General features: G+C 38.8%; 1 protein-coding gene and 1 long non-coding RNA gene across 2 annotated transcripts; both read left to right on the top strand.

Moving 5' to 3' along the window:
- Positions 1–17,788: 17,788 nt before the first annotated feature.
- Positions 17,789–50,421, top strand: Rnf2 (ring finger protein 2). Its single transcript, XM_048356756.1, has 7 exons — positions 17,789–18,065; positions 38,329–38,417; positions 40,838–40,998; positions 42,306–42,521; positions 44,511–44,783; positions 45,652–45,823; positions 49,170–50,421. The coding sequence occupies exons 2-7, from the start codon at positions 38,331–38,333 to the stop codon at positions 49,269–49,271; spliced, it is 1,011 nt and encodes a 336-aa protein (XP_048212713.1). The 5' UTR covers positions 17,789–18,065; positions 38,329–38,330; the 3' UTR covers positions 49,272–50,421.
- Positions 50,422–53,113: 2,692 nt separating this feature from the next.
- LOC125359175 lies at positions 53,114–55,111 on the top strand. The gene is made up of 2 exons (XR_007212507.1): positions 53,114–53,149; positions 53,192–55,111. It is a non-coding gene; the product is annotated as an uncharacterized LOC125359175 (long non-coding RNA).
- The last annotated feature ends 491 nt before the right edge of the window (positions 55,112–55,602 follow it).

Here is a 55,602-nt window from a genome sequence, read left to right as displayed (position 1 = left end):
TTCTTCAGAATGGTACTTCAGCTAATAATGAAAGCAATGAGATTAGGCAGTACATATTACTAAGTAATTTACTTTTCACTTAAAATGTATTTTTGTGGGCACAGTTGTTCATGCTGTAATTCCAGCATTCAGGAGATCATGAATTTGAGGCCAGACTTGTGACACATAGTTAGAATCAATCTCATATATATGCATATATATGTGTATCAAGGTACATATAAATATTGTTATGTGTTATATATTTATGTATATATTTATGTGTATGTATTTGTAGCTCTATCTCATTCTGCTATGCAACATAGACTAAAAGAATAGGTTATTTTGGGGGCTGGGGATATGGCCTAGTGGCAAGAGTGCCTGCCTCATATACATGAGGCCCTGGGTTTGATTCCCCAGCACCACATATACAGAAAATGGCCAGAAGTGGTGCTGTGGCTCAAGTGGCAGAGTGCTAGCCTTGAGCAAAAAGAAGCCAGGGACAGTGCTCAGGCCAAGTCCAAGCCCCAGGACTGACCAAAAAAAAAAAAAAAAGAATAGGTTATTTTGGTTTTTTTTTTTTTTTTTTTTTTTTTTTTGCCAGTCCTGGACCTTGGACTCAGGGCCTGAGCACTGGCTTCTCTTTGCTCAAGGCTAGCACTCTGCCACTTAAGCCACAGCACCACTTCTGGCTGTTTTCTATACATGTGGTGCTTGGGAAACGAACCCAGGTCTTCATGTATACAAGTCAAGCACTCTTGCCACTAGGCCATGTTCCCAGCCTCGAGAAGAAGAATAGGTTATTTTCAATTTCATACAAACATAATTCAAAGCTAACATTTATGCATATATATGCACATATATAAATGTACTTATTATTTATTATGAAGGATATTACAAAGGGTACAGATAAAGAGCTGGACTAAGTATAGGGCTAGGCAATTAGTCTTTAGTTCTTCTTGCCTCTCAGGGGATTGAGTTGAAATCCCTACTGCCTACTCCTGCATTGATCTCTTTTTATGGTGGTTACTGGGACTTGAACTCAGGGCTTCTTACTTGCTAGGCAGATGTTCCATTGCTTGAGCCGTGCTTCCAGCCCTTTTTTCTTTGGTTATTTCTGAGATACAATTTAGTTTTTTGCCCAGACTGGTCTTCACCATTTTTCCTTCCACTTACACTTTCTATTTCTGTAGTTGGGATGACAAACATATGCTACAGTGCTCACCATTTTTTGTTGAGATGAGGTTCTCTCAAACTTTGTTGATCAGGCTGAACAGCAATCCTCCGCAATTTATCCTCCCGTTGAGCTGGAAAAACAGGTACATGGCATCACACCCGTCTTTCCAGGTAGAGAGAGTCTTGCCAACTTTTTGCCATAGTGAGCCTCAAACCACAATACTTCCTATCTTGCCTCCCAAGTCGCTAGGATTATAGGCATTAATTACCAGCATCCAACTCTTTTATTATTATTTTATTCTGGTATTGAGGATGGAACCCACGGTCTCCCAAATGCCAGTGAAGTATTCTGGATCACACCTCTGAATGGACCCTCATTTTTATTGAGATAAAATCTTTCTATATTGTCCACAGTGGCTTCAAACTCCTAGGTTCCTGTGATCCCCATCTCAGCCTCACAAGTAGCTAGTTCTGTAGCACATGCCATTGCACCCAGCTCTGCTTTGGTCTTTCAGGTGACCAACTTCTATCCTGAGGTAGCCATTTGTCTACTTATTGGCATAAAAAGACATTTTTGAAGGTCTCAAGAATTTAGAAAGTGTATGTCAATAAGGAAAATGAGCACAAACACATATTGTGCAATATCACAGTTTACCCACCTACCTCCAGCTCCATCCCATCAAGTTTTTGGACACTGATCTTTAACATCAGAAGGATATATCATTCAAAAGACAAGATGAATTACTAGGATTCTATGCAATCATTAGTGATTTGCATTGGGGCAAGCCCTCTACTATTTGAGCCAGACCTCCAGTTCTGATTTTTTGTTTTTGTTTCTGTTGTTGTTGTTTTGCTTATCGACTGGAAATAAGAGTCTCAAAGATTTGTCTTCCCACCCTGGCTCTGAGACAAGATACTCAGATCTCAGCTTCCCAGGTAGCTATGATTATAGGTGTGAGCCACCAGCACCTATCCCTTCTTTCAGTCTTGTCAGGTTCCAAGTGCAAGAGTGGTCCATCAAACATAGTTCACACTTTTATACATCTACAATCTTATCTCTTATTCTTAGTCTCTTTCAAGATATAAATGAGCTACTTGAGTTCTCTAATTTATAACCCATTTATTCATTCCTTTGACCTCAGCTATTATTTTTCTTTCTCTTTATTTATACCCCAAATTTCCCGCCTTTGGAAGGGACATCAGCCACAGTGTTTAACAAGGTGTGGTAGTGCCTTCCCTCAGGCCCATTCCATTCAGAGAGGCTAAAGTTTTAAAGTTGCAGAACTAGCAGGCTATTTTTTAAACCACCAGGCAATTAATGTAGTTGCACTCACTGTTAACTCCAAGTTTTCTGATGCAGTGAAGCACAACAATGCCCCCATCAGCTCTTAAGTATTCTGGCCTAAATTTCTTAGCAATCATTCTACTTTCAGCACTTGATAAAAGTTGCAATTTTGATCAGGAACCACTGCATTAGGTAGGGAAAAGTAAGAAAAGAGTTGATGAAGAGAAGAAAAATATGTATAATCCTTCCTTGGCAAAGTAAACAGTCTTGCTATCATCCTTCCCCACGGTGTGTATCATATGTTTTTTGGTTTGAGGCAATGATGACTTGCCATCCAAAACTGTGAAATGTCTTGAATCCTGATTTTTCTATAACATCTATAACATAAGCATTTGCATCTTTTACTGAGTACACAAAACTAGTTTAGCAGCATGACCTATTCCCATCAAGAGCCACTGTGGTCACCAAGCTCACTGGCATCAGTCTGACTTGACAGCTATATTTAGGGCCTTGACCTTGGGGGATCTGCCAAATAGTGCTGACTCTGTCAGCACTGGTAGATGCTGGTAGATGGAATAATTCTTCAGGGTATTACATGCCTGAGAGTATGTGGGAGAAAGAGGTAGAACTTCAGACCATCTCTGCATGACTGAAGGAACCCGATATCCACTCTTTTTTTCTTTTTCTTTTTTTTGTTCCCTGACCAGGAAACGAATCCACTCATTTACCAAGATGATTACCTAAAATGAGCACATAGGGATAGCTACTTGGCAATGCCCATCAACTTCCAAACCTAGAAAGGATTCTTCTAAGGGGCATCAACACAGCATACATTATAGCATCATAGGAATGTGACCCATATGGGCATCACATCAACTAGGCAGCTTCTATTGTCCTCCTATTTGAGCCTATGGCAGGGGTCAAGAACAACTGGCCCTCAGGTCATATTAGGCCTGGAAAATCATTTGGTCTGGCCCTGCCAAGACAGTCACAGGCAGGGCTTGAAATTCAATAAACCTAGGAGCTTTTTGTATTTTTTATGGAATAGTAAATTTTCACTCAATGAATCACAGTAACAGCATAACTTTTGAGAGACAAGCAAGGAACATGCATTATAGGATAAGCAGGATGCATACATGATGAGACAGACATACGTGCTTTCTTTTGGCTGCCTGTACTGTGGTGACTCAGAGGACAGTCAGTGCCCGGCTTGCTAGGAGTATACATGTTTTTGAAAGTGCTAACACACTGTGGCAAAACTACAGCCATCAGTGATGATGAGATGTGATGAATGGATTCCTTATCAGGTTGGTGACCTTGCCTTTGATTACTAATAATGATGTGGACTTCTTTATACATAGATCTAAGCTTTATCCATACATCTGTCATCAATAGTCTTCACAAAAACTAAATCTCAGATGAAGATTAAAGGAAGGGCAATAGCCAGAGAAGACCTAAAGAACAGATGACATGAATGTTGTATAAGTCCCAAAATCCAAGATGCAGGATTAGAACAGTGAGCAAACAAAAATAATTCCATTACTGATGACATACATACACCACTTGGTTGACAAGAAAGAAATGTTGATGTAGTTTTCATCAAATGGTTTTTTTTGTTGAAGCCAAAAGCAAACCTATGCTTAGTTTGTGGTGATGTATTAGCAGTAATGAAACATGTCAAGTGGGAGCATCATTATAGCTCAAATCATACTAAATTAAATGAGTTGAGAGAATAAATGTGACTGGATAAAAATCAAGGCTCACTGGGTACCACTGTCTCATGCCTGTAATCCTAGCTAGTTAGGAGGCTGAGATCTGCGGATCAGGATTTGAAGCTGGCCTAGGCAGCAAAGTCCCCATAAGACTCTTATCTCTGATTAACCACTCAAAAACCAGAAGTAGTGCTGTGGCTCAAGTGGTAGAGCTTTAGCCTTGAGCACAAAAAAGCTCAGACAGTGCCCAGGCCCTGAGTCCAAGCCCCACAATTGACCAGAGAAAGAGAGAGAGAGAGAGAGAGAGAGAGAGAGAGAGAGAGAGAGAGAGAGAGAGAGAGAGAGAGAGAGAGATTCTCCACCAATTCAGAATCACAACAGACTGTGCTCACAAAGTCTCCTGTGACAGAGACAACATCCTTCAGAAGAGTTATGTAGTGAGCATGCCAATCACACAGAAGCTGGGTCCTCAAGGAGAAGAAGTGTTTATGAAAAAGTTCAAGGTAACTGTTGTGGAGTTGTTAGCACCAAAGTGAAATTGTTTCAGAGTACTAGTTCATCAGATTATAGACTTAGCACGATCTACTGAAAAAACATTAGAGGACCCTGCAGGAGATTTTTCTCTCTGACTTGTGAAGAGACAATGGACAACAAATTCATATTGCTTTCCCATTCATGGGATAGCTGCAGAGTTTGGCATATGAGAAGAACTACAATTATTGGAAATCAAACATGGCATAACAAAAAGTAAAGACTTGAGAAGTTTCTTTTATTAATGAAAATAATTGAGCTAACATAAAGGGAACACAATGGGAACGTATGTCAGGGAACACATGTCAGGGTACACAATGATATCAAGATGCTCTGTGACCTAACATTGATGATGAACATTATCAGTATCTCTCACAGCTGGATGTCAAGTTGGCAGGTTCAGCTTCTCAGCTTCCTGCTTTCAAATTGTGAAATCATTTGAAGCAAAATTAACGCTATGGAAAGCTCAACTAAAAAGAAATAATATGGTGCATTTTCCCAGTCTGGAAAGATAAAAGCTGTCTCTGACACTTGACTATGCTGGCGGATGTACAAGATTATGGAAGCATTTAACCAAAGATTCAAGGACATGAAAAGTAAATACATGGAACTGGATATCTTTGCCATGACATTCGATATGGAGCCAGCTGATGTGCCTGATAATCTACAACATGAAAACAATTAGCTGCAATGTGATAGTGACTGGCTAGAGTTTTATAAACGTGGCATGAAACCAGGCATTGATGTCTCACACCTGCAATTCTAACTACTCAGGAGGACTGAGATCTGAAAATCGCAGCTAGAAGCCAGCCGGGGCAGGAAAGTCTGTGAGACTCTTATCTCCAATTAACCACCTGAAACCAGAAGCAGTGCTGTGGCTCAAAGTAGTAGAGCACTAGCCTTGAGCGAAAAAGCTCAGGGACAGAGTCCAGGCCCTGAGTTCAAGCCCCACAACTGCAAAAAATCAATCAATAAATAAATAAACGTGACATGATCAATGAGGAATTTCTCACTTTGAAGAGCTATACATTGCCTTATGCATCTATGTTCAGAACAACTTGCTGCTGTGAGCAGTTCTTTTCAAAACTTACCATCATGAAGAGTTGACAGTACTCCAGACTGACTGAAATAAACTGGAAAAGCAGTAATGAATAGCAACACCATTACTATCAGCTAACATCACACATCTTACCAAAGAGAAACAGTTCTAGCTATCAGATTAGGGGTGACTTAATTAAATGTTTGATCAAATATAACAGCCTAATTAAGTTGATAGTTGTATGGCCTGTCAATGATATTATAAGAATGCAATGGCCCTTGGTAGGAAAAACAGTTCCCCTTTCCTGATGTGTGGCCTGGCCATTAGTCACTGCCCACAGTCAGTAAAATACAAGTGTAAGTTTTACCACTGTTCAATTCTTCCGTCACTGCTAAGAAAAGAACATACAATTCAGACTAACAAGTAGATTTGCATTTACCATTGATCAGGGTGTCATCCTTCTAAATAAGTTGTTCTGTGTTCACCTTGGAACTGCCATTCAAACCCATTTGTTCTTTATCATCAGTTAAGAGCTATTTATGTAGAGTACCATAGAATCCAGACAATTACACAATTCCAGAGTCCGTCTTAAGGGGAAAAAGACTCTTCTGCATTCCCCAAGTACCACATTCTTGCATAAACCACTTCCAGTTTATTATAAATTCTAGGCACCGGGACAGCCTCATTACAGTTTGTCTTTGACATAACCCATGACAGCATGGGATTTCAGGTTTCAATATTATTTTATGCCCTTTTTCATAGAAATAGCTTCAATTAATGTCTAATAGCAAAGTAATAAATGTTTGATAGCGAGGTAATAAATGTTTGATAGCAAGGTAATTTCCCCTTGCCCCATGAGTTGTCCAAAGTTCCAGTAGTTGTTGCTGGGAGGTGCTCCCAGGGCTTTTGTCAGATCTTTTACTCTAGACTACACCAAAAATTTGTTCTCTGGTCAATCTCATAGCTCCTTTTAGTATATCCAATTAATACTGCTTACAAGGTGAATTTGCATTATCTCTCCATTGTTGTTGAAACAGGATCTTACTATATAGCCTAGTCTGGTCTCTAATGTACTACTATTCATTGTCCTGCCTCAGCTTCCCAAATGTCGGGACTTGCCTTCTCTTCTTTTTTTTTTTTGACTCACAGTAAATTTAATTTTGACACTGGCATTACAAAGCTAACCCAAATACAAAGAAAGCTAGGATTATTCCCAAATAATGTTTAGAAGAAATGGGAAAAAAACACAATTTCTAGCCTTGCACATTTATCTAAATGTTTGCGTGCACATAAAGTAAATGATAGCGATATTTTCCTAAATTTAGCAAGTCAGGAAGTATACACATGTATGTTAGGTATCAATTCCAAAACTCTTACAATGGCAAGTCCAATCAACCTCAATTTGTAAAAAGGTTTAAAAAAAAAGTAAATAACACACTTTTTAACTTGGACATTCGAACTCTGTAAAGATGGAATGGACAAGCAAACAAGCACATGCACATATGCATGAGAAATCTACCTATGTCTCCCTCAAAACAGAAAATTAATTAACATAAAAATTGAAGATAACAGAGCCTATTTCAGGAAGATGGCAATCTACACATGTTGTAGTCTTCTTGTTGTGCTGGAGTTTGAACACAGGATGCTCAGCTTGCTTGTTCAGCTAAAGCTCTATCATCTGAGTTATACCTCCAGCCCTGTTTTTTGTTTTTTGTCAGTTATTTTGGAGATGGAGTTTTGCAGACTTTTCTGCTCCCCGGACTCACTTCAAACCACAATCTTCCGGATTTCAGCCTCCTAATAACTAGCATTATAGGCATTAGCAACCAACACTCAAATTCTACAGTTGTCTGATTGGTGATCTTCTCCCTAATAATAATAATAGCGTTCCATTTGAATTACTACTTGAGTTTTTCTTCCTTAGAGATAACTATTTGAATAAAAAAACAAAGACAAAATCTTTCAGTGTTGGAATTTCTAAAATTTTATTGCCTTCTCTTCTACAGTGCTGGGTAGAGGATTTCTTTTCAGGCGTAAATTTCCATTCCCATAAAACATTTAAATAAAGGAAACATAATTTCATTATATAAAGCCTGTTTAAACAATCAAACTTTCATAATCTTACCAACTCTCGCAATTTTTATGTTCTTTCAAACTGTATGTAGACTGAGTTAGAGTGATGACCATGGATCTTGGTTTTGTGAGTAGTGTTCCCATATCAAGGAGCCTTAGATATTCCTCTTCAATACCCTTGACTATTTTATCTATTTGTTCAAAAGGCTTTGGGTCCTCATGAGCCACGACAGATAGGGCTCTTTTGCCTATTCTTATAGTTAATCTGCCTGACTATTGCCATGAGCTATTTCAGATTTCTCAATGTAACCTTTGCCTTCTGATTTTCTTTTCTTTTCTTTTCTTTTTTTCAAGTCCTGGGGCTTGGGACTTGGGGCCTGAACACTGTCCCTGGCTTCTTTTTGCTCAAGGCTGACACTATAGCTCTTAAGCCACAGTGCCACTTCTGGCTTTTTCTATATCTGTGGTGCTGGGGAATCGAACCCAGGGCTTCATGTAGGCAAGGCAAGCACTCTACCACTAGGCCAAATTCCCGCCTTCTGATTTTTAAAATGTCTCCTGATTGATAAATATAGCCAACTTATTTGGAAGTCCTTAATCTTGGGAAATCAGCTGAGGGTCTCTTTGATCCACTCAGTCTCCTATATAATGTATTTATTCATTTGTTTTCACTTCTTCAATTTACACTTTGCTCATTCCATTCCCCCCACCTCTCACTTTCTCCCTTCCCTCCCTTCCTCCCTTCCTCCCTTCTTCCCTTCCTCCCTTCCTCCCTTCCTCCCTTCCTCCCTTCCTCCCTTCCTCCCTTTCTCCTTCCTCCCTTCCTCCCTTCCTTCCTTCCTCCCTTCCTTCCTTCCTTCCCTTTTTTCCATTCTAGAAGTAGTGGTTGTGCCCAAGGCTCCTATCCCATTTCTTAATACCTAAAGATTTTCACGCTGCTGGAACCAGGACACACACACACACACACACACACACACACACACACACATACACACTCCTTCTTTCTCCCTTTTCTTTTTAGTTTTATCTTTGTAAATGTTTACTTTATTCACTTTATTTCTTAATAACCTTTTAAATGTTTCCACCTTCAGTTCTTTGTCTTTCCCCTTCAGTCTTTCCCCATTGTCTTGTTAACTGGCCTACTGATTTTAGCATCTGTAAAATCTAAGTGAAAGCAGAGAAAGTGAATTTAACAAAGCTCTTTAACTGTCTTTCAATTTTACCACAGCAAATCTCTCTGGGGAGCCCACATTAAAGGGGTGCCCTCATTTACCCTGGTCTGTGCAACACATATCTTCAGTGGATGAATATTCTGGTCACGTTAAAGTCATTTCCAATGCCACATGACGAAAGACAACACATGAGCTGCTTTAACTTGGGGCTATTCCTTCTTGCATTTTAAAAAAAGTCAATGGTTAAAAGACAAATTTCAACAAACATTATTTTGCAAATTTAAATTGGCTTTATTTGCCAATTCTCAAATCAGGTAGCAGTTTAGATTTTTAAAAAAAAATGGTTCAGACCTTTCTGCCCTACCTCTTGGGCATATTATATTTATAGCCCTAGGAAAGGAGGTGACATACAGAAAATGGAAATGAGGTACAGAGACATCCACTTACAGTTTTCATCTCTTTTACTTGAATATGATTTGAACAGATTGAATTTCAGCTACTTGTTATAATTAACCGCCCATTTATACATCAATATAGGTTACAGTTCACTATCTATAGAGAAACCTTTAAATGAACCTTAAAATATATTGAACTAGGCCTTTGGCTAAACTTCACAAGGTGAGAGTGGGCAATCTTTTTCCTATAGGAAACAGACTTTACAGTGTGTTTGATTCAGTCTATAGGATACTGCCTCAAGAATATTTACCTTCTGGACTGGGAATATGGCCTAGTGGCAAGAGTGCTTGCCTTGTATACATAAAGCCTCAGCACCACATATATAGAAAACGGCCAGAAGTGGCGCTGTGGCTCAAGTGGCAGAGTGCTAGCCTTGAGCAAAAAGAAGCCAGGGACAGTGCTCAGGCCCTGAGTTCAAGCTCCAGGACTGGCAAAAAAAAAAAAAAAAGAGAGAGAGAGAGAGAATATTTATCTTCTGTGTGTCAGGATTGTGATCCTTCTATAATGTTGATCTAAAAGGTAAGTGGAGGCACAGCTAGGGTGAACACAAAGGTTTTTTGTTTGTTTTTGTGCCAGTACTGGAAAATGAATTCATGGCTCCAGGGCACTGTCTTTCACCTTTTCCCCTCAAGATTGGTGTTCTACCACTTGAATCCACATTCCACTTTTGGCTTTTTGGTGGCTAATTGGAGATGGCTTCCATTTTCTACATTTGTTGATAAAGAAAGTTCTTGGGTAAATATTTGTGTTTGTTTTTTCCTCCATGAATGGCCTGAGTTAGGTTTGTTATAGACTCACTTGCAATGCAATTGGTTTCATTATGTGTCAAGCCCCAAGCTAAGGGCTGAAACATATGGACAAACCTATTTTTTTTTTTTTTTTTGCCAGTCCTGGGCCTTGGACTCAGGGCCTGAGCACTGTCCCTGGCTTCTTCCCACTCAAGGCTAGCACTCTGCCACTTGAGCCACAGCGCCGCTCCGTTTTCTGTATATGTGGTGGCTGGGGAATCGAACCTAGGGCCTCGTGTATCCGAGGCAGGCACTCTTGCCACTAGGCTATATCCCCAGCCCAGGACAAACCTATTTTAAGGCCAAATCAAGAATGAATAAGCAGGAGCTGGGAATATGGCCTAGTTGTAAAGTGCTTTCCTTGTCATATACATGAAGCCCTGGGTTCGATTCCTCAGCACCACATATATAGAAAAAGCCAGAAGTAGCATTGTGGCTCAAGTGGTAGAGGGCTCGCCTTGAGCAAAATGAAGCCAGGGACAATGCTCAGGCCCTGAGTTCAGGCTTCACAACTGGCAAAAAACCAAAAACAAAACAAAAGAAAAAAGAATGAATAAGCAAATAGCTGAGAACTGGGTCATGTGGAAGAAGAGACAACTGCATTGTAAGCAGACACACAGTAGTCTTTCCAGTTTTAGGAAAGGGTCAAACTAGGGCAGCTAGTGTGGTGAAGTCCAAGAATTTGAAGACTGGAATATGTATATATAAGAAGGGATGGAAGTGGAAATCCATGAACTATGGACATCAACACTGACTGTTCTAGAACAAGGACTAATGATAATTAGATTAATGGAAGAGTAAATGAGTGTTGGAGAGGGACTAGGGAAAGTAAGTATGGCCTAGTGGCAAGAGTGCTTGCCTCGTATACAGAGGCCCTGGGTTCAATTCCCCAGCACCATATATACAGAAAATGGCCAGAAGGGGCTCTGTGGCTCAAGTGGCAGAGTGTTAGCCTTGAGCAAAAAGAAGCCAGGGACAGTGCTCAGGCCCTGAGTCCTGGTCCCAGGACTGGCCAAAAAAAAAAAAAAAATTTTTTTTTAGAGTTACCTAAGTTACAACCTATATATGTTATTCAATATATGTTTAAATAGTTTGTTTTTGGTGAAGTATAAAATGTTGCCTACTCAAATAATGTATATGATGGGATTTTTCAAACTTTATACAGTCTGAAAACTTTTTCTTACATGAGAGGAATTTGGCAATTATTTATTATTTTTAATTTTGATTTTAATTTGTCACTACTAGGTCTTAAACTCAGACTCAGGGCTTTGGCTTTCTTACTCACTGCTAGTGCTCTACCACTTGAGCCATGGCTCTAGTCTTGGCAGTTCTTTTAAATTCCTTACTAAAAACGTTTCTATGAACCACGTTAGATAAGAGATATTTTCCCTTCACTGTTATACGTAGTCCCACAAAAATTTTTCTAGTACCAAACTTCTCCTAAATGGGAAAATTTTGAGTGAACTGTAATTTTTTTTTTTTTTGGCCAGTCCTGGGCCTTGGACTCAGGGCCTGAGCACTGTCCCTGGCTTCTTCCCGCTCAAGGCTAGCACTCTGCCACTTGAGCCACAGCGCCGCTTCTGGCCGTTTTCTGTATATGTGGTGCTGGGGAATCGAACCTAGGGCCTCGTGTATCCGAGGCAGGCACTCTTGCCACTAGGCTATATCCCCAGCCCGAGTGAACTGTAATTTGATTTAAGTATTTTGGATTCTTTTTTTCTTTATTTTCCCACTGGGATGTTCCAATATTCTTTTCCAGAGAAATATCCACTTTAGTTTTGAGTTTTGATTTAATATTTTTTGTTCCTTGTCAGTTTCCAGGGTAATTCTTGATGTTTCTAGATCACTGACAAGAAAGTATATTTTGTCCATTAGAATCCTCCCCCCCCAAAAAAAAACAGTAAAGATTTGTTTGAATGGAATGAATTTTCTTCATATTAGAAAACTAAAAGCCAGTAATTATTAAATCATCCTTTAGGTTTTATTTGAAAATAAATATCATAATTTAATATCCCTCACTAATATACACCATTATTAGTTCTAAAAGAACAGCTCTACCTTCATTACTAGAATAAAAGCTTAAATTTATTCTTTTGGCTTCTTAAACACATGCTAGTTCATTATTTTAATAAAATGCACTAGCAGATATTAGTAAGAATAGAGCCACATCTGGGACATATAAAATACCATTCCAAGTCACCATATGAGAGAAACAGCAACATGGATTTGTTCTCTCCAAGTCTTTCTAACTGGCCCATCTCATTTAACCTGTTTAATTCCTCAAAGTTGAATAGTCAGTAAAAGTATTATCAATTATTTGCGTTGCCTTGGGAATATAAAAAAGATCTGCAGCACCAAAGAACACATCAACAAACAGAAATTCACTATGTTGAAGTACAAATAGAACTTCACTAAAGCTTGTGACTGGAGTTATATTTTTTTCAGCTGAAGAGGTCATAAATCTTGAGTTGCCTGCTTCCTGAAGCCACCTTGCATTATAAGTCTCTAGGCTTTTCTAAACAATTTTCTATTTAACTTAGCTCTTTCAGAGAAAGCACAACCCATTTAAAATAAGGCAAATAAAAATTTTACTAGAGGATAAATGACAGCAAGATGTATATAGCGATGGTAGTTAATCCTCAATCTATTCCAGTCTTCTCACCTACCTTTTGCTTTTCTTTTTGTTATGTTTTCTTAAAACATGTTTCCTAAGCAAACAAAAACCATACCTGCCATTTTCCTGTCAATAGATCTGGTTTATACACAGTTATATTTTGCATCAGCTCTAGCATCTTAAAAATATCCCATGGCTTGGTGATGGTGGCTCATGCCTGTGATCCTAGCTACTCAGGAGGCTGAGATCTGAGGCTTGCAATTCAAAGCTGCAGGAAAGTCCATGAGACTCCAATCCGCAAACTGGAAGTGGAGCTGTGGCTCTAAGTGATAGAGCATTAGCTTTGAGCAAAGAAGTTCAGGGATAGCACCCAGGCTGTGAGTTCAAGCCCACAACTGAAAAGAAAAAAATAACCCACACTGATGATTTGATAAATAGTACTTCAGAGAAGTAACTCTGGAGAGGTTTGTGTCAAATATAACTTACCAGAAAGAGTAAAGATACCTCAGTTGTCTTAAATACATAGCACGGAGAGGTGGGGCAGGTTCATACTAATGACTAACACTGGGCACATGGAGTCAGATGATCAAGCTTTGCTACTTTCAAATTCATTGTTTGGGAGAGTTACTGAACCACAGAAGTCACATCAGCTCATCTATAAAAAAGGAATCACCTTGGAGGATCGTTCTGAAGAATCAGTGAAATAATAGCTCTACCAGCACTCTTTATAGACATAGATAGAGATAGATAGACAGACAGACAGACAGACAGACAGACAGATAGATAGATAGATAGATAGATAGATAGATAGATAGACAGATTAGTGTTAACAGACTATTGATGACTTACAGTGTTTGTCTTGTAACAACCCATAGCAATTAGATATTTGGAACATGGCTGAAAAGAAATCTGTGTGACATACATTCTGGCTTTGTAGAGAAAGCTCTGGAGAAACTAAAAGAAATTTTGAGAGAAATTTCTACTGTTAACTTATAGTGAGGCAAACCAAAATCACACATACACACACACATATGAATATTTGTGTGTGTATTTATATATAATCCCAGGATTTCATTCTCTTTAACACACTTAATCAAGCATTTTTCTGAGTATCAAGTCTAATGCTAGTCTCTAGTTAGCTGTTGTGAACAAAACTACTTCCCTCCTTCCCTTCCTTTCTACCAGTGCTGGAGTTTGAACTCAGGGCTTCAAGTTTGCTTGGCTTGCTTACTTGGCTGGTGTTCTACCACTTGAGCTACAGCATCTCCAGTAGAACCTTCTCTTTAATTTAAAGAAATGGTTTCTTTTTTCTATTTCTTGGAGTTTCCAGCAGGGATTTTTGTTGGTCATTTGGGGCATGGAGTCTGGGGGACTTTTCTGCCCAGGCTAGGCTGGCTTTAAACCTAGAGCCTCCAGACCTCAGGTTCCTGAGTAGGTATGATTCTAGGCATGAGCCACTGACACCCAGCTGTGAACAAGATTTTGGTTGTCAAGGAGTTTATAGCTTAGTCATGTTTATAATGGTGTTTTTTAATTCAAAACACTTAACAAAATACATGATACATACTAGGTAATCAATAAAAGTTGTTGAACTAAATTAATCTAATAGCATGACTGTAGGAAAATGCAGTAAAGTTCAGTAATTGCTTACTCTGTTCATTGTGTGGTTACTTGGTCTACATCTGGAGTTGTAAGGAAAAAGAATGTTATTATCTAGATTTCATCTAGTCATCCACATATAAAATTATACTTGTATATGTAGTTTGTTTAATATTTTTCTACCTAAAATATGAACATCACTTTCAATCACTACATTTAGCATACAAAAACTTTTTTTCAGGATGTTCTTTTTAAAAAAAAAGTCCTTGTATGTAACAAAAAACTTGCTGTAGGGATCCTTCTATCTAAATCTTCTGAGTGCTGAGGTTATTGATGTACACCATCATGCCTGGCTTCAGGGTTATATTTAAGTAAAGTCAAAACAGTAGCAAAACAATAGCAAAAAGCACTGGGTGCCAGTGACTCATACGTAGCAATTCAGAAGGCTGAGATCTGAGAACTGTGGCTCAAAGCCAGCCTGAGCAGAAAAGTTGATGAGACTCCTCTCCACCCCAAATGCCAAAAGTGGAGCTATGTTTCAAGTGGTAGAGTACTAGCCTTGAGCAAAATAGCTCAAGGACAGTGCCTAGTTCTTGAAATCAAGCCAGAGGGGACCTGCACACACATGTGCACGTGCATACACACATTAGCATAAAGAACATAGTTTCCATATGTTGAATCACTACATCGATTAATGCACAGATGCTTGATTTACAATCAGGTTAAATCTTAATAAGCCTACAGTAACTTGAATCACAGCCTGTTTTATAATCAGAGTAATGAGTTTCTCATGTAATTTATTGATATAATACTGAAAAACATGATTTGTGTGTATGCTTTCATATTACCATAATTTAAAAAATAGGTAAGTCAACTACTATTACCTGGGGACTGTCCATACTGTTCAATTTTTGTTTGTTTTGTTTTTGTTGCCAGTCCTGGGGCATGGACTCAGGGCCTGAGCACTGTCCCTGGCTTCTTTTTGCTCAAAGCTAGCACTCTACCTCTTGAGCCCCAGCACCATTTCCGGCTTTTTTCTATATGTGTGGTGCTGAGGAATCGAACCCAGGGCTTCATGTATATGAGGCGAGCACTTTACCACTAGGCCATATTCCCAGCCCTATAGTTTATTTTTTAACGTATATTTTTGCTGACATCAGTGAAGAACATGTTACAGTTTAAACTTCTTGCATTATCTTTTCATAGCATCTAACAATTAAGTGGTAGAGCCAGACAAGCTAACCTTAGTGTTGTTTACCTGTAACACGACTTCTGTTTAGTTCAAGGATTCAGTCCCCTTGCAAGTATGTGGGCTTATGTACCTAGCTCTAGGCAATGACATTTAATCAATGATCTGTTGTCCTTCTAAATTAAGGCAGTGAATAGCACATAGTTGTTCTTCAGTCACTTTCTTGCTTTGCTACAGAGAATGAGGGCTGGGTTCCAGATGATACAGTGTCTGTTCATGTGATTTTGGAGAGATTGTAACAGGGAGCCACATAAAACAGGAAATATGAGCAGGTGATAAACTTTTGTTTCAGAGATGTTTACTATTGTATGTTATAACATAACCTTTCTGATTAACAAAATCTGAGAAGATAGAGTACTCTCCTGAGCAAGTTTTGGACTAAGAGATAACAGATAAAAGAAGTTGCATTAATTTGTCAGTGGAGTCTTTCCTACTAAAGGATGTTAGTCTGAGGTCTAGCTTTTTAATCACATTTCATCCAAATATTCCATAAGTTTTCCATTTCTCCACTGATTCACCTGTGAATCCTTTTTAAGTGCTATATTTAATTTTTATTCAGTTTTCATACATTCTACAAAAGATCATTTTCCTCATCAATTAAATTGTTTAATCTTGTCATACACCATGATTGTCAAAGCATTTTTATCTTTACATAGTTTTACAAGGCTTTTCAATTCAACATGTCATTTCATGTGTACAATGCATCTTGACCAGTGTCATTGCTTCCACCATTCTCCCCATCATCAATCCCAACCCCATCAGTCCTCTTAAGTGACACCTTGCCCTTCAATTGACACACAGTCATGAATGAAAAGTAGAGATGTTTGCGCATCTGCACTCTGTCTAGAAATTGGAGAATCCATGATTTTGGTGATTTATTCATATCTATGAAAGAGCTTAACCTTGAAGCGATTGTGAACTCAGAAAACTGTCATTTCTTACTTAAGGCCCTGGACACTAGAATAAAGTTTTCAAGGCACTGAAAAAAGAATAGTGCTTTGTTGTTTATTTTGATGGATATTAGGTAGCACACATAGTTTGCTGTTTTCAATATTTTAATGCCTTTCCTTTTTCTTTCCACCTGTCCAGCATACCTGTCTAAGACCATCTCAAATCCTAATTCTCTAAACAGTTTTTAAGTCTTATGTACACTCTTATCTCTTATTTGAAGTTGCTTACTGAGAATTTTGAGTTGTTCAAGAGCTGGAAAAGACATAATGTCTCATTTTGCAAACGAGGGCGGTGGTGGGGGGGGGGTGGGGAAGTCCAGAGGAGCTAATCAATCTACTTAAATCAAACACTTTAAGTCTCACACTTATTTGAGACTATAAATCAGTTTGTCAAATTCCTAGTTCAGTCCATTTCTTCAAATGTCTTTCCAGGTACCATGCAGTATTTTTGGCTCTCTTTTTGAAGAGAACACGACAGCTCATCAGTGGTATATCTTGAAGTTAATTATTTCTTTATTTTTTCAGCTCATAACTGATATGAATAATTCCTTGTAGGTTTTGTTTTAGGTAAGAATTATATCTGTTTAATCTAGAGTTCTCAAAGCCTCCGAAGATTACTAACACAGAAGCAGAAAAGGCCAAGAAGGGAGAAATAAAAACATTAGCAAAATAAACCGTTAAGAGCGATCCGATTGCTAACAGATATTCAGCAGTAACTAGGCTCCTAGAGTTGAAGGCCACTTTCCCGGGAATGCTTAGATCTTGCAGGGTTTGCTCCGCAACCGAGGGGAAGTGCGCGTTCGTTAAACAGGGGTGCTGGGACGCCGAAGTTCGGAGAAGTTCTGGAGGTGAAAGACTAAGGAAGATGTCTACCGGACAGGATGGGTGTTAAGAGGACAAAATCACCAGAGGAAGTCTGAGTGAAAGCCTCAGCAGCCGGCCTGGGAGGCATAATGAGCGAGCCGCCGCAAAGGCAAGCAGGGAGGTCTCGAGGGCTCCAGAGGGGAAGGCGGCAACCTGGTCACCGGGCGTTGCCGGGGGCTGCCTGGGGGTGCCTAGCCGGGGAGGGGCGTGGCCTCACCAGGAGGGCGTGGCATCCGGACATTAGGGGCGTGGCCTCGGGCGCGGCGGGGCGGGGCGCTCCAGGCCAGCACGCGGCGCGCCCCCTCCCCTGCGCCGGGGGCCTCCCGCGCCGTGCACGTCCGCGTCCCGCGCCCCTGCCTCCTCCCTCGCTCGCTCCTTCCCGCCCTCCCCGCGACGCCGGCCGAGCCGGCTTCCCCTCGGTTTCTCATGAATATTGAGCGGCCCCTGTTGTATTTCCCGAGCTCCATTGCGGAAGCCGAGGCTCGCCATATTGTGCGGCGGCGCCGGCGGCCGCGGCGGCTGATCCCCGAGTCTCTGTCTCCGGCCGCGGCCCGCGGAGCCCGGGACTGGGGCCGAAGCCGGTGAGTGGGGAGCGGGGGCTTGGCGGGGGGGGGGGGACCAAGAGGGCCGGGTACGTCGGGCCGGGCCGGGCCGGACCGGACCGGGCGTCGCTGGCGGGGTGCGGGCGCCCCGCGGCCGGCGGGGGTGTGAATGCGGGAGTGTGTCCGCGTCTGCGGGGCTGTGAGCGGGGACGGCGCCGCCGCCCCGGCCACGCTCGGCGGCGACGGCGGCTCCTCATTGTTCGCGTTTCTCCGCGGGTCTCGGGGAGGCGGGATTCCTCCCTCCCTTCTTCCTCCGCGGCGCCCCCGGCCTCCGGCGGCGGGAGCCGGGCCTGGGCCGCCGGCCGTGGGGGAATGCGGGCTCTTTCCCCGGGCGTACCCCCTCGGCGCCGGGGCGGGGCGGCGGCCTGCGCCGCGGGGTGGGGTACGGGCACTTTGTGCCCCGGCCCCTCCGGCCCGCCCCGGCGACTGGAGTTGGGGTTCGGGCGGGGAGGGCGCGCCTGGGAAGCGGGGCCCGCTCCCCTACGGGCGGTGAGGGAGCCCCTCCGCCCGCACATTCCTGGAATGCCGCCCTTCGCCCCGGGTCCCCTGGCTGCTTTCCCCCAGCCGCCCCGCCGACCCCGGCCTGGCTTCTGCTGGCAGCTTCGGGTGTCGAACCTGAGATCCTCCGTACCCCGGGTCCTGGCTGTCAGGGTCCCGTCCTTCCCGCTGGAGTCGTCTAACTGCTCCCGGAGGGTGCTGCTGGAGAAATGGGGCTGCCGAACTTTGAGGCTTGTTTCCGTGGTTGGCCCACTGTAGGGACCTCTCTCCTGGCAGACCCGTTTGGGTGTCTTTTAGGAGACCTTCGGAAGTTCCAGAGAATGGGTGTTTTTTACTTTGTAAAATGGTGGGGAAAAGAACAACAGCCGCAGCTACTCGTCAGGTAGCTTGGAGAGGTGTGTGGGACGGCTAGACCTGGATTCCGCTGCTCTTTACTGCTTCTGAAAGTTAAACCGAGGCACAGATTCGGTGTTTCTGACCCAGTACCGTGTTCCAAAGCAGTACGCGGGCACTCTGCCTTACGTAATTCGTTTTTGGTAGTTCCAGGAGGATCAGCGAATGCCTAGGTGTATTGAGTGTGATGTAGTTGTTGACTGTTTTCAACTGGGTTGGTTTAGATCTTGGTTCTTAGGTGAAAGTCGATCCTTCGATTTCTAGAGAATTTATATGGCAACAACATGACTCTTGGATAGTCCTCTTATTCTTCTAAAATTCCTATTTGTCTTAGTCAACAAGAATCTAAAAATCTTGATTGTACACTTACCCTATTTTTTTTTTTTAGTAAAAATAATGGGTAGTTAGATGACTCCACTTTTCAGGGTTACTTAGAGCAAACATGGTAACGTATTGTTTCTAAGGATTTTACTCCTCTTAAATCCTTGTGAAATCTCCAAGTTTAAAGTCAATTATAGAGAAAGAATAGAGGACTTATGAAAGAAAATTGCCTGGATCAGACTGGTCCATTTACATGTACTTAAAAAACAAGCTACTGGTCCCCAACTGCTGTGCAGAAAACTTGAAATTAGGATATTAACATTAAGTAGACAGTACATTCAAAATACTGGGAATTTTTCCGTGCTTGTGTGGAACATCCAGACCTCTGGCTCCCAGGTTTGTGTGGCTAGGAATATAGACCAGGTTAGCAAACATGTTTGGAATCTCATTTGTCCGTTACTTGATACATCAGTTTGTAGTGTGTCAACTCTTTCTCTTTAATCTTATTTTCTCATGATTTGCATTTATATTATGCAGGCTTTGGGCTAAAGATGATATATGCCTGTTGACTAATATATAACTAGATCTTTTCAGTGACAGTTTGATTTCTGTACGTTAGCAGGGAGTATAATTCCAGGAAGAAAAATGAGTTAACACTTAAATACACTTAATTAAAATTATGGCTGGGTTTCTAATGTGACAAAGTAATTCATAGTTTTGAAATGACATGTTTATTGAATTCTAGAGAAATGGAAAAAGTATTACAGTTGCAGTTTTTTCAAGTGTAAATATATCTAAGATTTTATAAACATAAAAATCTATGGTTGGCAAAAAGATAATATTATTGGCCAACTTGTATGACATTGAATACTTCTTTGTGTACTCTTAGTGGGAATGTGAGTGGTGCATCTACTCTAGAAAATGTATGACGATTTTACAAAAATAATAGACCACAATTAACATATAACTCAGTAATATCACTTCCAGAACTATATAAAACTATTAAAGATATTATATATTTAAAAAACCTATGGTTGGGTTTTAATTACTTTTGCTTATTACATACCCTGTGCGAGATAAACCATTATTGAATAAGCAATTGTCCACTTTCTTGATTTCGTTGGTCTGAAATCTTAACTATCATAGTAACTTGACTTGTTATTTTTGGTGCTAATCCTGGGCTTGAACTGAAGGCCTAGGCACTGTCCCCGAGTGTCTTTTGCTCAAGTCTAGCTCTCTATCCCTTAAGCTCCACTTCCTCTACTTCCTTATTGACTAGGTTTGCACTTAACTAAACAGAGTTTGGGGTAAAAGGTACAGTAGAATCAGTTCATTCTCTAAAGGTCTAGATGTCCTCCTGTCCTACCCTTTGTGCCTGCTGGGTCTTCTGGTGTCTTGTTACAGGAGTAATTTGGTTGGCAGCAATGAGACTATAGCTTTCAGGTAGCTTTACTTTGACACTAGCCAGGAGCGAGATGATGAATTCCTGACTATAGGTTAGGAGGGCAGATGGTCAGTTATTACATTGTGTAGAGTAACTCCAGTAGAACTGCCATGTTCTCAATTCTTTTTTTGCTTTTGGATCTTCAGTGGCAGTATTATGTTATCAACTATTCTGAAAAAGATTTCTATTGCTTGAATTAGCTTTCTCCCATTTCATTTTGAGACAGAATTAGCATATTTTCTGCTTCCACATGCCTGCCATTTGTTAAAATTTTCCAATGTTAGTTTATTGGTATTGAGTATAATAGTGAAATTAAAAAAAACACAACCCTGCCTTCAGATTAAATTTTCTTATGAGAAGTACTATTAAGTGAAGTAACTGGCCAAATAAGCCACCCCTGCACATTTTGGTTATTTACTTTCAACAGATAAGTTGCTGATGGGTTTTGCTGAAAGGAAATTTCTTTTTTGTGTGTTGTTATTTAGAATCATGAGATTTGGATTCAATCCATAGCACTGAAAAAAATAACTTGAAAATAGCTTAGGAAGACAGACCTACCAGTAAGTTCAGCTCAGCTTTAGTGTTGGAACAGATTGTTGTTTCTTTCTTGGACAGTAGATGAAATAGGGGCCATTTAGGGGCCATGTTGAACAACAGCCAAAAATGTCTTTCTGTAAAAGAATCATATTCAGCAATCTAAGGCCACAGATTGGGACTGAAAATATCGGGGAGTAGAACTTTATTACATTTCAGTATCATGAGGATATGTGAAGTAAATGGCCAATAAAAAAGGTGTGTTGGGGCTGGGGATTTGGCCTAGTGGCAAGAGTGCTTGCCTTATATACATGAAGCCCTGGGTTCAATTCCCCAGCACCACATATACAGAAAATGGCCAGAAGTGGCACTGTGGCTCAAGTGGTAGAGTGCTAGCCTTGAGCAAAAAGAAGCCAGGACAGTGCTCAGGCCCTGAGTTCAAGGCCCAGGACTGGCCAAAACAAAAAAAGGCGTGGATTAGCCTTCGCCATTTAATATATTTTAATTATTTCTCCTTTTTCTTTCAAAGTTAGATGGTTTAAGTGTCAAAAGTTTAGCGTTTTTTTTATGCTTCAGCTCAACAGAAGCAAATTTAGAGCCATTTATCTATAAAAGTTAACCTATTATCTATAAAGTAACCAACACCAAATTATGTTTCCTTTTGTGAACAGCAAGATGTCTTAAAGAAGAACATGTAGAATCACTGTTGTGTAAAGGGCTAGGGTCTAGTAAGCATTGTTCTGTTCCAGTAATAAGACATATAACGTATACCTAGTTCTGGGAGTACTGAGAGAAACTGAAGGCTAGAATCAAGTGAGGTTGCTGGGGCCAACAACTGCAGGTCAGGAACTAAAAGGAAGCCCATGTTCCTGTTTTCCAGTCACCATTTACTACCTCACAGAGACCTGTTGGCAAAGGAGTGGTGAAATGGAGTTACACAGTTTCAGCTCTCACAATATAGACCAGAGCTTACAAGGATGATTTTTAGAGTTGAGAGCTAGTGAATAAAATAACCTGAACAAAAAGTAAGTGTTAAATGTTAAAGTAATTTAAATAGGAAGTAAACCCTGTACTTACCTTGTCTTTCAGAAAACATCTAATGATGTTGCTAGGGGGAAGGAATAGAAAAATGGGTCAAGAAACTTCTCTGTCCCTATGGAATGTAGTCTAACTGGGCATGATAAAGTACTATACAGTGTGTTAAATGCAATAAGCAGATGAGTGATGTGTTTTGGGAGCCCAAAAGAAATAGCAACCAACTTGCTGCTTCTCTACTTATAGAAACTTAATGACCAGTACTATTTTTTAATCCTATATCTCCATGAAATTCAACTTTTTTTCTGACTGCTGTGTTCTGCCTAATTCCTATGAAAGCTATTTTTGTGAGCTATCTCAATTTTGTTAGTCATAATTATCCTTCTGAGTATTTGTTTGCATTTTTCATCTAAATTATAAAGACAAATGTTTCTCCGAATTTTTAGCCCAGCTTAATACAAAAATATTTGGGAAATTTTGGGGAAATATTGCTTCTCCTAAGGTCATTAAGATACAGTTGGGGTAGTGTTATTTGATTTTTATGAATGTGAGAATTCACGTCAGTTAATTTAAATGATAGCACAAAAGCCAGTCTACAAGGGGCCTTTGGGTTTCCAGTCTGTACCGCAGAGCAGTGATTTAGGTAGGGATGCTGCTGCTGCTTCATTCCTTCTCTCCACTCTCTCTCCTTTCTCTTCTCATTTTCCACTTACCAGGGCTTGAACTCAGCCTGGGTATTGCTTGCTTGCTTTGCTCACAGCTGGTGCTCTACCACTTGAACCATACCTGCAGTCCAGCTTCTTGCTGGTTAGTTGGAGATGGAGTCTGGAGAACATTTCTGTTTGGGCTGCCTTCAAACCACAATCCTCTAGATCTCAGCCTCCTGAATAGCTAGAATTACAGTCATTAAGAGAAAAATACTAAATAAAATCCTATTTATCTTGTTATTAATCAGTGTCCTACAATCTCAGTTTCTGAGGATGAGAGAGACAAAAAAGTTCCTGTTTGTTTTCCTAAAAATAAAACTATATCAGGTAGTTTATTTTGATGTCTTAAAAATTGTCTGGGTAATATTGTCTAAGGAGCATTGTACTCATTACCTGACTTAAGGAATTTTAACTTCTTTGCACAACTCCTTAATAACAAAAATTGTCCAATCTTTATCTCCTTTTTTCTTATTTCTGTGTTGTCACTTCTTCCTCCATTAGCTATTCACAGATGTACACAACTACACAGCTTCTATTTTACTATTTTAGAAGTGTGTTCTGCTTGTTTCCTCTGTATGCATATACCACATTGGCCTAATTTTAAAACCAATGAATTCTCCACTTTTTAAAAAGGTATATGCCTCCATTGTCAGTAACGCATTAAATCTTAATTCAGTCTGTGTTGGCTGTGTGGGAATATAGCCAAATGTTTTATAGAAGTCTTCACTATAAATGAACTATACAACTTCAGGGAGAGGGGTTGGGAGGGGAAAAAGATTGGGAGAAAATGAGGGAGGGAGTGACACTGTTCAAAAAGAAATGCACTCATTACCTGAGTTAAGTAATTGAACCACTCTGTATATCTTCACTCTATTATGGATGGGATCGTGTGCCTAGTAAGTAGAGGAACTTCAAGTTGAAGGCAGGAGACTTGATTTCTACATCTGGTCACACTGCTAGCAGAGTTCTTGATATTTCTGACTCTTGTGTGTTTGCCACTTTCATTGACCTTACAGATTATTTGTAAAGCCATTAAAGGAGTAATATAGGTAAAAGAACAAAAAGCATATTGTAAATAAATGTAACAGGTGTATGTGAAGATAGAAAAAGCCCTATTTGTGGCTAGGATCCTGGTGATAATTTTGTGTCTACTTTAGAGGGTTTTTTTTGTTTTTGGTTTGTTGGTTTTTTTGTTTTTTTTTTTTGGTTTTTATGTTTAAAAGAAAGTTGTTGTGATGGAAATGGGATGTGAAAGAAGCTATGGATAGCCTATAACCCTAGTATTTTAAAAGGTTGGCATACCTCTTTAGTTTGCTTTCTTTTTATAGAGTTGAATGCTTACAGTCTGAGGTAATACCTCAAACTTCTGTTATATATGTAGGAATAAAATAAAATTACCTCTTCGCAAAATGTTTTAATGACAAGGCCCCAAAGCAGTATGGAAAATAAATGTCATTACTGCTTTGGCTGGAAATACTGTAGTTTGTGTTATATGAGTTTTGTCAATTTCAGAAAAACATCTGCTTTTAAAATATGCTTAGCAAGACTGAAAATTGTATCTGTTTAGTTTTAATAAAGTTTTCTTTTTTGGCTGGTTGTGGGGCTTGAACTCTGGGCCTGGGTACCGTCCCTGAGCTCCTTTTGCTTAAGGCTAACACTGTACCACTTGAGCCTTGGCAGCACTTCCAGATTTTTCTGTGATTAATTGGAGGTAAGAGTCTTACAGACTTTACTGCCCAGGCTGGCTTTGAACCAAGGTCCTCAGATTTCAGCTTCCTGAGTATCTAGGATTACAAGCATGAGCTACTGGTGCCCAGCTTTCTTTTTATATTTTATATTAAAAATTTGAGGGAGCTGGGAATGTGGCTTAGCGGTAGAGTGCTTGCCTAACATGCATGAAGCCCTGGGTTCGATTCCTCAGCACCACATAAACAGAAAAAGTCCAAGTGGCTCTGTGGCTCAAGTGGTAGAGTGCTAGCCTTGAGAAAAAAAAAAAAGAAACCAGGGACAGTGCTGAGGCCCTGAGGTCCAAGCCCCAGGACTGGCAAAAAAATAAAAGAATAAATAAATAAAATTTGGGGCTAGCTTACTTATGAAGAAAACAGCTTTTTGAATTAGTGGAAAGAGACTTTTTATAGCGATGAGCGCCTGTTCTCTGAACATTTCCTAGTTTGACTGTAAAGTGACAGAAACACATCTTTTTAAAGGTCTTTAAATAGATGTGCAAAGGGGTTTCAATTCAACATGTCCATTCATCTTCACCATACATCTTGATCAGTGTTACCTCTTTGATCATGCTACCCCCCACCCCAATCCAACTTGTCTCCTATCTTCTCAAGTTTTCTAGTTCCACTTTCATGTTTGGCATTGAGTTTTATGACTCAGAAATACATGTTATATGCTCTGAAGTATTTGTTGCCTAGTACTGTCTAAAATGCTATGATGAAATTTCTCTATTAATGTTATTATAGTTGTTTTAAAATATAGTTTGGTTTAGTTGATGATTATTAGTCTCTCAAAATCAGACCCCTCCTTCTTCCTTGTCTTTGTTACTTTTGTGACTTGTTTCTGTGTGTGTGTGTGTTTTGTGTGTGTGTGTGTGTGTATTGGGGGTGACTGTCACCAATTCTTTGTGCAGGCTACAGTCATCCCACCACTGAATACACTCAGCTTACCATCATCACGTTTGAGAAACTAATATTCCACTTATGTATATGATAGGTAATATCAATAATTCACTTTAATTTGTTTTGAAGCCTTTTGAACAAACTGTTGGATTAATTTAGGAGAATTGAAACAATACTAGTATGATAGCAAGGGAAAAAATCTTCGGCATGCTTGTCTTAAATGGACTGTTTAGTTTTAACCTTTATGATCAGAATGTTGCTTAGCCCTTCCAAGTAGTTTAAGAGGTAAGGATGAGGAAGTTCTATAAATTAATGCCCTTTAATCAGATGTAGTAATTTTCAGTTCTTATTTTATTAATTTTTTAAAAATGTACTTTCTGCTTTGAAAAGTTTAAGTATACTGACAAGAGTCAAAATCATCCATGCTAGTTGGGTGCCAGTAGCCCATACCTGTAATTCTAGCTACTCAGAAGGCTGAGATCTGAGGATCACGGTTCAAAGCCAGCCAAGGCAGGAAAGTCTTTAATACTTATATTTCCAATTAACCACCAGGAAACCGGAAGTGGTACTGTGGCTGTGGCTCAAGTGGTAGAGCGCTAGCCTTGAGTTGAAGACCTCAGGGACAGCGCCAGCGCTCAGTCCCCAAGTTCAAGCCCCATGACTGACCAAAAGGAAAAAAAAAAAAAGAACAAAATCATTCATGCTATAGAAGAACTCCGTTTAAAGCAGTTTTAACAGCATTTTATGTCTAAATTTTTGTGTTCAAAAATCTGACTTTAAAGATTCTAATCATTTTCTATACCATAAGCAATTTAATACATTTTTAAATATTACATAATATTCAGGTAGCTGTATCCTAGTGTATTTGGCCATCTCTTTTTGTTTTAATCATAAGGTCTCTTTATTCTTCATACTTATGTTGACAGGGAGAGTTGTTACTTTCATCTAATTCTTTTTTTGTTAGTTGTAGGGCTTGAACTTAAGGCCTGGGCATTGTCCCTGAGCTTTTTTACTCAAGGCTAGTGCTCTGCCATTTTGAGCCACAGCACCACTTCTGATTTTTTGGTGGTTAATTGGAGATGAGAGTCTCACTGGCTTTGAACTATGATCATCAGATCTCAGCCTCCTAAGTAGCTAGGATTACAGATGTGAGCCACCAGTGCCTGGCCTTTCATCTGATTTTTAAGGTAGGTGTGTGGACCAGGAAAACTTTAGAACCATGACTGGTTGGGTTTTTGTTAAAAAGTGGAGGTAAGGGGCTGGGAATGTGGCTTAGTGGTAAAGTGCTTGCCTAGCATGCACAAAGCCCTGGGTTCAATTCCTCTGCACCACATAAACAGAAAAGACCAGAAGTGGTGCTGAGGCTCAAGAGATAGAATGCTAGCCTTGAGCAAAAAAAAAAAAAAAGCCAGGGAGAGTGCTCAGGCCCTGAGTCCAAGCCCCAAGACTGATTAAAAAAAAAAGTGGAGGTAAGGGAATGCAGTGAATGCAGTCATGATATTCAATGTATATTTTATAAAACTCAGAAAATTGAAGTGATAGATGGGGTTAGGAGAGATTGGGAGAACAGTGAAAGGGATGATAAGGATAAAGACATGTTTACTCATAAACTGTACTCATAAACTGTAAACAGGTAATCCTGTTGTAGAACTACTTAAAGATAATAAATACATTAAAAAAAGATCAAAGTGTCCATGCAGGTGGCTAATGCCTGTAATCCTACCTATTCAGGAGGCTGAGATCTGAGAATCATGGTTGGAAGACAGACTGGGCGTAAAAGTTTTCACAAGATTCTTTATCTCCAATTACCCACTCAAAAACCAGACATGGCACTGTGGCTCGAGTGGTAAGAGTACAAAGGACAAAGAGGCTCAGGGACCATGCCCAGGCCCTCAGATCAATCCCCACAACTGACCAAAAAAAAAGATGAAAGTGGCAGTAGAAGACTAGGGTTATAACTAAATAGTGGAGCTCTCGTGCTTGCCTAGCATGCCTTGGTTCAAGGGACCAAAAGAGAAAAACAAGAGTGGATGTAGAGGGAAATCTTTATATATAAAGAACTCTTTGAAGAGATTATGTTGTGTTGAATGAGTGTTGGTGTTCTTTTCCTTTTGTTCAGTGGTGTTGAACCAGTCCTGATGAAGAGATTGGATATTTCTGGTTTAGTTTTTCTGTTATTATGATTTTCTCTTTTAACATTTATTGCTTGGAAGTACTCATGTGAAGATTATAAAAACCTCACTTTGCAAAGTAGTACATTCCTGTAATTTTAGCATTCTGGGAGACTAAGGCAGGAGGATTCAAGTTCAAGGCTGGCTTAGTCTACATAGTGAGGCTGTTTCAAAAACTGTCTAAAAGCCTGTGTTGGAGATGTGTCCTAGTGGTTGCCTGGCAAGCCCTTGGCTCTAAATTCTAGTCCTAGCACTACAAAGAAAACCAAGCAAAAACATTGCAAAAGCTTATTTATTATTAAGTAGCTTTACTTTTAGTGAGTTTTAACAAATATGCATGTGTATAAAAATATGTGTATGTGTATATATGTTTATAAACACACAGTACACTTACTTCCAGAGCAATGAATGAGGGAGGAGGTAACAAACAGAAATGTATCCTCTCTGAAACTGTATGAAACTGTAACCTCTCTGTACATCCGTTTGACAATAAAAATTTAAAAAAAAAAAGGAAATCACATAAAACATGCTCATTTTATGAAGTGATAAAGCCTGTGTCCAAACACAACAGAAGAGAAATAAATTGGTAAATTGGTATGTCTTTTGAATTATTTGAAAAATTGTGAAATGAAAAATTCAGATTTTCTTGAATTCAGGATGCCTGCTAGAATTCCTGTTAACAGGTTATTTTTCTTTTTTTCTTTTCTGAAAATGGAATTTCTACCCCATTGAACATAAATGCCAGAGCAAATTATTCACTTTTGTCTTGTTATGTTTCAAATGTTTGTTAAAATTTTCTGTTTATTGTGGTGTGATAATAGAAGTTGAAATTGAAGGACATTCCCTCCCCCCCATACTCACACACATTAAGGACGCCATATTATATTCTTGGATATAACTTGTACACAGCTCTAGTTGTAGCATAGATGCTAGTTTTCATTATGTGATTATTGTTTATGGTGTTAATGATTATTTTTAATGATTCAAACATTTGTATGTTAATAATATTGTAGTAGTAATGTATGTTGGGTGTAATTCTTGAAGCATTGTTTTCTTAATTTGCCTCTCATATTTACACTGAGCTTATTAAGCAAGTTGTTTATATTTTGACTCAGTTTCCTTATTTAATTTTTAAATTTAAACTAAACTTATTATGTGAAAGCAATAATGGTACTTTGGGGAAGTCATTAAATGGGATTTCATACAAAGTGGCAAGTACTTTTAATTACCTACAATTATTACCCTTCCCTTCCATCCTTCTTTTAAGACAGTCTACTGGCTTCAAACTCGTGATCCTCCTGCCTTCTGACTACTGGGAATACATGTGTGTACTACCACACTTGGTTTACCTATTAGTAAACTAGGACTAAGATTACTTTGTTAAACAATGTGAACTTGGGCTAGGGGTATGGCCTAGTGGCAAGAGTGCTTGTCTCGTATACATGAGGCCCTGGGTTCAATTCCCCAGCACCACATATACAGAAAATGGCCAGAAGGGGCGCTGTGGCTCAGGTGGCAGAGTGCTAGCCTTGAGCAAAAAGAAGCCAGGGATGGTGCTCAGGCCCCGAGTCCAAGGCCCAGGACTGGCAAAAAAAAGAAGTTATATATAAAAAAAACAAAAAACCAATGTGAACTTAAAAAGTCTTAATAAACAATTGTTGAGCTGCTTTCTAAAAAAGGACTATTTTGGTCATAATTTAGCAAATGTGGCAGGCGCCCAGTCTTCCATTTTTTCCCTCTCCTTTGTAATCTAATTATTTTATGCTCTCTTCTTACTACAGCATTAATTTTTCAACAGATTATGCCTTCCCTAGGAAAGAACTATTGGTAAAGTTTTTTTTACACTATTAATGTTCATTTGATAGACATTTCTCTTCCTAGGAAAAGATAATAATTTGATACACCACTTTTCTGAAGTCCTTTTCAGGTACATGGAGTCTTATATTAAGAGTCAATAGTTATGGTTCCCCAGGCAAACAGAGGTTGAAATATCCTTAAAGATGAAATAGATCTTTAAAACAAATATTTATTTTATTTATTTAGTTGTACTGGGGATTGAGCCCAGGACCACATGCTTGAGAGCCAAGTGTTCTACTACATGAGCTACATCTCCTGATATTAAAAGATAAATTGTTCCTGGTACACGAGAATCTGAAGTGTACTAATGTAAGGAATACGCCTTGTCTGAGGGACAATTAAGTTGAATTAAGGAACACAACTGGAAGGTTCTGATCAATTTAGTGAACCCCCCAAAATAACAAAAGCAAAAAATACTCCAAGTAAAAAGTCTATCACCAAGAATATCTATAATTAGCTTATTGTTTCACATACAAATGGAGTTAAGACAGAAGAATGTGGAGAGAAGTATAGGAATGACTGTTCTCTTTAAGACAAGGGGAAAATTTAGAAAGATCTGTGACTAGAAACCTCTGTCAATTTTAATATGCAGTATACCTCCTTTTGACTTGCTTTGTAAAGAGAAGATTGAAGGAAATAACATGGTTGAAGTATTCAAATTGGAAGAGTTGCTAAAGGAGTATAAGTCTATGTGGAAACGGTACTGTTAATGAAGACTTAAGCAAGTTTTGTTTCATAGAGTATTAAGAGTTAAAGGTATTCTTGAGGCTAGCTAATATAAAGCCATACATTTACATATGAGGAAATTGGATCTTCAGCCAAGTTTGAGTGGCCTTAGTTGAACATAGAATTTATAAGCTGAATTTCTTTACCCTTGAAGTATATTTGTGTATTTGAGGCAAGCACTCTACCACTAGGACATATTATATTCCCAGCCCTTTAAAGTGTATTTGTAGAAAATCTGTGGCTATTCCTATTTCAGTAACATATTTCTGTTATAAAATTGTCTCCACCTAGTGGTAGCAAATACTCAAGCCTAGGTACAAAAAAAGGAAGAGAATTGCTAGGGAAAAGAAGTGGCTTTTGAGGAAGAGGCAGCAAGCCTGTGACAGTTGTGTTACTTTTGCAAAGGAAATCCTAGAGACACTTCTTATTTAATGATCTCATCAAGAAATTTGCATGCTTTTAAATGATTGAAGCATTTATTTTGGACAGTGTGGGGAGATTAAATGTGTTAAAGTGTTTTACAGTTTTTATATATACAAGCATGTATTATGTAAGCATAAGGTATATGCAGCCAAAACATTTTTTCTTCTCTTCTCTCTTCTTCATTATTTAGTAAAAGGATGCTAAGTAGCTTTATCAGTGGAGAAGAAAGAACAGAACAATAAGTGATGCCAAGACAACTTATCAGTTACATGAAGTAGAACAGCTATAGCCAAACCTCTTAATTGTGGAAAGTGTGTGTGTGTATAATTTTTTATTATTCCAAAAATCACTTCTAAAGTTGCTATACTGATTTTCTTTTCCACCAGTCCAGAATTGGCAGTAGTTTTTAGAAATCCCACCTCATCTGACAAGTGAGAGTAATACTTCATTGTTGCCTTAATATGCAAGCTTTAGTCATGAATGGAGTGTCTTTGTATGTGTTAGTACAAGGGCTTGACTTCACAGCCTCATACTCTTTCTTGATTTTCTTGCTCACAGTTGGTACTCTACCATTTTAGCTACATCTCCACTCCAGTATTTTGCTGGTTAATTGGTGATGGAATCTTGCAGACTTTGTCCCCCCAGTCTGGCTTTGAAATGCAGTCTTCTAGGTCCTGGCCTCCTGAGTAACTTGGGTTTACAGGCCTAAGACTGGAGAGTTCGTTCAGATTTTCATATTTTACATGATCTGCCCTTGAACCAGAAATTATACCTGTAGATAGAATTCTATGGGATACTTTACTGTATCTCAGGTTTCTATATTGTGCCCCTAAATGAAGCATACAGTATACTACAATTATTAACTATAAGTCACCCTACTTTGCAATAAAACACCAAAACTTAGAAGTGGGTGTGATGACAAATTTCTGTAATTCCTGCGTTTGGGAGGCTGAGGCAGGAAGATTGTGAGTTTGAGACCAGACTGGGCTACATATACATAGCAAGACCTTGCATTCAAAACAAGCAACAGCAGCAACCAATTAGAACATATTCTTATCTAACATTAGCATTGTAGCTGGGCAAATTAGCTTTTATTTAGTAAATTAAGTTTATGTTTATTTCTCCTCGAAAGAGTCTGATTGTTGGGAATGTAGGCATGAGAGGATAGATTGGACTCACTCTTTGTCTGTCTCTCTCTGTGTGTAGGAGTAGTTGGAGATAAAGTAGTAATGGGTGATGGGAAAAGTGTGGAAGGAAGGTACAAGTCACAGTAAAACAACTAGATTTTTGTTTTAAGTAAAACTGTTAGGTCCTAGAAATGTTTATTTCCCCTATGATAACTTAATTGCAGAGCCTAGAAAACAAATTTATTACCAATACTTCAAAACTTAAGACTGGACAATAAAGACTTAGAAAATTATCTTCTGATGGTCCCTGCTGGGTGTTTCACAATGTGGAAAAGATGTATAATCCAATTAGGAGTTGATGATACTATTTTGCGTGTGTGTGTGTGTGTGTGTGTGTGTGTGTGTGTGTGTGTGTCTGTCTGTCTTGGGGCTTGAGCCCAGGGTCTGGGTACTGTCCCTGAGATTTTTTTGCTTAAGACCAATCACTCTACCCCTTTAGCCACAACTCCACTTCTGGCATTTTGCTGGTTCTTCCTTCTTTCCTGGACTGGCTTTGAACTGGGATCCTCATATCTAAGCCTCCTGGTAGCTGTCATTACAGTGTGACCCAGTGGGCCTGAAACTACCTTTTTAGATAGTTAGCTGACCAGAAGTAATGTAGGTGATTATTCCAAATACTACCTACAATGATAAGTTTTTCAGTAAAAGAATAATTAACACCTTTATGTTTTTAGATGTGTCTTTGTGTCTAGTGTCTGTCTTACAGAGATAATTTTAGATTAAAATGTTGAACCATCATATTTATTAGGTGATAGTTACTCAGGCAGAGTTATGATTGCAGTTGAATTGCTTATTCAGAATTTATTACTGCTTTTTGGCTGTAGCCTAGTCTTGAATAAATTTCCAAAATCTAACATCTATGTCCTGTAAGCAAGCAGTGTTTTAATTAAGGAAGAAATTGCTTGCTTGCTCACACATTATATAATTCAAGTGGTCAAAAAATTTTAAAGAACACAAGAATTAATTTAAAGTGACCTTTCATTTTTACTCTGTTCAAAGAGATATTAACACAGAAGAAAGAAAAGAGATAAATATCTTATTAGAAATAGAGAAACATTAGTTTATTTGCTTCATAGCGTGTAGGGAAGCATATCTCAAACTAATGAAGAAAAATGCTATATAGGAAAATGGGATAATCTAAGTAAAGTAAAAATGATTATATTTTCTGATATTTGTTTCACAGTGTAAAAACAAATTGAGGAAATTAATCACATGCCAGATAAAGATTTAAGTGTTGTCTGTGGGGGAATTGGTTATGTTTACTGGTGTGTTACACTTTACCTTTGGCAAATGTAGGCTGAATGATTGCACCTACAATTCCCACATTATAGTCCCTAGAATCCATAAATGCTACTTTTCTTGGAAAAGGATCTTTGCATGCATAATTAAACTAATTTTGAAATGAGATTGTCCTGGATTAACCAGGTACCCTGAATGTCAGCACATGTCCTTATAAGAGAGAGAGTATAGGAGGTTATAGCCGCAGAGGCCATGTGACCATATTGGAACAATACAGCTACAAGCCAAAGAAATGCACTTACCCCAAACTGAATGGATTTTTTTTTAATGTTTACTTAAGTCTGGAAGCTCTTGATGACTGCCTTATAGCTATTTTGATAAGAGATAAAAAGTCCTGAATTAAAGGAAAAGAAGCAGAAACCAAATTGTATATATAATATAATATATATATTTGATTATTACAGCAGTGATTTTGTTACTTCTTTTGAGCAATGCAGTGAAAAGTGGATTTTTTTTTTTTTTGGATAGGTGAAGAACCAGAATCTGGAAACTTATGTACATGTTGACCATCTTTCTTCCTAAGAAGGAAAAATACTTTGCTCTCTAGTAGTAACTACTTCTAGAAACAGGAAGAGCTTGAATGGAAATGAATTTTTTTTTAATGGGCCAAGTTAGACTTTACAATTCTTAGACTTTACAACCCCTGGAATATGTGCATAGTCTGGTCTTTCATCCTTTCTGAAATGCTACTGAGAGCTAAATCTCTTTACTGGTTGTTAAGTTATCTTTTAAGTTGCAAGGTTTGTACTTTGAAGGACAGATTTTTTTTTTTTTGCTCAGGAACCCATAATAGTACAAAAGCATCAATTATTGTTTCTTCATTGTTAAGTATTACATACACATACACACACACACACACACACCCAAATTTCTTTAATTGATAAAATGATGCAAATGTAAAAATGTAAGTGGATGTTTTGGTACAACCTAATAGTTTAAGGTAATCATATATGCATGTGTTGCTCTGGTATGGAGGCAAGTCATCTATGGATCTATGGTTGTGGGGGAAGTCAGTCTGAGGCTTTAGTTCTGCATCAGTGATTCCCCCAGTGTTCTTATCAAAGAGATACTGCCTATTTGACAGATTCTCCCTAGCCCCTTCCCCCATCTTGCAGCAAGTTAGTTTTATGGTTATTTGGTAGATTGCACCAACTCCTTAGGCATTTCAGGCCCAGAGGTCACACTGTAGGCATTGTTTTTGTCAGTGGGCAGATTTTGCAGTTGTAGTGATAAATGATTGACATCCTTTTTTTTTTTTTTTGCCATTAATGGGGCTTGAACTCAGGGCCTGAGCACTCTCCCTGAGCTTCTTTTGCTCAAGGCTAGCACTACTACTTGAGCCACGGTGCACCACTTCTGGCCTTTTCTGTTTGTGTGGTGCTGAGGAATTGAACTTAGTGCTTTGTGCATGCTAGGCAAGCACTCTACCACTAAGCCACATTCCCAACCTCGCTCTAAATCCTTATTACACTCTGAATTAAATCAGACACCCAGGTCTCCTTCTGCTTAGCTTGGGCGGCACCATCCAGTGAGCAAGGGGCCCTGATGGAACAAAAAGTGGAAGAACATGTGTAGACATGTGGAGAAGTAACAATGAAATCCTTCCCCACTGTATAATTAGTATAAGCTAATTTTTAGAAAGTGGAAGAAGCGGGAAGCTCATTTGACTCTTGAGCAGATGTTTTTTTCTCTGCCTTTGCCAGTAGACATTAGATTCTAGATGTCTCAACCTTTGAACCTAGACCAGTGACACTTAGGGGTTCTTGTAGGCCATCAGCCTTGGCCTCAGGCTACACCATTGGTGCCTTTTATTTTGAGGCTTCCAGGTTTTGGTGATCAGTTACTGTTGTCTCCAGCCTGTGAGTAGCCATTGTGAGACTATTTAGCCTCTGACTGAGCAATCCAATCAGTCCGACTTGCAAGTGCTCCCCTCCCCCCACCCACACATGAGCTCCCATGGACTTTGCTTGGGCTGGCTTTGAACAGCATTCCTCAGATTTCAGTCTCCTGAGTAGATAGATCACCAGCACCCAGCTCTGGTATCTTTTTAATTTGGCAAAATAGCATGCATACTTAGTAATTTTTAAGTCAGGCAGCAGTTCTTTCTTTCTTTTTTTTTGCCAGTACTGGGGACTGAAGTCAGGGCCTGGGTACTGTTCCTGAGCTTTTGCTCAAGGCTAGCACTCTACCACTTGAGCCACAGCGCCACTTCTGGTTTTTTGTGCTTATGTGGTACAGAGGAATTGAACCCAGGGCTTCATACATGCTAGGCAAGCACTCTACCACTAGGCCATAGTCCCAGCCCCCAGGTAGCAGTTCTTTTAGTGCGTATCTTCATTGCCATCTAGTTTTAAAATACTGTAAATGCTAAACTCACAGCAGTTAAATTTTATTGAATAAATATGAGTATCTCAGCATTAAAGGTACATAGATGCATTAAAAGGAATCTTGTAGTATACTTCTTTTTGTGTGTATATGTGTGCTGGTCCTGGGGCTTGAACTCGGCCTGGGCATTTTTGCTAAGACATTTTTGCTCATGGCAAAAGAAAAAAAATGCTCTGCTGTTTGAGCTACAGCTCCACTTCTGGTTTTATTATTATTATTATTTTGATTAATGGAGTCTCACGGACTGGTTTCCAACCTTGATCCTCAGATCTCAGCTTCTTGAGTAGCTAGGATTACAGGTGTGAGGTATTGGCACTTGGTTATATTGTACTTCTAAGAGCTGAAGTACTATTACATTTCTAAAGAATGAGGACAAGCACATTTAGTTTGTTGTGGCAGTGACTGGGCCTCAAGCACACTTAAGGTGGGGCATAACACACGCAGAGATAGAAGGGTAATTCGAGGCCAGCAAAAAAGCAAAAAAAGGACTGAAGGCATAGCTCAAGTGGTAAAGCCTTTGCCAAGCACGACTAAGGACCCTAAGTTCAAGCCCTAGTAATGTCAGAATAAAATAAAAAAAACAACAGAATAACAAAACAGAACAACAAAAAACCCTAAGCTACACCCAACCTCATCCAGTAAATTCTTAGTTGTATATTGATCAAAGATAATAAAATGAGCACCTTGTAAAAAAAAAAAAATTTATGTTCAATTGATAATAAAAAAAAAATAAAAAAAAAAAAAAAAGATAATAAAATGAGTCTGCTAGTAAAATCTGTTTCTATTCAAACACTTTTTGACACTAACACAAAATGTGGTCTTTTTTTCTACAGCAACAAACAATTATTTACCTCTTTAGTAACCAACTAGTTGCTGAAGGATTCATCTGGCCCTAACTACCCAAAGGTAGTATGAGACACCACAGGTTAAGGGATCAGTCCCATAAGATTGCTTCCATGTCAGATGTCTTTTCCAACTCTACAACCTCATGTATTTCTGACCAACTGTCTATAAGTTGAGGATGTCCACAATCAGGTTTAATAATTTGCTTAGAATAGCACATACAACTTTATTTTCATTTAACCAAATTATTATAAAGTATTTTGTAAAGAGTACAGATGAACAAGATGTACATAGTTCAAGGCCTAGGGAGGTCCCATGTGTAGGAATTTCTGTCATGTGGAGTGCCTTTCTTTTTCTGGCACCTAGATGCTGTATGAATTCCACCATTTAGTATTTAATGGAGATTCCCTTACGTAGACGTAATTGATTACCTCATTTTTCCATTGTGAGTGGCTAAGTCCGTAATCCTTCTTTCCTAGGAGGTAGGTGTGAATAGAGATAAAATTTTTGTGCTGAGAATGTGTCTTAGTGGTAGTGTTTGCCTTGCAAGCATGAAGCCCTGGGTTCGACTCCTCAGTACCCCATACATAGAAAAAGCTGGAAGTGGCGCTGTGGCTCAAGTGGTAGGAGGGCTAACCTTGAGCAAAAGAAGCTCAAGGACAGTACCCAGGCCTGAGTTCAAACCCCAGTACTGGCAAAAAAAAAAAAAAAAAAAAAAAGTGAGGGTGGGGAGGAAAATTGCAACATGATTGGTTCTTCTAGTTACCAGCTTTCTACCAGCTTTCATCCTGACTTGGGGCATACTTCCAATCATCTGATTAGTGCAAATTTTGGTATGCTTGAAATGGACTTACTGTGAACAACAAAAGAAACTCCTGTTATCCCTTTCTGAGTATTGCAAGGGGTTTAGAGAGGCTCCTCCTGAATTGGGGAGTAAGACTAAATGTACGCCAGTTGAGTCTTCCTTATCCATAATCCATTTGTGGGATCAGAAATATTTTGGCTTTATCAAGCTTTTTTTGCATATATATAATGAAATATCTTGAGGATAGGACCAAAGTCTAAACACAAACTTCATTTATGTTTCATATGCACTTTATACATATAATTGGAAGATTCTTTTATTTTACTGTTAAGAGTTTAAACCCAGGGCCCCATGAATTCTAGGCATGTTACACTTCTCCCCCCATTTCCTAAAGATAATTTTGTATAATGTTTTTAGTGCATCGACATTTTGATTATGCCCTTTTATATGAGGTCAGATAAGCAATTTCCCACTTGGGACAGCATGTTTGTACTAAAAGGTTATGGATTTTTGGAGCATTTCAGACTTGGATATTTTTGGATTAGAGATTCTCAGCACTCAACCTGTATTTTCTGGTATTTTGTTTTGTTTTGCTTTTGAGACAAAGCCTTACTATGTAGTCTACATTGACCTCAGACATGAGAGAAGCTTAACCACCGCATTCCACTTTGCTTGTGACAAAGTAATACTGGGCTGTAGATGAAGTATGATTTTCAGTTTTCCTCTGTGTTGTCACTGGTTAATAAAATTTCAGTAAGAATATTTGAAGGCACTTATGTTCCTCTTTGACAAAACTGGTATTAGGAACTTTAGAGAAAGCCCTTGCCTCTGGTTGCTGCTTCCTAGGTGAAATCTAAACAAGCATATTTGGCATTCTGTTTTCTGAGTTCAAATGGTTTGAACATCAGTTGTATGTATTACACATTATTCAGACCGTAGCACTTTCCTTTTAAATACTAAAAAATTGTTTTTGTCTGTTTATTCTAGAAATGTCTCAGGCTGTGCAGACAAATGGAACTCAACCACTAAGCAAAACATGGGAACTCAGTTTGTATGAATTACAACGAACACCTCAGGTAATAAAGAGTAAGATAACCAAAGAAGAGTAAGAGATATATGCAAAATAACACAGATTTTAGAAAATGGAAACTTAATAGAATTTAACTGTGATAATGTATATGTCAACAGCTCTTGATTAGCAAGTAATTTACATACTACATACAATTATTTATATGAGACAGTAGGTGAACAGTGGTGAATAAAACTAGGTATGGAAATTTATAGATTCCATAAAATCACACCGTAAAGGGAAAGTTTCTGTAAAGGAAAAGTGTTCTTTAACAGCAATAAAATAATAAGGTAAGTAGGGAAAACTATTTTGAGGTGGTAAAGTTGGAAAAGATTGGAGAAGGAGCAGATGTGAAGGAAATGAACATACTTAAAACTGGACTCATTGACTATAAGGGCAGGCAGAGGCTAGGCTTATGTAAAATTTTAGGGATTGTTAGTATAATTTTTAAGTGACAGGAGAATGAATTTTATCAGTAAGAGATAAAGAGCCTGTAATTTCATCCAAAAGCACCTCACCTTGTAGAAATTGAGTAGTAGATGAAGATCCAGTGAGAGATGAAGAAGGAACATCTACAGAAAAGGAAGGAAGGAAAAATGGGGTCCAGGGATTAGGATTCAAAAATCTGATGGAAGAGTTTTAAGAAGGTTGTAGTTCACCACTCACTGCTGGTAGGCTGCAGTGATATGAGAAAGTTGTGGGGTTTTCTTTTTGTTTTTAGATTTGAGGTTATATAGTTGATAAGAGCAAATTCACTTAAGTATATCATCATATCATACCAGGTTGAATGGAATTTGTGTGTGCGCACATGTGCACACACGTCTGCACATGCACATTTGTACACTCACGTGTATGCACATGTGCATTCTAGAGCTTTGAATTTATGGCCTGGAAACTGTCCTTTTAGCCTTTTCATTCAGGGCTGGTGCTCTACCACTTGAGCCACTGCTCTACTTTTCCATTTACTAGGTTAATTGATTGCTGGGCAGTAACCTTTTGGGCTGGTGACATTTTTAGTGATAATCTGAATTACTCTTTTCTTTACCTAACCCCATCTTTCCCCCAGTGTATACCAGGTACAGCTCTAGATTACACCAGTGGTTAGGGTTGAGTTTTATTATGCATATTTTAAGAAAGGAGAGAAGAGAGGAGCAGACCAGATTACTATCTGGATCATCACCATACATGACAAGCTTCCTTGCTATAGAATAGGGGTCATAATTTCTGAAGTAAATGTTTGCAGATTAGAGAGGACTGCGTATTCTCAGCACAAATAAAAGACAAACATCACAGGAGATAGGTGTGTCAGCTACCTTAATCAAATTATAATACATGTATTGAAATATTACACAGTATTTCACAGATATGTACAAATGAAAACATCAAAATTAGAAATGTGTTTGTAACACAGAAAATAGTAAGAGAAAGGTATACTTCAGTAAAATGGAATAAGGAACATGCTTTCATATGTAGAGAGCCTAGGATACAAGTTATTTGATCGTAGTTGTACCTTGTTATTATAAATGTAAGTATATTTTATTGGAGCCTTTTATAGAATAGTATCTGTAACTTCTTGTCAAGCAGTTGCTCTTTGATCATGTTAAAGCACAAGTATGAGAGCCATTGGAAACAAAAGTATCAGTAGTGTATTGGAAAATACCTGTATGTTTGAATCAGTGGCTTTAGAGTTAAATAACCCTTGTTCTTAATTGCAGCCATGGGGTAGTGGAGAGTGTGGAGACTGGGCATCAGGGATGAAGTATCTTGGAATTTTTCTTTGGAATTCCAAATGTGTCTTGGCACAGAAAAATTTTAGGAACAATTAGATATAATAATACATGCCATATTTCAGATGTTATGTTTTAAATCAGCTTGTGGGTTAGCCTGAGAATCTAACTACTTTGATTAAACTATGGAACAACAAGACTTGTTAAGATTCAGAATCGGTATTAAAATGTAATTCTATTAAACTGAATTAAAAAGTACATATATTAGAATCCTGAAATACTTAATGGGCAAATTTATATGGTTTATAAAACTTCTAGAATTTAAATATGGAAAAATTCTTAAGGTTTAATTAGCCCTTTCTCATCTTGGCATGTAAGAAAACTAAAATAATTTAGAATCATGTAGCTAATTAATACCACTAGAACTATTAAGGCCCTCAGTTCTAAATGCAGTGTTTTTTATTTATAGCAGGGTAATATCCCTCTTAATTATTTTTTCTTCATATTAATGTTATCTTCAGCATTTAAGGTATTTATAGAATACAGTACTAGTATGGAGATTAGATAGGAGTTAATAATGGTGGTAGCTGGGTGATGGATACATATGTATGCTTTCTTATCATTTTTAATAATTTCATGCATTTAAATTTGTCTATAATAAGTAGAATTGAATCAAAGTGATTGCTTTTCTTTTTTGTAGGAGGCAATAACAGATGGCTTGGAAATTGTGGTTTCACCTAGAAGTCTCCACAGTGAATTAATGTGTCCAATTTGCTTGGATATGTTGAAGAATACCATGACTACAAAGGAGTGTTTACATCGTTTCTGTGCAGATTGCATTATCACAGCCCTTAGAAGTGGGTATGTTGAAATGAACTATACTAGGTATATTTAGGTTGTACCACATGACAGTGCTCTGGAGTTAGAGGAGCTACTTCCAATAATTATTTCACTGATAACATAGTTTAGGTATTTTTAGTTGTTTTTTCTGTCAGTCATGGGGCTTGAACCCTGGGCTTGGGTATTGCCCCTGAGCTCTTCAGCTCAAGGCTAGCACTATACCACTTGAGCCACAGTGCCACTTCTGGTTTTCTGGTGGTTAATTGGAGATAAGACTCTCATGGACTTTTCCTGCTTGGGCTGGCTTTGAACTGTGATCCTCAGATCTCAGCCTTCTTAGTAGCTAGGATTATATGCATGAGCCACCAGCGCCTGGCCAGTGTAGGTTTTTCTTTTTTGCCAGTCCTGGAGCTTGGACTCAGGGCCTGAGCACTGTCCCTGGCTTCTTTTTGCTCAAGGCTAGCACTCTGCCACTTGAGCCACAGCTCCACTTCTGGCCGTTTTCTGTATATGTGGTGCTGGGAATTGAACCCAGGGCTTCATGTATACTAAACGAGCACTCTTGCCACTAGGCCATATCCCCAGCCCCCAGTCTAGGTTTTAATTAATGGGAATTTTTGTTTTTAATCAGTTGGTTTTATGTACTTAAAGAAGTTTTATAGGGTATTATACACTCACACATGTGTGTGTATATATTTTAAGGAAATTAGAAAGCATGAAAATGTGCTTTTTTCCAATGCAAATAAAAATAATACCCATGAAAATGTTATTTTAGTGAAAGGATTGGTAACATAAATAATGGGTAGGTGTTCCTTATGTACTATGGATATTAAGAAAGGGGGCATTTAAATTAGGTAATAGATTTTTACTTCTAAAATTGTTATATATGAATTTTCATTGGGAAGTGTTTTTATTCTCTTGGCAGTTGATAGTGACAAAGATTTGTAAAACCTTGCTTGTGTTTACTTAAAATTTTCTAGGAAATTCAGATTAATCATCCTAAATTTCTGTGACCCAGAAAAGTCATTACAGTAAAGATTACTCGGGCTGGGCATATGGCCTAGTGGCAAGAGTGCTTGCCTCGTATACATGAGGCCCTGGGTTCAATTCCCTAGCACCACATATACAGAAAATGGCCAGAAGTGGCGCTGTGGCTCAAGTGGCAGAGTGCTAGCCTTGAGCGGGAAGAAGCCAGGGACAGTGCTCAGACCCTGAGCCCAAGGCCCAGGACTGGCCAAAAAAAAAAAAGTAAAGATTACTCTACAAGCTTGACTTTTTTTGTGATTAGATCAAATGCTGGTGTTTACAATTTCTTTCCTTTTATTTAGCAACAAAGAATGCCCTACCTGTCGGAAAAAGCTAGTTTCCAAAAGATCACTAAGGCCAGACCCAAATTTTGATGCTCTCATCAGCAAAATTTATCCAAGTCGTGATGAGTATGAAGCTCATCAAGAGAGAGTATTAGCCAGGATCAACAAGCACAATAATCAACAAGCACTCAGTCACAGCATTGAGGAAGGACTGAAGATACAGGCCATGAACAGGTATATGGGAAAGAGGGAGAGAGCTGGGAATCATTTTCCCAAATATTTTATTATTGAATACTAAATTTATACTTAAGTGAAAGTGCAGTAAAATAGTTTTGTATAATTACCTTTTCATGTAAATGTAATATTTATATATATTTCAAGACATAATAGGGCATTTCATTTAAAATACTAGACTCTCATGTCTACCTATACCTACCATTCTATTTCTCATCTTTAGAGCAAAATTCTTGTAATAGTTGTGTGTATCTGATCAGTTTTCTTTTTCTTCCTCATTCTTTTCATATATACCCCATCATTGCACTTGTGAAAGTGACCTTCTACACACTGTGCACTCTCCATCTAAATGAATGTCAGATGTCATTTTATCTAGCAGCAGCAGACATGGTTAGCTTCTTTACCTGGCCTTCAAGAGACCATGTGCCTTACTCCCTTTTTATGTCACTAGTCATTGCCTTTACTTTTTGAAGTTTTACTTGAATGCCATTCTTAGAACTGGAGTGCTTCAGGATCAGTCTTTGTTCCTTTTCAGTATGGGGTCTGGCTCCTGATGACCTTATCTGGTTTCATGGTTTTAATTACCATCTCAATGCAGATGGATTCCAAATATACATACATATACACATGTACACATGTTCAGCCTGTACTACTCTGGATTTTAGAGCTCATCTCTTCTGGATTTCTTTTGTTTGTTTGTTTTTGTTACTGTTTTGCAAGTCCTAGGGGACTTAGGGCCTGAGCACTGTCCCTGAGCTGCTTTTTCTCAAGGCTAGCACTATACCACTTGAGCCACAGTGCCACTTCCGGCCTTTTCTGTTTATGCAGTGCTGAGGAATCGAATGCAGGGCTTCGAGTATGCTAGGCAAGCACTCTAAGGCTAAGCCATATCCCCAGCCTCTCCTGGATTTCTAAAAGAGTATCTCATATATTAACATTTAGTACTGAACCTTTGAATCCTTTTCCCTATTCCTCATTGTTGATCTTTCAATTTGCTTTACCCATAAACTTTTAAAGTTACTCTTAAAGTTTCTCAGATCCTGTATTCTAATCTGTGAATAATTTCTTTGTAATATATCTGTATTTGTCCACCATCTTTCATGTGCAGTTAGTTTCCCAGCTTTCTCTTATGCTTTCCCTCATAATCTGTTGTCAGCATGGCACAATATTGTGTTAAACAGAAGATCATCCCATGATTCTCTTTTGCTTCGAGTCCTCTCATAGCTTTTACTCACATTTAAGTTAAAAACCAAAAAGACTCTTGATGGTTTCTAAGACCCTATATAATCTGGGTCCTTTCCTAGCATCCATTCTATTTTTACTTGAGGAAATGGGGAGAGTTGATCTCAGGGCTGTGTACTTGTTAAGCAGGCACTACCATTGGGCCATGCTCATATTTGTTATTTTTTAATCATTTAATCGAATTTATACCTGTGTTGTCCTGTACTTTGTTCCTCCTTTTTATACTTCCATGCAGCTGGGATGACGATGCAGTATCACACTAAGGCTTATTGTTTGAGATGGGTCTTGTGAACTGGTTTCCCTGTCTGGCCTTGATATCTAAACATTCTTTAAATACTTTCTGACATTATTACATGATAGTGCTCTGGCATTTGGGCTGTTTTTTGGGCAGAGGCATGGGATAAAAATAAGTACAATAAGTCTTAGTAAGCCTGATAATTTATGGTCAGCTGAAACAACACGCCTATAGTTGTGCATTAAAGAAATTTTTAGTGTAGTCTTTTTTGTTGATGTTGAGTTAACTTATTTTCCCATTATGAACCTTTTCATATATTTTTTACAAATATGATTATGGTTAAAAAGTAACAATACTATCTCAACCATGTCTAAAATGTTAACTACATATTGAATTGGATTATATGAGACCTTGTCTCAAAAAGTAAATTGAAACATTTTTTTCCCTTTTGGTACAAAGGCCTTTAAAATGTAAATTTTTTGCTCTCCTCCCTCCCTCCCCCCCTTAACTAGATTGCAGCGAGGCAAGAAACAACAGATTGAAAATGGTAGCGGAGCAGAAGATAATGGTGACAGTTCGCATTGTAGCAATGCATCCACACACAGCAACCAGGAGGCAGGCCCTAGTAACAAACGGACCAAAACCTCTGATGATTCAGGGCTTGAGCTTGATAATAACAATACAGCAGTGGCAATTGATCCAGTAATGGATGGTGCTAGTGAGATTGAGTTAGTGTTCAGGCCTCATCCTACGCTTATGGAAAAAGATGACAGTGCACAGACAAGGTAAGTATATGGTTTGGTTTCAGATGATCTAAATTCAAAGTGTTTTAGTTTGGAGCAAACAGTTAATTTTGCATGTGAAGTTGGAATGGTGGTTCTCATTCTCTTGTCAGTGTTCAACTTGGGTGAACTGGCTGTCCAGATTATTGTTTCCTTCCTTCTTCATGTGCTTCTTGCCCGTAGATGCACATCTGAAAGGAACAACCAAGTAAGGAGGAGAAAGGACAATCCAGGTTTTTTAATGGTGATAGTAGGTCACCCATAGGCTATAAATTCATGTGGCAAAGAACTCTAGTATGCTGTTTGCCAGTGAGTGCAGATAAACATTGTTATTGTTATTATTACTATTATTACTATCATCCCCATCACTTATTGGATATACTGCTGTTTAAACTCAGGATGTTACCCTTCCTAGTGAAGTGCTCTGCCACTTGAGTCGTGCTGTCAAACCTAATATTAAATATTAGTTCAATTAGTACTTCTTTGCTCAGTCTTAAATACTAGAAATTTTAACTCTTGAAACAGTGCACTGTTTGCTCATATTCTTAAGACTCCTCATGCTACTGGAGCCTGCAGGTTCTAGTCATTGAACTTTAATAGTATGTTGTTCTTTTTTTATTGCCTCCAGTACATGATGCACTTTTGTTTGATTTTTGTCAGTTTATATCATTTTATGGGAGGTAAAGAAGATAAAGCAATCAGTAAGCATGTACTTTTCTTCTTCGGTTCTCTTCAGGAAGAAAGCTTTGAATAATAAATTTCCATTTCTATTTTCCTTAGCATTTTAGAAATATAATTCCCAACTTACATATGTTCTCTTGATATAATTTCTGTTTCTACAGTTGGTACTTTTAATGATTTATTCTTTCAGGTACATAAAGACTTCAGGTAATGCCACTGTTGATCATTTATCCAAGTATCTGGCAGTGAGGTTAGCTCTAGAAGAACTTCGAAGCAAAGGAGAATCAAACCAGATGAACCTTGATACAGCCAGTGAGAAGCAGTATACCATTTATATAGCAACAGCCAGCGGCCAGTTCACTGTAAGTATTTAACATCCTAGACTGTTGAGCCTGGGAGCACATTGACCAACTGAATGTCACGTTACTGATGTTGGACCACATAAGACAGTATGGAATCTTGAGAAAGAAATTTCAACAGAGTAGTTGACCTTTTGATACACTTTGTTCTGTTACAATGTAAACGAGAAGCAGTTATTCTTTTTTTTTTTTTTTGCCAGTCCTGGGCCTTGGACTCAGGGCCTGAGCACTGTCCCTGGCTTCCTTTTGCTCAAGGCTAGCACTCTGCCGCTTGGGCCACAGCGCCACTTCTGGCCGTTTTCTGTATATGTGGTGCTGGGGAATTGAACCCAGGGCCTCATGTATACGAGGCAAGCTCTCTTGCCACTAGGCCATATCCCCAGCCCGAGGAGCAGTTATTCTTAAGATTTAAAAATTTTTATTTTAAGCCAGCTTTCTCCCCATTCTGAAGCCCAGGCAGGCCTGGGATTTATAACTCTCAAACTGTAGCCTCCTGAGAGGTGGTATTGAAGTTCTGCAGTACCATGCCCTGCTTTTCCCATTTTTTTAAAGCCTAGCTTGAGTGATGTCTCGTTGTTGGATCTGTTTTCATTCCTCTGACCACCTGCATTTTGACACTAGGGTTCCTGCCTGGCTTCTCCTCTCTCTCCATTTCCACATCCTTTGCAGCATTATATACATCATACTGAAAGACTGCTTGAACTTCCATTAGCATTTTTCTTTCCCATGGTGTTGAGGATCTACTCTAGGACCTTGCACATGCTAGGCAAGTGTTCTGCCACTAAGATACATCTCTAATTCCTACATATAATTCCTAATTTTTATAATACTTCATGAAGCAAGCACTTGCTAAGGCGAGGTTGATTGTGGTAGGAGTTAGAGAAATCTAAAGTCATTAAGAGATGGTTTTTGGGGAAAGAGAATCTTAGATGGGCTTTGAAACATTAAAAGAGAGTAGGGTTTCTAGGTTAAGAAGAGTGGTAAGTGTTGCAGAGCTGAGAACATCAGAGGAACCAAAGCAGGAAATAGCATCAGAGACTCACAAAGAAAAAGACAAGAAATGACCAGGGATAGATTCCAGGGGCAGCAGTGGGTTTAATAGTAGTGCAACAATTTGATTACATAGAAGTGCTATGCTGGGAGCACATTGTAGAATTAACAGAGGAGAGGAAAGACCTGAGACAGAAGGCCACTCAAAGCCTGCTGCAGATCACGAGATAACAAGCTGCTTCACAAAGATGGTGCTGATTCTGCCCACTGCTTTGTTGGGTTGGTGCAAGTCAAACAGTCATAAAGACCATGTAGGCGAACTGAGGATAGGAATGGAAGAAATGTTAACTTTTCCTAAAGTGTAACTAATGGGGAAAGGTCAGGACCCATCTCCACAGAGGTCATTCCTTTCCATCACCATCTCCACTCTCCCTGTCAAAGCCTTTTGAACTCGGCATTAGTCACTTAAATTACTCCAGTTATCTTCATTAAGATTAGTTCCATTGCTGTTATAGTCAGTTGGTGATTCCAAAAGTGGTTTGATTGGAGTTAGAGTGGTTTCTTTTTGAGAAATTGTGGCAGCAGAACATGCTTTGCTAGAATACTTGAGTAAGCAGTCTTAATGGATATCTGTAGAGCATTCTGTACTGCTTGGAGAATAGTTCCATATGTACAGAAGGTTTTGTGACCTGTCTCAACAGCAGACTACAAATGAAATCTTAATTAAATTTCCTTATGGGCTATGTGTTCCTTAAGGCCTAGGTTCAGCTTCTTGAAGGGAAATTGGAGGAAATAGAAAAAACTCAAAGAAAAGCAGGTGACCACATAGTAAGAGACCCCAGGACAAAGCACAGTGTGCCAGCATCTTAGCTGATTTATTGTTCTGTCCAATTTTAGTTACTACTTATAGAGGCTTCTAGGGAGTCTAACCCCTGGGAAAGTTCAGTTATAAACTATGTTAACTGCCCTTTTCTATTATTTTATAGCAATGAGAATTAGTGATTACAGCAGTATACCGCTATGGTCACAGCTTCATGCTGCTCTGCTTTACTCAGAGTACATCTAAGGATGGAGAGTATATCTAATGGTGGGGAGGTTCCAGCACTGATTTAACAAACCCTGCGAAGCTCTCTGGAAAATTACTCTGACTTTAAGCATTCTTCCTGAACAAGGCAGGCACTTGAATACATTTTCACTTTTGAAGCTGCCAAGCATATGTATAGTAGTCTGCGCTGCAGCCCCCAAATTTCCCTGTTTTGAAGATTAGAGCTCAAGGGACCCAGAGTCAAGACTGATACTTGAGCCAGGGTGTTGCTTTTCCTAGTCTTGCCAGACTTTGAGATGTAACTCTATGCATGAGTGGGAAAAGCAGCTCACGGGGCCATTGCTCACCAAACAGGCAGATGGCAGGTGCTAGTGGGGTGGCATTTGAGGGCATGCACTGCTGCCACAACACATCCTGGGAAAGGACCTCAAGTGTTCCTCTCTGCCTCCTACATTACAAACACCTAGGCTAGTCCTGTGTCCTCCAATATCCTTGAGAACTTATTAAATTTCTATATTCCAGATTTATACCTGGAATCCTGGGGACTTGGGAAGCTGAGATTGGTAGGATTGCAGTTAGAGGCCAGCCTGGGCAAAAACGTTCATGCAGAACTCCTTCCCCTGAGTGTGGCATACCTATCCTAGCTACATGGGGAGGTTGAGATCTAGAAGATTCTAGGCCATCCCAAACAGAAAAGACTGTAATAAGCCATCTTACACTAAACTGGGCATAGTAGTATGTGCCTGTCACCTCAGATTTGTCAGAAATTGAAAAATAGGAGGATCAAAGTCTAGGAGTGAGACCCTATCTCAAAAATAACAGTGCAAAGAAGGGAAGGATTGGAAGCATGGCTCTGTAGTTCCTGTCTATATTAGGTAGAAATTTTTACCTTCAAATCCTAGTACTACCCAAAAAAAGTTTCTAAAGCAAGGTGTCGTGGTTCATGCCTATTAACTAACCATAATCTCTTGAGAGGCTGAGATTGGGAGGATTATTGTTCCAGGCCTGCCAGGCATAAAGTTTACTTGAGCTGTCTCAGCCAATTACAAAAACTGGGCCATGTGGTTCACATATGTCGTCCTAGGTGTGTGGGAAACGTAAATAGGAGGGTGGTGGTCCTGGCTGGCCTGAAAAAATTTCAAGACAGACCCTGTTGAATCATAGCCAGAGCAAAAATGGCCTGGAAATGACTCAAGTGGTAGAGTACCCGAGTTAAAACCCTAGTTCTGTCTCCCACGCCCCCCCAAAATGTTTGGACTTCACTGTTTGTGAACTAAATGCAACTTTCATAATTTTTTTTCTTTTTTGTTTTAGGTATTAAATGGCTCTTTTTCTTTGGAATTGGTCAGTGAGAAATATTGGAAAGTGAACAAGCCCATGGAACTTTATTATGCACCCACCAAGGAGCACAAATAAGTTTTTAAAATCAATTCTGAGACTGAACTTTTTTATAGCCTTTTTCTTTAATATTAAAGATGTACCATCACTACTCTTATGGACAGATCTTGGATATGCTGTTCAATTTCCTTTCTGAGCCAGATTGAGTTACACTATTAGAATCATTTTCCCTTAATTTAAGATTTACTTTTTGGAAGATACTGCAGCAGTTCAGTACTTGTTCTTTTCTTTTAATAATATGTCTTAGTGTGTGCTTTCACAAAATATGGTTCCATTTGGAGTACCCTTTGACCCAGGAGTTTTAAGTAAAGCTTCAATTGGCCATCTTTTCCCTCTCCCCTTAGGTTTCTAGGCCTATGGAATGTTAATGCTGTCCTGGAGTCCTGTATATTTATAGTTTTCTATATAAACTGTAGTATCTTCATGAAGACCAAGGCTTAATTTGCTTAAAAACAATTCTCATAGGATTATTATTTTCATGGTATTTTCTTCCATACACCACATTTTTGAAAGAGGTTCTTTATGAACTTGGTGTCCATTGTCATTGCAGTGGGTTTTTTTGTTTGTTTTCTGTTCTCCTCTTCCACTCACTTGTAAGTTTAGAATTTTTGGTCATGGGGAAGAGAATCAAAATCTTAAGTTCTGTGAGAACATAATTCACTAACAGATTTCAGTGAAGAGAAGTTAAATTGGTGGGAATATGTAGTTCTCAATTGTATATTTAAGAGTTCTTTTGTATTAGTTTTACTTCAGTTTATTGTGTGTTTGATGTTTTTTTCCTGTTAAAAATATCAGAGATATTTTGCACTTTAACTTTGATGAAAAGTACAAAATATGTTCAGTTTCCCTGGTTCTTTTCTTATTGGTAGTGATTTCAGAGTCCAGAATAACATGGCACATAGAACTAACAATGGAAAAGTCTTTGCTTGTGTTTAAAAAGTGTGCTTAGCATTTTGAGTTGCCATATCAGTTTATACTCTGCTAATTACACTACAGAAGCAGGTTAATGGACTTTGAACCCTGCTTTAATATATAGTAAAAGATGATTCTGTTTAAAGATTTCAGCCAGTAGTTTTATATTAGAGACAATATTGGCTGTTTGGGAGGTAGAAGCTTTATGCCACTAGTCTGGAAGATTGGCTTGTGTCTTTTTTTTTTTTTTTTTTTTCCTGGCATGGGTGGGGGGTGGGTTCCTGTCCTAGGGCTTGAAATCAGGACCCTGGGCACTGTCCCTGGGCTTTCTTACTCAAGGCTAGTGTTCTACCATTTGAGCTACAGCTCCACTTTTGGCTTTTTGGTGGTTAACTGGAGATGAGTCTCACAAACTTTCTTGCCTTTGCTGGCTTTGAACCATAGTCCTCACATCTCAGCCTCCTGAGTAGCTAGGATTACAGATGTGAGCCACCAGCACCTGGCTGTGTTTTTTTATGTTTTTTTTTTAAATACCTGTCCTGATTCTAGATGTCTCCAAGTTTATATTATCACAGTATTTGCGAAGACTTGTCTGCATTGAGAATTTTAGGAGAGAGTAGATCTCCAGTACCACTGTAACTAAAGTCTGTCTAGTCATTGTAAATATTTACCTGTCAATTTTGACAGATTGGGGCAGCTCAATGTTTTAACTCTTGAGCCAAGTGTGAAAACTTAAAGGCTTATTCAATTTTTTACCATTTTACTGAAAATATTTGAAATCTGTTTTTATAGGTTTTTTTTGTAATCTGTGCCATGAAATTTGAAAACTACCAAAAATTAAGAGAACTTTTATATTAAATTCCTTTTCTGGTGTAAAGTTAAGTTGTATAGATTATTAATGCATGTCCACTGAATATATATAACCCTAGTTTTGTGATAAAATTGCTTAGATTTTATTGGTGACAGAGTAGTGGTTGCATTAAATAACTAAATTTCATTGTGGTTACTAATTGAAATTTTATCTTTAAGCAGAAAGTTATTTGTGAATATAAGCTTTGTGCTTAGAGAATGTATGTGTTTTTATCTGTCAGTATAGGAGGACATAAACTTTGCATCATTAGTGAAGTCATTGAATGTGTAATCCTTGCAAAATAGAACTATAGGTAAAAGAGAATGGGGAACTGAGAGAGAGAGAGAAAGAGAGAGGGGGGGAGGGAGGGAAGATGTATGTGTGTCTGTGTGTGTGTGTGTCTGTGTGTTTGGGCAGTGAGGGAAGGTACTATTGGCCATCACTGTTCAATGGTGGTTTTTTAAAATTGGTCATAGTGCTTGAACTCAGGGCCTGGGCACTGTCCCTTCTCAAAGTGAGCACTCTACCACTTTGAGCCCCAGTACCACTTCTGGTTTTCTGGTGGCTAATTGGAGGTAAGAGTCTCATAGACTGTCCTGCCTGGGCTGAATTTGAAACATGATACTTAGATATTAACCTCCTGAGTAGCTAGGATTACAGGCATGAGCCAGTGCCCAGCTGTTCCATGATTTTATAAGTATTATCTAAGTAACTAATTCCAGTTACCATTGGGTTATTAAATGTAATGAAGGCCTTTGGATGCATTATCATTTTAAATTGTGTTACTACCCATAACCATATTTTACCACTTGCATCCTTTTTATTTTGGAGGGAGAGGCACAAAACATCTGAGTAGAAACCCAGAGTCCCAGGCTGTCTGTCCTTGAACTCTTGATCTCAAGCCATCCTCCTTCCTCAGTCTCTAATAGTTGAGACAATAGGTATATACCACTGTGCCTGGTTCATTTTAACCATTTTTAAAACTGCAATTCAGTGGTAGTAGGTACACTCAGTGTTGTGTAATGATCATCACTATCTTTCTAGGACTTCTTCATTCCCAGACAAAAACTACATAATAAACACTCTATATTTCACTTTCTTTCTTTGAATTTGATATTCATATTAGTGAAATCATACAATGTTTTCAGGATTCCTCTGTTTTAGTACATGTGTTTCATTTAGTTTTATGGCTAGAAAGCACATTATACATGTAGATTCCTTTGTCAATGGACATTTGTACTTACAAATAATTATTAGAGTCAACATTATTGTGTAAGTATGGGTTCTGCTTCTGTTTTGGTGCATACATAGGAATGGAGTTGTTGGATTATGCTGTAAGTCTATCTTTAGAATTTTCTGAGGAGCCTGAAACTTTCCACTGTGATTGCACCAGCTTGTCACCAGAAATGAATGAGGGTTCCAGTTTTTCCACAATCTCCTCAATCACTTACTGCTTTTTCTTTCTTTCTTTCTTTCTTTTTTTTTTCCAGTCCTGGGGCTTGAACTCAGGCCCTGAGCATTGTCTCTGGCTTCTTTTTTTTGCTCAAGGCTGGCACTCTACCCCTGGAGCCACAGCGCCACTTCCAGCCTTTTCTGTTTATGTGGTACTGAGGAATCGAACTCTGGGCTTCATGCATACAAGGCAAGCACTACTACTAAGCCACATTTCCAGCCCCACTTACTACTTTTTAAGTAGCAATCTGAATTGCTGTCCTTATAAATAACTATTGTAATGAGCAGTCTCTCATTGTGATTTTGAATTGCATTTCTTTAAATGGCTTATGATATATGACATCTTTTTACTTAATGGTAAGTTTAATATTTTCTGTACAGAAGTCTGTATTTTAATCCTTTGCTTTTGTTTGTGCATTCTGGGCAAGCATTCTTTTTTTTTTTTTTTTTTTTTTGCCAGTCCTGGGCTGTGGACTAGGGGCCTGAGCACTGTCCCTGGCTTCTCTTTGCTCAAGGCTAGCACTCTGCCACTTGAGTCACAGCGCCACTTCTAGCCATTTTCTGTATATGTGGTGCTGGGGAATCGAACCCAGGGCTTCAAGTATACGAGGCAAGCGCTCTTGCCAGTAGGCCATATCCCCAGCCCCTGGGCAAGCATTCTTATCACTGAACTTTCCCCTTTGTTTTTCAAATGGGGCTCTCACTGCTGTGATGCCCTGTCTAGCCTCAAACTCTTGGGCTCAAGTGATCCTTCTGTGATCTCCCAAGTTCCTTTGCCTATCTTGAATTGGGTTGCTCTTTTTTGTTGTTACTGAGTTGTAGGAGTTCTTCATGTATCTGCTTATTACTATGTTTGCAGATATATAAACTGCACATGTTTCCTTTCATACAAAAATTTCAGGGCTGTTTGTCTATGCTTTTCTCAATTTTAGTTTTGATGAAGGTTGTGTTTTTCTTTCTGTGGGCTGAGCTTTTGGTGTCATTATCAAGAACTCAGTTGTTCACTGTTGTGAACTTTTTCCTGTTCTTCTAAGAGTGTTACAGTTTCGTTTTACCTTATATTAAGTTCTTTGATTTATTTTTTGTATCGAATAAGCTTACTACCTTTGTTTTATCTCCATGTGGCTATCTAGTTTTCTCAGTCATACAGTAGTCCTCTCACCACGAAGTGTTCTTGGTTCCCTTGTTCAAAGTCAGTTAACTGTATGCAAGAGTTTATTTTCAGGCTTCGTCCACTGGTCTATATGTCTGTCTTTATACCAAAGCTACCCTGCTTGATTAGAGCATTATAGTAAGTTTTACCCTATTACTTTTAATCTTTTCAATCCCTTGAAGAAGAAATTCTATTCCTTAAGCTTTTGAGAAGCTGTGATTCAGTGTTCTAACTTGGGGAAACATACCTGAATTGAAATGCCAGATGAGAAAATGCATCTCTCTTCAGTTCCCACAGCATTTCTACTTAGACATATTTTCACATCTCTATGTATACTTTTTGTACTAGAAAATTAGTTTTACTTTTTTTTCTATTTTAATTATTTACTTTATTACTATAAAGGTGATGTACAGAAGGATTACAATTACATGAGTCAGGTAATGAGCGTACATTTTCTTTCATTCAGTGTCTCCCTCCTGTCTCCAGCCACAAGGTATATAATTCACTTTCATCAGTGTCCAATGAGCTCTATTTTATAAAGCCAATGAAAACAAAGTAGAATTTACAAAAAATCAACTTCTCAGAATTATAACTTAGCTAAAGGTTTCTAGCAATTAGGTACCCTTGAAAATTAGCATGTAATGTTAGCTATTCAAGTGATTGAGACCTGAGGATCATGGTTTGAAGCCAGCTCAGGTAGAAAAGTACATGAGATTCTTGCTTCCAGTTAATCAGCAAAAAGTAGCAAGTGGAACTGTGGCTTCAGTGGTAGAGTTGCCACCCTTGAGCTTTTAAAAGCTCCTTAAGTTCAAGCCCTGGTACCAGCACACTTCAAAAGTTAGGAGCTCCTCAAGACCAATTCTTAAAATCCCTAAATCATCTCAAAGAATTGTCTCATTTGGCCTGTCTAGCATCTTACTGTTTAAAAAGCATTGTTTTCAGGACACACACCCCCCTTTTTTTTGTGCTGGTCCTGGGTGAAGGGAAGGCTAATATGGCACAGTGTAAATTACTGGAGTGTAAGTGTAAAAGGCATTATCCCAACCAGATGCCACCTAAACAAGACTGGGAAAGGTATAGATTTATGACATTTAAGGATATTTGTGTCCAGCTAACAGCTTCCCACAAAGCCAATGAAGCAAAATGGTCACAATAAAGAATACATATTTTACAAAATTAATCCAGGAAGGTCACTAAGCAAACAGTAAACACAAACCAGTCTAGCTTTTGACAAAACAAAAGAAAAAGCTTGTATAACATAAGAATCAAGACATAGTATCTATGTGTGAGGAAGCCCAGATGTTGGACTTATACAAAATACTTTTAAGTCTGCTTTAGTAAGCATACGCAAATAACTTTTAAAGAAACCATGGATGAAGAACTAAATATGGAGAGTTACCTCAATAAAATATCTCACTAAATCATCCTGAAAACCGTGATTCAGGATTCTGATTTGGGAAATCAGAGTAATGGATCAGAGAGATGAATAATGAGAGACCAAGCAGAAAGTTCGATTGAAAAATGGGATTGGGCTGGGGATATAGCCTAGTGGCAAGAGTGCCTGCCTCGGATACACGAGGCCCTAGGTTCGATTCCCCAGCACCACATATACAGAAAATGGCCAGAAGCGGCGCTGTGGCTCAAGTGGCAGAGTGCTAGCCTTGAGCGGGAAGAAGCCAGGGACAGTGCTCAGCCCTGAGTCCAAGGCCCACGACTGGCCAAAAAAAAAAAAAAAAAAGAAAAGAAAAATGGGATTAAAAGCTAAAGGGTCATGGTAGATTTGAACTGTAGAAGAAATTAGGAACTTGAAGACAGACCAGTTGAAAAATACATTTCTGATAAAAGTGGGAAAGTAATGAACAGAGTTCCAGAGACCTGTGTGATGCCAAGTATACTAAGACAAATTCCAATAGAGGGGAGAGGGGCTGAAGTGTCACCACTGGATGGAAAAGCATTAGATGCGTATTCCAAACACCCAACAA

This window comes from Perognathus longimembris, chromosome 11 (genome assembly GCF_023159225.1).
Source record: "Perognathus longimembris pacificus isolate PPM17 chromosome 11, ASM2315922v1, whole genome shotgun sequence".
In the NCBI taxonomy this organism is placed as follows: Eukaryota; Metazoa; Chordata; class Mammalia; order Rodentia; family Heteromyidae; genus Perognathus; species Perognathus longimembris.
The sequence above is the reverse complement of the archived record's forward strand: the minus strand, read 5'-3'. Positions and strand labels throughout refer to the sequence as shown.

What these genes read in the sequence shown, in the direction of transcription:
- Rnf2 (XM_048356756.1), top strand. Translation starts at nt 38,331, where the DNA reads ATGTCTCAGGCTGTGCAGACAAATGGAACTCAACCACTAAGCAAAACA. An exon ending in AAGATACAGGCCATGAACAG is followed by an intron (nt 42,522 to 44,510) that starts GTATATGGGAAA and finishes CCCCTTAACTAG; the next exon opens with ATTGCAGCGAGGCAAGAAAC. An exon ending in CAGCCAGCGGCCAGTTCACT is followed by an intron (nt 45,824 to 49,169) that starts GTAAGTATTTAA and finishes TTTTTGTTTTAG; the next exon opens with GTATTAAATGGCTCTTTTTC.